Below are 72,089 nucleotides of genomic sequence, written 5' to 3' on the forward strand. Positions count from 1 at the left end.
TCCAGCAGACGGGTCCGGGTGCAGCCATCCTCGAAGAGACAAATATAGACTGATGATCAGCCGATGCTCTTTTGGACAAAGAGGCGAGCCCGGCTGCTTGGCTGGGGGGCTTTTTCCTTTTCCAGCACAAAGGCTAGTTAGCACAGAGCAGGCAGTGCAGGCTTGTCTGTTTGTCTGAGCCTCTGCTTCTGTCTGGGTGCTGCAATGAAGATCATTTAAGTCTGGCCGCTTTCATCAAATTTGCCGCTTTGTCTGCCTTTTTCATCTGTTCTCTTTTGCTGCCACTGTTGTTGCCTTGCGGTATTTAGTGTGTGTAAGCGTTTGTCTGAGAATGTTTCTGCCTTTGCGTGTTTTTGTGTGCACAATCGAGCTCAGCCTTCCGAACAAAATAAGTTACCTGCAGTGGAGGAAAGAAGGAAAATGGAAAGCTCTTTCTCTAAGACACGGAGCCATTTCATTTTTTGATTGCAGTTCAAGTTGGGCAGAAATTGGGTACTTTTAAGTGGCAGTAGTTGAGGAAGGGACAGTGTATGTGTGTGTGTGTGTGTGTGTGTGTGTGTGTGTGTGTGTGTGTGTGTGTGTGTGTGTGTGTGTGTGTGTGTGTGTGAGAGTTTGTGTGTGTGTGTGTGTGTGTGTGTGCGTGTGTGTGTGTGTGTGTGTGTGTGTGTGTGTGTGTGTGTGTGTGTGTGTGTGTGTGTGTGTGTGTGTGTGTGAGGGAGTGAGAGAGGGAAAGGTGTCAGTGCCACTCAGTGCCCTGCAGCTGACTGCGGCTCCTCAGTAGACTCTGTCGTACTTCACCTGCTCCCTGAGACCCTAACTTGTGAGCTCTTTTGATAAAAAATCACGGGTTAGGCTCTTGGGACGCGGGCGGAGGGCACAATCGACTTTCTACCGAACATTCCAAGGGTCGGAGTGAGACATCAACTGATTTACTGTTAAAAATGTATATATGGTAGGGCCGATGTAGAGGAAGGAAGAGGAGTTGGAGCATGAAAAAGAAGTAATTGAGTATGATAAAGAGCAAATGTTTGTAAGATTTTTGATGGACACATCATCTGTAGCACTGATGGAACTGTATATGTAGATCTGTGCATGTTTGGTAGAGCTGAATGTTTTTCCCGGATAAAAATTCATCAAGATCTGCTTTCATTATCGCAGCAGTGTCATCGCTGTAAAACGGAAACGTCTACACCGCTCTGTGCCGTTGACCGACATTGTAATCTCTCTTTGTGTCAACATCTTTGTTTGAATACACACGATCTGATTAGAAATGGCAGGACATCAACCACTCCAAACCACCACACCCCAGACTCGTGTTGATTAACCCCTGTCACCACCATAGCACAGTACCGCAGAGACCCAGCCAATATATTTGATCCTCCATTACCAAGGCAGTCGTCCTGCATTTGATCACCCCAGCTTCATTCAGACACGACAGAAGCAGTCTGAGACTAACGCCACATCTGCCGCTGCTGGCTCCACATTTTAAAGATTTGAATACACATTTTACAGTTTATGCTTTTAGCAATCTGCTATCTTAATCCCTTGACAGCAGCTTACTCAGCTATGGATTCCTCATATACATTCTTCATAATTTTCAACATTTCTCAGCCAGCTACAAGAAAGTGTGAAAATATTTGACAGTTGTATTGTTTTTGAAATCGATATCAGAATAAAGCATCTAGAACTGTGTAAAAAAGCGAGATCCAAAGTTTTTACCCACTAATTTACTTATATACCGAACCCCCGGGTAGAAAAGCAAAATGTAGTTTTAAAAACAGTATAATCACCATTACAAATATTTGTTTTTAATTTAATAGAAACTGGAATGGTTCGTGTTTATGATTATAAAAATGTATTTAAATTATCTAAATGACAGCAGACAGAACTGTGTTAAATCAGAGAACAGGACAGACATCTTACAGTTTGTTAAATAAATATCAGTGAGCAGACTTTTAAAGTGTTTGATCAGTTTTTTGGTTGCGTTCTTACAGTTCAATTGTCACGAGATGTCACAAACAAACTGATTAATGGTGTAAGTCAATGTTTGAAGTGGAGGCGTAGGACAACTCAGACAGACATGGACAGGCGGGTAAAAAGACTCAATGGAACATTGAATAGAAAATTAAAATATTGGACTGCTCTCTTATGAACATGGCTATAGAGGTGCAATTACAAAAATATAAAAAACGTATTTCCCTTAATGCAATTTAAACGTGTGACATTCACAATTACAGCTTGACCTGATTTTTAAACTTTCAGTTTTTCCCAAGGCTGCATGCTTTACTGAAAGCCTAATTTCTGCTAAATTACCCATAGTAAGAATGCAGTTGAAAACAATTGATTTTCTCTCTAATACTCTTCTTTCTATCTGTCTCCCAGTCTCCTGTCTCCCTCTTCCCTAATTATGTTTTTTTTCATCCTGTCTCCCCATTTGGTTTCATAGTGAACAATGCCAATGCCAACTAATCAGTCTGTGCCTATGCCACAGAGCCCCCAGCAACAGCTGAAGGAGTGCCATGCCCCATGAATACCAAACAGCCAGGCACAGTGCGACAAGTGCTGAGCAGTCAGACGCAGCACAGCCAGAGCGGAGCTGGTGCCCACAAAACAGCCAGACAGTTTTATTAGGGTCTGACACGCAGCAAAGTCTGGCAACACCGGGCCCACTGATGAAATCCTCAGCGCTCCCCCAACAGTAACAAAGCAGCATGTTCAGAGAAATCCGCCAAGGATCCAATAAATATCACCCCGTAAAATTCAGCTCCTGGCTACTTTGTAACTTTACTGAATGGGGAATAGGAACTTTGTTCAAAGTCAAAGTAGTTCTCAGTGAGCCCCTGCTACATTGATCTCTTTTGTGCCATCTACACATTACACTGCATCTGACGCAGCAGGGACAAAAACTCCTTTAAGGAAACTCTACAAGCGTTTTCTTCAATTTCATTAACTCGTAAAAAAAAAAAGCAAAAATAATAATAATTAATTCTCATTTGCATCTGTGACCTTTTGAGCATAATGTTTATGGGATATGTTGATGCAAGGTCAAGTTTTTGTTTGCCTTCCTAGTTGATAATTCATATTTTCAGAGAAATTGCAGAATTTGAAACCTGCTTCATTTTATTTTTGTCGATTGGTTGAGTTTGTGTATGAAATGTGAATGTAATTAAAATAAGAATAGGTTATTTTACAAGGAGAGCAGCACTTGTAATTGTACTTGACTCTTGCTCATTTTATGATTTTTTTTTAATTTTCATATAATAAGATGCAGTGATAGTAAATGTGGAAGTGGTTGTCAAGGTGAAATTACAGAGCAATAGTGGCTTTTTATGTACTGTGTTTACACAGGGAAAATCATATGATTTTACTTAAATTAAAATAATATATTTGTGACAACTTAGACAGAACAAAATTCACCAAGTGAGATGTTAAAATCTGCTGAATTTATGAAACTGATCAAGCAGCAGAAATTCAGCTTTTGCTTCATTTTTTGTAAGCAGTGCAGAGCCTCAGCAAAACGTATTAAATAATAAAAATATGGGGTGATATGCTTTTCTCATTACTTGTCCTAAATAAACGGCCTTGGCTGTGTGGTGTCGGTACTCAGCCAGTCCTCAAGTTGCTGCAGGAAAGATTGATTCAGACGTTGAATAGGTATAGATAAACCAAAGGCTTCAGCTGATGGACCCGAGTGTGTACGAGAGATTACGCTCCATTGTTCAGAGGTGGTCATGTAACACACTGCGCTGCCACATTGCTCACGGATAAAAGTAATAAGGACAGATTAACATTTATCCCCAACATTTGGATTTGGGCTGGAGCTGACATGGCAATCAGATGGGTTTAGTGAATTAGAGGGCTTGTTTCATTTTTGCATTGATTGTCAGGTTGTGCTGTCTGGTGAAGCAGCTTAGTGTTCAGTGGATCTCTTATCGCAGCAGGATGGGGGGGAGGGGGGCGGAGGCGGGGCGTCAGGTATGCTTGATAGCGAAGCAGCGTGGAATGGAGGAGGGCAGGGACGGTGGGGGGGTGGGGGGTGTCTGAGTTTCCAGACACTGCGGCAGGAGGCCAGACACAGTCACCTGAACACACACATATACACGCACACACACACACACATGCACCCAAGCAACAACACGCATTTTATCCCCACCCCCACCCCTAAAGTCTGCACTAACGCCAATTCAATTTAGTTTTTAATTCAATCAAGGGTATAAATTGTAGTGCCACTCGTAATATAATTATCCCTGTGCATCAAAAGCACAAAAGTTTCTCTTTTATTCTCCGGGCGACAGGGATGAGAGATAAACTCCATTAAGTTTTTTCAGATTACAGTAAGTGCTGTGGGAGGTGGGGGTGCCTGTTGGAAGGACAGTCGAGCCGCGCTGAGACTTGAGGATTTTCGCGGCGTGCCTCTGGGCACAGAGCAGGAGTCTGGAAAGTGGGGCTGATGATTGAAAACCAAACAAAAAAGCTCAAAGTGAGCAGACTGATGGCCAGAGGTCTCACCACGGTCAACTGGTTTGTGTGTGTGTGTGTGTGTGTGTGTGTGTGTGCATTTCACATGTGTTTGCTCTGTAAAGGTCCACAGTATTTAAGGGTGTATAACCCCCTCGGCCCTCCTTGCCTGCCCCCCTCCCTGGGTCCGGCCTTATCTTCCCTTCTCTCTCTGATCTGTGATTCACTTCGGAGGCGTTGCCAGGGAAACATGGTATCTGGCTAGCAGCTTGATGGAGTTATTGAACTGTAACTGGCTGGGATAATTATGCTCTGTCTTGCAGGTTGGCGACCCAGCGGCTGGGACTTGTATGTGACCTATAGCTGGCCTAGCATTGTCGCCGCAGGAAAAGCTTTTAACCCCTCAACCACCAGACTTTTGAAACTGTAGTAACTTTGATGTGCCCAATCAGAGTTGCTGACTCTTCAGTTTGGATGCCAATGCTGCATTAGTGCTGCAGTCAGTTATTCAGTAAAAAGTCAAACTTCTACTCTACAGACACACATGCTTCTACGCATGCTCGGCCAGCCTAGTCACATTCTGGTGGTTTGCTTTGTGTCCCTAAAACAGATCATGAGCACACATTCCTAATGTGTCCTCAAGCGCAACCGGGCAGGTGGACACTTAAATAATCACAGGGGATCCTCTTTGATATTCCACCACTAAAGAGTTGATGTTTCAGAGATAAACTCCACTACATTTTGCTCTCTGTTTTCCTGAGGTTGTTCAGTGAACGTGGTCAACACTCCTGTAGGGCTGGATGATAATTCAATATGACCAATGGAATGGTCTTTCCATGAAATCATATCTTAATGAAATTTTATATCGAGATACTTTACATAATTACGGTGTCTAATTGATAATAATAAGCGCATGCTAACTCAAATTTCTCCGAGGGAATATTTTTGAGGGAATCCTAATTTAAAGATTGTGGTTTTCTTTTGGCATCACATTATTTCCCTTTATAATTCCACCTTTTTTTTCATTTTGCATAAATATTCTTAATAAAATGAGAAAATGCTCATCAGGTAAGTATGTAATTCACTCAGGAGTATACAAAAATAGGTTTTACCATGTGGATATTTCAAACATTTCATATAAACTTTTTATTGAATTCCCATAAAACATGCTATTTTGGAATATAAAGTATATTGTTAATATATTATGTTTCCTATTATCTCATCCTTATTCTAAACTGCTATCATTATCTTTTTCTGTTTAGGATCCCTGAGAGTTGTCTGTCTGTCTGTCTCCGCGCTCAAAGGTGAGACAGATCACAACTTTGACATCACAGTCTGGAACCTTCCTTTCTGATCCATTTTGTGTGGAGGGTAGTGTTTGGGTGTATGACTTCCCTGTTTTGCTGGTGCATTGGCTGCAACACAGTGAGTCAGTAAAAGTGTCAGATTGCCGTAACAGACGGCCCAGGCAAGCTAATTAGCCCGGAGTCATTTGGAAGCTGCTCAGCTCTGCCCAGGTGCCCACTGTGCACAGAAAGAAACCAGACGACCTTTTACTCAGCTCCGTCCCACTGCAGTCACTTAAAACAGTGATGGATGTTTCCCTTAACACCCCGCTCTCTGCCAGACCTCGTTTTACTTTTCTCTCCTCCCCTCCCTAACTTCCATCTCACCATTTACCCCCCCCCCCTTCCCGTCCTCTGCTCCAACACCACTCTCCTTGTTTGTCCCATCACCTCTCCTTGTTTTTGTGCCATCCTTTTACAGCTCCCTATTCTCTCTGTTCTTCCAGAATGAAGAAGAAGAAGAGGAAGAAGAAAGGTGGGGGGAGTGAAGTGGAGGGGGTGGAGGGGTGTTTCTTGCTAGTGCAGAGCAGAGTCAAGCCCCCCCCCCCCCCCCCCAACCCTCCTCAGCTCTTCATTGGTATGCAGCGGCTGTTGCTCAGGTGACATGGCCGCTGGAGTCATTCTCGTCTGCAGGAACATCAGCAGCGCGGAGCAGAGCAGGATAGCAGGTAAGGACAATGAGAACAAAAAGGAGAAGAGAGAGAGAGGGAGACGATCGGGCAGGGCAAGAGAGGGACGGAGGGCAAGGGATGGACTTCTTTTAAGGACTTAACACCCCCCCACATACACACCCCTAAACACTTCACACTGCTGTAATGCATACACACATATTTTCAGGCTCATGTCCAGACTCCCTCAAAAGTCATATCTACGGTTAAGGGCAGTGGACGTGTGTGACGTCTTGAATTTAAAGAACTATCACTATTTGCTGAGTTATGCTCGTTGAGGTAGTACAGTGATGAATATCTGGGATCATGCAGTTTTGTGTGTTAATAAAATATTCTGTTTCACTTGGTTAATGCAGTTTCCAAAAAGCATCCATTTGAAAATAATTTGTTTCTTGTAATTCATGTCTTCAAAGAAAATGTAATCATTGCCGATGCTACAGTATAGTGTATGCTTTTCATATTGTAAATACAGTTATTTCAATAAATGTCTCTGTTGAATATGTTTTGTGTTTGGTTATTCATAAATATCATTTTTATTCCATGTTGAAAAAAAACAGTGAAGGAATCCTGCAGTTTCCCCTCAAAACATTTTCATTGTTTTCACTTGTGACGTTTTCATTCCCCTCGATATGTAGGATATTGGTTTTGTTGCCAAAGGCAACAAAGAGAGGTGTATTAGACAAATACTCATACACTCTTTAAGTGTTTATGTGTGTGTGCGTGCGCATGTGTATGTGTGTGTGTGTGTGTGTGTGTGTGTGTGTGTGTCAGTGTTATCAGAGGGAAAGAGAAAACAAGGAAAGGGAAAGAAAAGGAGTGTGTAGTTGTATGCTCTATTTGTTTGTGTGTGTGTGTGTGTGTGTGTGTGTGTGTGTGTGTGTGTGTGTGTGTGTGTGTGTGTGTGTGTGTGTGTGTGTGTGTGTGTGTGTGCGTGCGTGTGTGTGTGCATGTGTGTGTGCATGTGTGTGTGTGTGAATGCATTGGGGGAGCAGTGCGGCCAGGCTGCAGATATCATCCATCTCCCTGTCACCGGCCCAGGGGCTGCTGGGAAAGTGGCAGACAGCTCCCCGGCTCTGACAACAGAGGCGGCATCCTAATTTTCCGACACAAATGCTCCTCCCTCACCACCCAGTAGGGAAAACCATTAACCCCACGATCGGGGAACAAAGCATGGAGCTCAGCTCGGGCCACTGCTGGTTGCAAGTCATATCAGCTCCCATCATCTGCCAGCCTGGAGTCTGAGCAGCAACACTTTGCATCAACTCCACTTTATAAAACATTTAAACATCTCTGCTGCGTTAAAGTTGCACATATCGCCATAGGAACGCCATAAAATGAGTTAATTTCTTAATTTAATTAGGAGCTCATATTACCGAGTGATATTTGATGGCATTGCAGGGATTTCATTGGAAAGTGCATTTTCAAAATCAAAGTCCTCCTGGCAGTGGCTGTGCTAACTGGATTACATGCTTTCTGGTTGGCTATGACTAATTGTGTTATAACGCTGTTGTCAGACATTCTATAGCTTTTGTTATATGTGCCAGCATCTCTCCAAGTGTTTCTATTTTTCATCTCAGGTCTAAAGGATCAGATAAACATTGTCATGATGATGACATTAGTGCTCATTAGCGTGTTGTGTGTGTAACTGTTAGATTGTTATTTGAGTTTTGTAGTTTCACAAGTATGGAAATGAAAAAGGCTTCAAAAAACTTTTCTCTCAGAGATGAAGTCAAGTGCACACATGTCGGATCACATTTTCAGGTCTAATTAACAATGAATAATAGGTCTCACAGCACTCGTCTGGGTTAAACATCATAATGGTGAGATCACGTGAATAAATGATTATGGGTACACTTGTGAATAACTTTTTTCCAGTGAAGTGATTATAGATGAATCTACTTTTTAAAACATAACACAGAAATAAATACACAAACTATTGACATACAAACACATTTTACATGATTTACAGTTATATTTATGATGTAAGGTTTTCTCATTTCTGGCAGACACATGTCATAAATAATGTCATTATTGGAAGTAGAAAACAAAACAACATGAATTAAAAGGTAGATTGATTTCTCCTCAGATACGTGGAATAAAACATTTACAGACAAAGAAGTGGCTTTTTGTATGCTTTTCTACATTTTTGCATAATTTCATTTTGCCTCTGAAAGTGATTGACAAGATGCTGCTTTATCCTTCAGAGGTAATCAAACAGATTAGACAACAGGAAATATCTTCTCTGTCGTGAATAATGTTGATCTCTATATTCTGAGAAAAAGTCAACACTTTACCATTAAGATGTCATGACAGAGGGACATTTTATTTCATGTTTTAGCAACCTGTTGTAAGGAGAAACAAAATAAAGCAACTATATGACAGCACTGTGTCGAGTTTTTATGTGGGTATAAAAATCAGTTCTGCTATTTTATAGAAAATAATTAAGTATCTCCAAACATGATCTAATAAAAGCCCAAGGACCTTCAAGTCCACTGTCCAGTTTTTGAAGAGTTGAGGCTGCTCCCTTAAGACACTTCTCCAAACTAAACCAGTCGGGCCTCCTCCCTTTCCACTGTATGAGTATCTTCCTTTGCACGGAGACACATGCAAGTGCGAGACATTGTATCATATAAGAACTGATTCCCTCCACAGCCCAGACGACACACTGTGGGACATGTTGTAATATTTACACAAAAAATAGCATTTAAGAAATCAGCAGAAATATCAACCCAGAAGCCTTTTACTGCTGTGCACTGCCACAGTTGATACATCAGTGTCCCACCACAGCCCCGCCGACACAAAACCGGAACATTTGGATTCATCTCCTTTGATGTTTGTGGAGTTATAGAAGACCTAAATGATATCTTAACTGGATAACTTTCTACCTTGAACTGTTTGATAAATACTTTGAAAGTTGCAAAATCTTTTCCCATTGATCCGTGGTAAGGGGCACCTCTAGATCTTTTTCACACTGTGACTTAATGGTTAGGGTTACACAACAGTTAAAAGTGGGATGGAACAATAATTTATACGTTTTTAGAAAATTCCTTTACCATTGACTGCCTTTAACAATTTATTATCAACAGGATCTTTGTGGCATGGGATAATGCCCTTAGTAATATCATTCTTTAATTTTAAGATATTGAAGAAAACATTTTTTTAATTGACCTCTGAATTCAGTGAGCTCAACCATATTCCCATCAGCTATCAATTGTCTCAGTGTGATAATATTATTCTGCTGCCTTACTTTGTTGACAATATGTTTCTACCCAGCACGATTCTTTGTCCTAACCACCTGCAGCTACCATGACAGAGGGAGTTTGGTTTCGTCCCAGATGAGCAGTCCTGCTGTCGGGGCTTTAAAACCCATGAATGTATGATCAAAGCTGTGAGGACGCGGCCCTCTTTAGATCTTTGATTATTGTTAGCAAATCAGTAGAACACTCCGGTGGGCTCAAACACATTCACTATTGAGCAAAGCATCCACATGTTAGGTGGGAGGTAATGTATGTTAGTCAGACCCTCCAGATTACACAGAGGGATTACACAGTAAAACAAAGAAACAACAACATGCTCTTCCCATTATAATGACTCCAATATATAAAGTGTGATATAACATAAGGCCTTTCAGTTGAAGACCATCACTAATGGCAACCAAGAATAGTGTAAGAAATTAACATTTTAGAGTGCATATTATTTACATTTCATTTTATTCTCCCATGTAGCGTTTATTAGTTGTTATTAAATGGTTTATAACTGACTATTCTTAAGCAAATATAAGGACATTTTAACTGGTGTATAGACTGATGATAGATGACTGACAATATGGGATAACACAGTTGTAATTATTATGCTTATTAATCATATGTATTTTATTTGTCAAAGAAGTATTTTTTATTTACAAACACTTCTTCACTCTCCATAATAACGGAGCAAACTCCATCCGCTGATGAAAGATAGAGCCGGAGGCCAGAAGAAATCCAGTAAGTGGCCCTTAAATAAAGATTTTTTTAAATTAAAACTGTATGTTTGTGTGTCTTTATGAGTTCTAATACATACACACATACAACAGCTTTAAAGCTTCCTGTGAATATTAACAATCAGATATGTTCATATATGTTATTAGACATAAATACATGTGTGTTCCTTCATTAACTGTGTATACACCAGTTGTGGATGTAGACAAAAAATGTACGTTAATCTGAGAATGAAATGACTTCACTGTCAGTGCTTATAAAAACTAGGGATGCACCAATCTGACCTGTTCAGTCCAGGGCTTTGGGTGTTGGCCCATACAGAGTATTGATCTGATACCAGTGTTTAATTCAGAAGCTGTATGCGTCATATTCTTTGACGTGAGAGAGAACATCAGGCTTGACTTTAACATTACTGAAACTTACAACATAAAACTAAATGTAACATGAATACATTGATATTAATTTACTGAATTGTTATTTCTTATTAAATTGCAAAATAATAATAATTATATACTGTAGAATTGAATGGAATAGATTGGCCCCATTGTCTTGATAATTGTCTGATCCATCTCGTTGAGTTAGTATTGACCCGATATCCAAATATCAGGATCAGTATCAGTGCATCACTAATAAATACTATGCAGCTAAAGTAAACCTTTCTGTGTACATTTGACCAAAATAAGTTGCTGTTTTGAGGAGGCAATCTGGCTTCAAATCACCACCTGTTGTTTGGCTGTTTAGATTTCTCTAAATAAATCTTTCCTTCCACCCTGGATTCCCCTCTCTGCGTTATTACTGAGCACCTGCTCTGATTGGCTAGACGTGTGGGCCACATCTCCACCCCCAGCCAATCAGAATTTGACCGGATGAATAGTGCAACTTCCTCTATTCTGTATCTTTACCTGACGTCAAGACAGTATATGAACCGGAGTCTGAAGTGGTGAATCTTCCGAGGAAGTTTCAGAAACATAAAATTGACTTTTTAAACCGTAACCAGAGGTGCTAGATCAACTTTAGGACACTTCCAGTATCCTGCTTCTCTCGTCATCTGGCTGAAATGCAAACTCTGACTACAGAAGTTACATATGCAGTCAGTGTAGCGCTGGGCCGCAGTGACTGGTGAAAAACTTTACTGCATATTTGATTTGACTGATAGATGTGACCTAGCAACTAGTTCAGCCTCATCACCACTCCCTCATGAGCCACAGACATGTCAAACAAGTTACAAAGAGCAGTGAGATAGAAATAAGTAATATTACTGCACACGAGGGCCCCACCATCACCATTTCACTATCATTTTCTTGTTTTCCACAGAACCAGCTCTTTAAAGTGACTGTTTGGAAATATTGGAAATATATCATTTCATGGGTAAATAAATGCAATCTCACCTACAGCTGTCAATTTGTAGATGGCGTCCACATTTTCATGGCACGTCTTAGCGGATGTGCTGAGGTGGGCATGTATTGGCATCATTCCTTTGGTTCTGCATGTCCCTGGCATCCTCTTCGGAGGAAAAATGCAATCAGCAGCAGGGGCGTCAAGCCAAGGACACACAACTTCTCAAGCTAGAAAAAGAATCGTTGGGCGCTACAGAGATCAATTAGATAAAACTGTAGTTTACAGCTGAATTGTGCTTTAGGCTTGCTCTTAAGTGACATCTAGAGACCGAAGCCCCTACGCGTATACCCTGCTGGAACCACAATAAAACAATGATGTGTACATCATTTTGGATAGTTATATGCAGATTTTCAACTTGACTTTTAAATCCTGACATAATAGTTCATTCTGTTTGAAATCATTAAGGGAGCTGTGTACTGTACATGACATACTGGAGGGACAAAAGTAGTCTGGGATTGTTTCCACATGGCTCTCACAGATTATTCTTGTGAAACACCAACGTTTTTTCACAGCCACATGCAGCCGGACCGTCTATCACAACAAACAACAGAGGAACTGGGATTACAAGACACACACATACACACACACACACACACACACACACACACACACACACACACACACACACACTCACAAACAGACAGGGAGAGAGTGAATTCATTCAAAAATATATTTTATGGAACTAGAGTAACACAATGATACAAAAAAATATATTTCTGAAGGATTCTAATCATTTTACTTCATGGTAAGTGTAGTGTGTTAGAGGTTGGTTCTAAGTATTTTTTTATTTATTAAGGTTTTACATGATGTATATTCAAATTACAATTAGGATAGGACACTTCACTTAATAATATACAGATTACACAGATACTTTTTATACATATTTATGCATGACATGTCCTGGGGTGGAATGGCCCAAAACCACCAGGGCCTTTTTTATTGCAGTCCATTCCTGATGGATAAGTTATACTTCTGACATTTGCCGTTTGAATCATGCTTTAACCACAGTGTCAACTCTTTGCTAATGACTGTCTTCACAACACATGGCTAAATACGTGCCGATTTTGGTAGCCGGTAGTGCCACAATCCAGAAGTGCGGGGGACAGGTGGCTTTTATTTTTTTATATATGGCCCTTTCCTATTCCCCTTGCTCAGACCACACCCATTTTGAACCCCAACCTTCATTTTGATCTGAGCTACACACCTGTTACAATTCATGACTGTATCTCACACATTTGTGACACTATCGCAGTTACAAAATCTGCCAGCAGACAGACAGAAATATATGCACCTGGAAAAATACTCAAACCCTCCTCTGTGGTAGTTCTGCTACAATAGGTGTCTCCACAACCATATTTTGCTGGTAGGCAAATAACACTGTCTTTGTGTGATGTTGTTTAAAGAGGGATTTTGTTTGCCTTGCACGACAGAGATTCTCATGGACTTTGCATTGGCAATGTTTTCAAAGTGCCGGCATGTTGTTTGAGCACATTGAATGCCACCCCTACATAATGTGGTGTTAAGATGATGTGGCCATTTCATGCATATCTGTGATAATCAGGTTGTCCTGAATCCTCGTGTCACCAACAAGGAAAGTACAAAATGATCATTTGCCCTTAAAGTGCAATTCTGGCACGAATCATCCCATGGTCTTTTTCTGCACTGACATATATCAAATAATCCATCAAGAAAGTTGTTTTCATGTAACAACTATTAACGGAGAAATCCGGAGAGTCGCTAATAGGTGGACGTGGCTAACACTGATTAGCTCCGGGCAGTACTGTGAAGGCATTAAAGTGGCCTTTTTAACCACTAATACTGCTGAAAATAACAGCAACCACAGTCCCTATACAGAAAACAAAGCACCAATGGGCTCCTTCCTTTGGATTGACTTTGGTAATCGATTTGAATTAAATTTACTATGAGAGGAGCTGGTACCAGGGCCAGCAGGTAAGTCTTTCAAAACACTCCTTAATTAGACTGGTGCCTCGTTTGTGTGTAGGGACTCTTCTCATGCTACTGCAGAGGTTTGCTGTTATTTTGAGCAGTATTAGTGGTTAAAAAAGACGTTTGAATGCCTTCACCGTGCTGCCCATCAGTGTTAGCCACGTCCTGTTAGCGATTCTCTCGGATTTCTCCGTTAATAGTTGATACACACAAAAAAAACTGTCTCATTGGCTTATTTGATGTATGTAAGTGTCAAAAAAGACTGTGGGATGATTTTGCGCTTTAAAGGAGCTGTATTAGAAATACTGGAAGAAAGCGGCCTAGGATTGAGGTTCCCCTATATGTGAAATACCGACGTTTCTGCATGGCAAGACTTGATTGCTGCTATATTAGTGCTGGGCGGCACCACAGTGTGGTGGTTAGCACTGTCGCCTCACAGGCACTGTGCATTAGCACTGTCTCTATGTGCCCTGCGATAGACTAGTGTCCTGTCCAGGGTGTACCCCGCCTCACGCCTGATGTCAGCTGGGATGGATGGATATATTTGTGCTCTGAATGTTGAGTACAGTGCCTCTAAAAGAACTGTATGACCTCAGTCCTTTTTTTGCTGACATGAAAAATGCATGAGAACTTACAACTTGCTGGATTTGTCATTTGCGGTTTACATTTCTATGTTTGGCTTGCTGTAAAACATGAACCCCATAACCAAGTGCACATGTGAAAAAGCTTATGAGGAGAAACAGACAGCTACGATCCCTGTTTCTTTAAAGCTTCAAAGGGCTTCAAATGTGAACACTTCTATGCCAAGAGGTAATTTCCAACATTACATGAACGCAGCATTGGCCTTTTGTTTGTAAGTATTTTAGTAATAATTATGCAAGAGGCGGTTTCCTCATGTCAACATGTCAAAGATATAAATGAAACAGTTCTTGGTGTTTTAAGAAAATATACAGTATAAATAGCAAACGGTACCTAATAAATGAACCATACAGCTGTCATTTAAATGTCAACAGTTTACAGAATCCCCCCCATCCCTGTGACTGTGATGCAGATGCTACGCCTGGAAATCCAACCCTTGCCGAGCACAAAGGCGACTTTGATTTCTGATGATGAGTAAAGTAAACATCATGCTTGTACATGTTACCAGAATCTGCTGACTCTGTCTCTGTAAGTAGCCTACGGGAATCTCACACTCAGACAGCTCACAGATTCATGTGCGTGTGTGTGGTTTCAGCAGATGAATATATGCACTTATACTTTGCATATAGTTTTTCAATATCCACATGCAAAAGAAAAATACATGCATATGTGTAGTTTATTTGAATTCATATGAGAAAGGAATGAAGCATTTGAAATGGTCCATACCCCATGGGATTACAGGAAAACCACATATAAACAAAGACCTCCAGCAGCTGATGTTCATGTTCCAAAGAAAATAAATCTTGCTGTATCACATATTTTCCCTGTTCGGTAAACCAAAGACAAGAAGGTGAAGAAGATGTTTTAGGAACAATATAAAAGCTGCCTATTTTAGCTATGCTAGCAGCGTGGTTATATGGATGACAATGCCAGTGCATGTCAATCACTTTGGAGGAACAACTGGTGGATAGACTGCCATGAAATCTGGCACAGACGTGGTCTCCAGAGGATTTATCCTGTTGACTCTTGTGAACCCCTGACTTTTCCTCGAGCACCGCCATAAGGCTGACATTTATGGTTTGGAGTAAAACTTCTGGATGGATCGACATGAAATGTGGTACATTGATGTTAAGCTCCACTTTGTCCGTATGTCACAAAAACACATAATGATGCACAAACTCATATATTGCCTTGAATTAGGGAGCACACAGGCACAAACACATGCAACACATGTGAAATGATTGTGTAAGATGTAAATATTAGATAATATTTTTATATGATCACGTCACATGTGAGAAAGTCCCAATATGGTATGTTCTCAGTTTAACTAGTGCACGTTTGGTAATGATGATATGTTATGACCTGTTTGAACAGAAAAGCTGAACAAGGACAGACAGAGGGTGCACATTAGCTGGGGTTAGTTATGCAACACATCTGTATCATGTTCTGGCAACCTGTTACAGTGTTTTTTTATGCATTGCCTCACGAATAAACGAATAAATGAAATACAAATGTTCCTCTCAAGATTCATTCGAACCACTTTAGTGAGCTCTCAACTTTTCATCTAGCACCATCATCAGATCAAAATTTCAATAAAACTTTGGTTTTGTTAAAACAAATTACATTCCCATCAGCCTGCTAATTAGAATATATTAGCATGCTAACAAGCTACTAAGATGATAAACATGGTGAACATGTTTTACCTGAAAACAGTTGTTATGGGCCCCGACTGTGGAACAGCCTGCCGGAGAGCCTCAGGGTCGCGGAGACTCCTCTGTACCTCAGGTCTCGCTGCCCGGCCATGTCTCTGTAGTGACAGCTAGTGTTGGTGTAGGTGTGAGTCTGTGTGTCTGCATTGCTCTGTGTGTTTATGTGAATGTGTGAATGAACGTATATACATTTGTGTATGTCTCTGTGCATGACTGTGGGAGGGTTGGGTTCTTTTAACTTTCTTCTCCTGGTTTTATTTGATGTTTCTCTTTTTCTGTACATCTCTGTAAGGCACTTTGCAATACTTTTCTGTATGAAAAGCGCCATATAAATAAAGGTTGATTTGATTTGATTTGATTTGAAAAAAACAGCGTGTTAGCATGTGAGCATGAAGATATTAGCATTTAGCTCAAAGCACTGCTGTAACTCAGCAGCTGCTGTGGCTGTGTAATCTCGTTTCTTAATGTTATGAAGATGCAATTCCATAATTGTAACTTTTATAGACATTATTTGAGCGTCTTCCAACAAAAAGGATCTTTCTTCAGTTCTAATGAAAACAAAATGCGTTTCATTTTCCATTTTATTTAAGTCATCTTGTTCATCAAGATTGACATAATGTTCTGTTTTACATATTTGTATCCTCTAATTTTCAGTACTAACTAACTCATTTTCAGTACTACTAAACAACTGAATAACAAAATCTCAGAACCTGATCAGCATAGTCCGACACAGGGCAGATAGGCATGGCGAAACCAAATCACTGAATTGAGTTTGGTCTCCACATAAATTCATATGCTAGAAAAGTGCTTATCCCCTTTCTTTTCTTATTCTTTGTGTTGAAAATCTGTGACATAAATGAACACTTAAAAGGGATCTCTTCTGGTGTATTTGTACGTCTGAACATTAACATGAAATAATAAAGTTTGCTCTGATGTTTTAGGCCTCTGTATGGTTGGATACAGTAAACCACATTCAGTCCATATGCCTCTACATTGAACACACACTCACACACACACATAGTATATCTTCAGTTTATTGATTCATCTTTATTTCACAGTCTCACACAACAATGATGGCGGCCACGGCTCGCCACGCAGCCAGATAAGCGTGCACCTCCTTGTGTCCTGCCATGCACACTGAGCAGCACAAAGCGGGGGTAGAAAACTTGAATATACAGATGTCTCCGTCCCTCACAGGCTCACTGGTGCCTGCACACAAGACAGCAAACATACAGCACCGCTGCTGCTGCTGCTCAGGCAACAGCCTGTCAGACAGACATCCATCAGTGCAGAGGTACAGCCGTTTCACTGCGCTCCATCTCAATGATGTAAATGGAGAGGACAGACTTTTGTCAGAATTAGCTGTCGGAACAGAGAAGACAGAGCTTATGTGTTCTAGTGTGTAAAGGAGACATTTTATCATCTGTGAGAGACTGGTTCACAGAGATGGAAACATTTGAGGCTGGAAAAGTGACAGCTCTTCATACCAGAGGCCTACATATTAACTAAACACATAGGTTACAGTTTGGAAATCTTTGAAAATAGGTTTTTAAAGAGGACTACATTCACTGTCTTCTCCGGATTTTCCTCAGCTCCATACAATAAGAAATATCACAGCAACACTGAGTCAGGAAGGTTATTTCTCTGTGTTCTAATAGGTATCATGTGCAGACCTCACTGTTGACTGGATGAGTAGAAAGACCTGCAGTGCTCCCTGGTCACCAGAGAGGGCTCTGGCACCATCTTGTGGTAGGCGTGAGGACATCAACAGTTAGATACCACACTTCCTAACAATAACATGATAGCTGAACCACCATCCTTCTATCATACCACTGTTGCTGCGCTCATTTTAGAGCAGAGATGTTCAACGTCAGAGACAAAGCTTAGTTTACTTACTCAGTTTCACTCTCTTCCTGGATGCCTCTGGGATCATTATGATATATAATCCCATAGACACTCAACAACTGAGCCAAGCCTAGTATCACTGTAACTTCAGACTATAATACATTCAAAAAGCTCTGTCCTGAGGCATTTATTAGAGACTCTGTGAAAGTGGGAAAAACTGTATCTACTGTAACTACTGTATCTCTATCTCTTTAAGTAAATCACACATATTTAAGATATTCTATGTGATCTTCATTTGATTTCTTATAATAACTAATGTAATCACTTTCCCTCGTTCCACCTCACACTTTGGAAACGTTTATATTAGAGTATATTAAAAATGAAGGCCGATCTTAATAACAGAACGGACATTATTGGAGTCATTCCACAGAACTCACAGTTGCATTTTTAATAAACAAGGAAGAACATGTGGATTTTTCAGTTTAAATGAATAGTTCAACATTTTTGGAAATACTTCAGAGAGTTAGATGAGAACATTGATACACTCTTTCATCTGTCTGGTAAATATGCTGCAGTCAGTTTGCTTAGCTTAGCATAAAGACAGGAAATGGTGGGGAACAGCTGGCCTGGCTCTGTCCGATGGGTAATGAAATATTCCTACCAGCACCTCAAAAACTCACAAGTTGAGATACACCTCATTTGTCTAATCCATAAGTGTAGTAGATATAAAACAGATTTGGACACAATTCAATAAGGCAGAAAACTGAGTGACACGCAAATGGATGTGGCTTATAAGGGTAGAGTCATCAGGACCCACAGAATCCAGGATGGATTTTGTGACTCAACTCTCCCACTCCCCAATACACCTGCCAAGTGTGAAGCAGATCAGATGTCAACGGTTGTCAAGATACAGTATGTGCAGGAAACACATAGATTCCTTGCTTTATAGTTGGGTGTCATTTTTTTATATGTTTATCCTGTCAACAGGGGCTCTTTCTGGAGGAGAGGAGTTTGAATGAAAACTGTTGAGGACCCTGCTAAAGATTCTTTTCGCAGCAGGCATTGTGACTAGTCATAGTAGGAAAAGCAGGATTTTAATAATAACATTAATGATGTTGTGTGACAGTGAGCCAGTAGGACCCTGAAACTGAAGCAGCTAAATGGAATTCAGCCATCATTCATTTTATTAATTACACCTGTGCTTTTCCTACTGCAACAAGTCAAAATGTCTTCAGTGAAAAAGATCTCACAGCTGTTGAGGTTGAGTGACAGTTATGCGACATCACTAAAGTCCATGTACATTATAATAATAATAATAATTATACTGGAACTAGAAAACTTAAAACTTTTAAGGATGATAATATTGCAAAGTTGTGACACCATAACAGATGAAACAGGACAGTGAGGGTTTGTCAATCAAGCACATGTGTATACACCCACACAGTTTTGAGTGGCAGAAGAACGATTCAGATCATTGAAAAGTCCCAACTGTGACTGAATATATAATATATACAGTATAAGATTGCCGTATCATTGTCACAAGATAAATCTGAGGGGTTGTGAGATGATTCTGGAGGTAGGAGAAGAGAAACAACAAAAGTTGTATTCTTTTGTGTGAAATGTTAGTTTTACTATAGGTTTAGAAGTTTAAAGGGCAAATGTGTCTTTGGTGATGGTGTTAAAATCTGGACCCATATTCACTAAACATCTTCAGGCTAAAAGTAGCCCCTGACCTTCTGATTTAGGAGTAAGTCTTAAAAAAATGGGTGTGTCAGTCCTAACTTTAAGACTCATAAATTTGGCCAGAGTGTATGTCACGCAGTGTTGCAGCAAAAAAATCAGCTCCTAAATCTGTGGAGCTAAGATCTAAGAGGTAGTCAAGAGGACTCCTAAGTCATCACCTAAGAGTTAATCACAAACAATCCTAAAATGGCTGCTGCAGGCATTCTGCCTCATAATTGCCTCAACATTTGAGAAACCTTTATTGATACGGAACTTTTGTCTTTTGCAGTTATTGTGGCTCTGAATTTTCTTTTGATAATATGCCACAAGTTGGGCAAGAAGTAAAATCTGTTGTTAGCACCACTCACTCTCAGCCATGGTTATTGTCTTCTGATCATTACGTGGCTTCTTACATGGATTTCTGCTAATTGTTAACAAACTGACATTTAAGAAGCTGATCTGTATATACCACCAGTGACACTTAGACTATTTTATTTGAAACTCTTTATTTGGATATGGCAACATAACTCCTACAGTATTTATATGAAGAATTCCCTGACAACATGCATAGCAATAGGATCAACCCTGCCCTTTCTCTTAGCTTAATGGAACGGTCACACATGCGTGAGATAAACACTCATTTGGACCAGTGTGAAATATCTCCTCAGCAAGTGACCGTCTGTCATCTGCATTTACGTATGTGTTCTCCCAATTCCCTAGTGAAAGTTGGTCTCAGCAGCTTTGTGAAGAGGTTTTAAGAGGACAGTTACTTTTAGCGCTATTCATGAGTCTTCCTAGTGGTAATATCAAATGTTTTGAGAATAATGACCCTGAAACGTGAAAAAGGGGCCCCAATCTACACCGCTTATCCCTGATGGGGTCACGGGGGGCTGGAGGCGATCCCAGCTGACATGGGGCGTTAGGCGGGGTACACCCTGGACAGAACGCCAGTCTATCACAGGGCACATAGAGACAAACAGAGACAGACAACCATTCACACCTACAGGCAATTGAGTCATCAATTAACCTAACACGTACATGTCTTTGAGTTGGAGAGGAAGCCGGAGAACCTGCAGAGAACACACACAAACACCGGGACAACATGCAAACTCCACACAGAAGAGCCCCAGCCTGGATTCGAATGCTGTGCGGCGACAGTGCTAACCACCAGATCACCGTGCCGCCCTCGTACTGTATTTTATAAACCCATAAAATATTTTCATGTGCGAATCTGAATGTAACCAGTAGCTATAGTAATAAAATAAATGTAGTGGAGTAGAAGTAGCATCACATGGAAATACACAACTAAAACATATGTCCATCAAAAGAAATGACAGGTAGGCCTACTAAAACCTGGAAATAAGTGTGAAAGTCACTTTTTCTGTGAGGCCTGCATATAAACAGCCCTGCTCCTCCTTCAATAATAGTATTAGTTTCAGTAAACACTGCAGTGCCGACTGCAGAACAGCTACATTACCATACAGGCAGCAAACAACTGCTTTTGTTATTATCATACTCCTGGTGAAGTTGCCATACAGAAAATATTCAACACATCACAGTGTTAAATGTGGCAGAGTAAACAAACATGGTGGGATTGTAACCAGCTGTGTGCTGAAGTGAGCGACCACAACAGCATAAGGACGTCAATGAGGTAAATTTGCAGAACCACTGTGTTTACAAGTTCAGAAGAAGAACAAGCTCCACTGGCTGCCATGCTGTCAGTATGAATTAGTCTGACCCGCAGAGATCGACCAGCAGGTGACAGTAATAAGCAACATATTTTTGAATCTCTACAGTGTTTTGGATTTTTTGTCACTGCAGCTGGGTTTCTTAAGTTGCTTTATGCAAATACCATCCTGAAGAGCGAGTGTACACTTCCCTTTGTGGTGCATCGCTGATATATTTCCAAAAGCAGCCAGTGTCTGCATGGGAATCAGCATGAAGTCAACTTAGCCCCACTGCACAACATTAAAATGAGGAGTGTGCCATCATTTTACTGATTACTGAGCTGTTCAGAGTTAGATCAAACAATGAACCGCTCCAAGGGAATGATATCAGCAAACACACATCTGCAGTATAAAAACTGACAAAACAGTTTTTCAGTCATGGCTCTAACGGAAAGTCAATGTTGACTGAAATATCTGAGACAATTGGATTGAGTCGTTGTTCCCAGAGGATGGACCTTAATAACTTTGGTCCCATAGGTTTGAGGTTTTATCTATGGGCCATCCTTCCAGTGCTACAAGCAGGTCAAACTTTTCACATATCTTACTGCATAGATTGCTACAAAATCTTGTACAGAAATCTATGGGGCTCAGGTGATACATATTGGTTTTAGGTTAAATGTCTCAATAACTAGTGCATGGGGTTGCTACCAAATATGGTAAATTATTGCCTAATATTTTGGTGATCCCTGAACTCTTCGTCTGTGGCCATCATCAGGTCAAACTTCTGGTTGATGAACACATACCTGTAAAACTAATGTAAGATTAAATTTATATTTTTGAAGATTTATTTTGAAGATCACTTTTATTTGTTTGTCTATTGAGGATGAACTACATAGCCTACATATTCTTATTCCATATATTATTCCTTATCTTAAATGCAAACTACAGATTGTTCACATTGCATATTTTTAGATTAGCGGAGCATACACCATTTATTGTCATTATTGGAAAAAAAAATGTTTTCAGTAGGCCTGTTCTGTTATCTTATCATTAGGTCAGATATTAGGAGACTTACTACCCAAAAATAGTTTTCATTTTGACTCAGTACGTTAGCTAACTATCAAGCTAATGTCTATGATTATGATTATGATTATTATGATATGATGAAAACTTCAGCTTGAGTTAGAGCTGATGAGCAAATGTTGGCAGTCTAAATTAAGATGGCGACCACGGTGAACATTGTACTTGCTTTATATCAGCTTTTTAACATGCTGGCATCAGAAGTTGAAGCACCATGTAGCTTCACACAACTACTATAATGTCTGTTGTGTTGCCTTTAAAATTAAGTAAACAATTTAAATAAGTTATTAAATAAGTTATAGAGTGAGCTGTTTTGAAGCAAGGAGACTGCATTTTGGCTGTTGCCATCTTGGCTTTACGAACCCGGACGACAGAATGGGGTTCAATGCCATAAAGGATAACTGCAAGTAGTTCACTAGGTTGACACGACTCATCCAGTGAACCATTGCTGGCGGGTCAGCTGGGAAAGTTGGTTGCAGGCACAGTTCGTAGTTCAAAGCCTGTTTCTCAGTTTCCCTTAAGGGTGCACTCACACTGTCCATCCGTACCGTGCCCAAGCACCTTTCCCGGCTAAAGTAAAAAAAAAACAACAGTAAAAAACAAAAAGAGAACAGACTCAATTAATATAGAATTAAAGTCAAGCCTTGTGTGGTTATTTGAGGACTTCTGAGTGTTAACTGACTTTCTAGCTTTGCAGTAATTACATTTGTTTTACCCACCATTTTGAATCACATCTTGAATTTATTTAGGGGGTACGCACACTGTCCTTGCCGTGACCCGGACTTTAGGGTACTTGTCCCCCCTCCCTCTCCCCCCCGCGCCCCAGCCCCGTTTGTACTCACACTGCCAGGGCCGGCCAATGCTTCTTGCTGTCCATATGCCATCACGCCGTAACACGTCACACGCATTGATCGCGTGTGTGAGGCTTTGTTTACAAATCTTTCCACAGACCTCTGAGTTTTTGTGCGTCTTGTCGACTGTTTTTGAATATTTTCATCCGACCAAATCTGCACTCTCCACCTCCGCATCACATCAACATGAACCTTTCACCGCCATTGTTGTTGTTTTTAAATGTCCGCGCATGGTCCGTCCTTCTATTTTCTATGTCCGAACAGGCGGACATAACGCTACTGCCGTAGGGCTCGTGCTCGTGCTCGTACACGTGCAAACGGCTCCGCTAAAGCCCACCTCTTTCAAGCGGGCTGTGGACGGCCCGCTGGCCGCAGTTGTGCGCGGAACGGGTGCACTCACACTGCTTAAAGGTACTAGGCTTTAGCTGAAAAAACGGTTTTGGCCCTGGCCAAAAGGACAGTGTGAGTACGCCCTTAGAAAACCCAACATAGGGCATTTTGCTTTGCACAGTAACTGGGGTATGTGTGCCAAGTTTGATTAACTCCGAGCTACACATCACTGTCAACATTATTCAAATGCAAAATGACTTATTTAATTGATGGGTAACAAGCCAAATGCTGCTGATATAACTGTAGTGGCTGTGTGGAGCAGTGCTTTTTTTCTAAGCTTTCAGTAACTCTTCTATGAGAGGGGTCACTTCTAACAACCTTTTTAAAAGTCAGACTGCATCTCTTTAAGAATATATATGGATGATGTTAAGTTGGGTGTTACACTCATGCTTAATTGTGCCTGAAAGTCAGTAATGAGATTCCGTGCTTTTTGTTTTTATGAGACATTTTGCCTTCATGTTAAGTATGGAACACATCTCATCTCAACCTTTCACACACGCTGGTAGGCTGCTGGAGGAAATTCAGAGTATAAGGCCGAGGGATTTCCATTTGGACAGGAGCGCTTCAGTCTTCTCTCTTTTTTTTTATCAGTGAGTTAAATGTGACCACGACATTTTGAGATCCAGATTACAGAAGGAAGAGTCGACAGCGCAGCGCCCATCTAGACATGTTATCATAAAGAATTACATTACCTGTCCAGCTGGGAGATGATACCCACAGCTACAACACTCAGGATCTGGTCAACAGCTGAAGGGTTTGTGATTTTTCTTTTTTGTGGCTTATCTTTCTTGCAGCTCCTGCTGATTTATCTTCACAGCATAATAGAAACAATAAAAAGAAAGGTCATATCGCTGGGGGGAAGTGGCTGCAAACAAAGTATTGTCTCTCAACAGCCTCTGGCTTTGTTTGTCCTAAAATCCGACTCAGCTGTTGACTGTAGTTTACTATATATATTTATATTTGCGGTACAGCCAGCTAAGACGCAAACTGTAATATAGCAACATCAGTCCTGTTATGTGTACTTTTGAAAAGTAATGTTTTATTTTCATCAGTATATGTACTTAATGTGTCTCCAGAGCTGGTGTGAATGGAAAACAGCCTTCTAAACCTCCTGCTGATGAGAAGAGGGGAGCGGAGGGCAGATCTGTCAGAGCCCGGAGAGATGGCTGCCATGTGCCTCCTTCACCAGACTATAGGTACAGCTGCTTATACATGAAGTCATACTTCAGAGTTAGCTCTGTGTTGCTTTTATTACCTTCAACAGCACAGGACTCAATGCTGGTTTTTATTCCGACCAATTACTTAGTGCAGTGTGTGGTTGGAATACAAACTGTGGTGCATGACTAAACTAGACTGTTGACTTAACATTTGTGGTGGTGAGCTGACTTATTGGGGAAAGTCATGCATTACTGGCTGAAAGTCTTGCCAATATGTACAGTAGGCTATTAGACTACAAAACGTCTAAGAACGGTCCTAAATTTTTACATATTTTCAGGTTTAAATGTACCTTTATGACTGATACAGGTAGACAGGAAATGGGGTGAGAGAGAGAAGGGAAGACATGCAGCAAGGGCCTAGTTATATTAAAACCCTAGTGTTGACCAGGAAACGTGTATTCCCTTATATCTGCTCTAATTCATCTTGAAAGACATGCTTTCTACTGCTATTCATATGAACTTATCAATGTATCCCTCTCTCTCTCTCTCTCTCTCTCTTACGCTCTCTCTCTCCCACACGCACGCACACACACACACACACACACACACACACACACACACACACACACACACACACACACACACACACACACACACACAGCAAACTGTTCTTTTATTTCTCTTTTTGGTGTTTGTGTGGTATTTGTTTGATTAAACACATGAGTGAACAGGGGGATAGAGGCTTTCAGAGATTGACTCTTTTGTGTGCTTGAGACTTTGGGTTTATGGGTTTATGGGTTTGCCCTAATCACTATTCATTCTGATGTCCCTTTGTGTGGGAATTAAAGAATTAAAACGCTTGCCAAGCTGAATACATAGTATAGTACCTGATTTAATACCTGGGCGCTGTTTCAGAAAGCAGGCTCAACAAACTCTGACCCTAACCCTGAACTCTGAGTTGACTAATTCTGAAATGGAAACTCTGAGTTTTGGGTTCCAAAACAGCTGATCCGAGTTAGTTCGATCAACTGTGAGTAGGTTGAACCTGAACAGAGAAACCATCATCAATGGAGCTCTGATACTATGATTCACCATGGCAACAGGTAAATAAAGGATATAGAGATATTAATATGCAGACTGTACACATTTATCTTTTTTGTTCTCTATGAATTCATAGAAATATAGTTGACAATGTAAAAAATATATAACCTAGATCAAAGACATAGAGATATAATTGTAAAATCAAAATCTGATCCACTAATAATGTGTTTGATTTGCAGGTTAAAATACAGTAGATTTAAATGTCAACATCAAGCCTATTTGAATCTTGACTCAGCAGCATTTAGGAGTTTTAATTCAGCTCCTTCAACAGATGTATGTTGAATGCTGTTAAAGCAGTTCAGACAGTCTAACTACATTTTGCTGCATCACCATGATCTTTCTCACTCAGAAATATGAACATGTAGCCTCCTCTCTAATATTATAGGAATTAAGTTTCATCGTTGCGACCAATCAATTAATTTACCATTATAAAGATGAATTAATCATATTGTCTAAAGCTTAATACTGATTTTTACTATTTGAACTGAGATCTGACGTACTGTAGTTTAGTGTGAACTGCTGTCCACACAGAGTCAAGTGTTAATAAAGAGAGCACATGCAGATCGAGGTTTCTTTCACAGATGAATTGAATATTTGAATGGAAGGGCAAAAAACGCTGTTCAAAGAAATGACCGACAGCGCATACAATTATAACATTAGAGTAATAAATTAATATCCAACCAGGTTTTTGATTCTGACTTTCAATAATTTCCGCTAATTAATGATTGTATATGCGCTTTGATACGGGCTGATTAAATGATGAAACCGTGTCTGTCTCTGCAAGAGGGAGGAGACAGCGGGAAACTCCGGGTTGGTTGAAGAAAATCTGCCAGCATGCAGGTTAGGTTCACAGAGTCATACTGGGTGAGCATGAGTCATGATGATTAAATGGATGGATAAATCATGAATTCTTATTGTTCACTGCTAAGAAATGATTGAATCACTCAACTTCCATAAACTTCATTGTAAACTTGCAAAAACTGCAACCAAATACACTAAAATTGGTTTTAGGTTAATAAATAAATAAATATGGAGGCCTTCTACAAAAGTTATTGTGAAAATGGATCTTTCCAAGTGAGGATCAATGACTAACGTCAGTCCAGTTTGAAGGACTGATTCCAAATACTCTCTTATCAGAGGCATCAGCAGTTCTCTCTCTTTTTCTCCCAGCCTGATTTCCTGAGAGCGTAGCACTCTCAGCTCACTCCGGAGGACAGCATGGATTCTACTGATCACTCGGTTTCTCATCTCGGAGTATTATTCAGACCTGTAGTTACAGTAGACTGGGCTGCAGTGAATGCATTTCTGACGAATGCTGTAAAAATAAAAGATAATATTCAGTGCATGCAGTGTACTGCCACCTAATTTCATGTGTGGGGGAACAGGATGACTTACGCTGTGCTCTGGAACAAAATTTGAACCGAACTAAATGGGTCGGGACATTCATTATGGAACTGTGTTTTAAAGAAGTATTTCCTGTCTGACTTTCCAATTTCTCTTCCCCGGCATTGACTGAGGAAATGAGATCCTATACTGTAGGTTTAATGAAACGATGTTCAAGACCAAAAAAAGGTCAATTGTTATATCAAACTATCATAACTATAAAGTTACAGCAAAAAAAAAACAGTGCCATGACATCATTTGGGATCTGTATGTGTGAAATGATATAGAGACACGTTCATCCCCAGTTTTTCCTAACCAATCAGAAACCAAAATGTAATTATGTAGACGTGTATTTTAAAATATTAACTTGACAGTCAATTAAATATTTCATGAAATATTTCAGGACTATAGCGTTATGTGCAGTTTGTATTTTCCCCACAATGAATCTGTGAAACGTCTATGGCAGCGTGCTCTGTGTTTTGAGGCTGCAAATGAGGACAACATGTGACAACATGTCTGTCTGCACTGTGTGTGGGTGCTTGTTAAGGACTGAGGTCAATATACTATTTTGGTAACACAATATACCTTGCTTGATCACAGGGGGGCACTGTCTCCCTGTGCCCACTACAGTTTAAGTAGCAACATAATTAGAATAAAGCATAAACATACTGCGTTTCATAATAATATTGCCTCTGTGATGCTGCTCAGTCCATGTACTGTACTCTTTTGATCATTTTTTACATTAAAAACATAGATTTTACACGCATCAGCTATAAATAAAATGGGATCCATAAAAGTAGTTACTAACTATGGGGGGGCAGAAGCTCAGACAGAGCTTTTCACACAGAGGTGCTGCAGCAATGGGAAAGATGAGAAATATAATGTGTTTCGAAGATCAAAGAATGTTAACCAATTAAAGCTGAACCAATTTAACCCAGAACACTGGCATAATAGGGCCTCTTTAAGAATATGAGAATCATTTTTGTATGTCACACAATTAACAAAAGACAAGCACAAGCTGTCGTGGAATACATATTGAGATCCTTTACTCAAGTAAAAGTAGCAATACTACACAACAAATACCAGTAAAAATCCTACATTTGAAACATTCATTAAAAAAAGGATTTTCAGAAGAATAAACTTGAAGTATCAAGAGTGAAGGTAGGGCCCCTTTCAGAGGTTTACACTATTATGTTCTATATTATGAAATTTTTATTATTATGATTATTATTTGCCCTGTGATAAACTGGTGTCATGTCCAGGGTGGACCCCGCCTCACGCCCGATGTCAGCTGGGATTGGCTCCAGCCCCACCGCGACCCCGACAGGGATAAGCGGTTGAAGATGAATGAATGAATTATTATTATTGTTATTATTATTATTATTACTGATGTACTGATGAGCAAGCAACATTTTGGTGTTGGAGTTTGTCATTGTTTACTTTAAAGTACTTTATTTATTATCTATTTTAAAGTGACCATGCATTATATATTTCTACAAATGAAGTAACAATAGCTGTGAAATAAATGTAGTGGAATAGATATTTAATTTATTTCACATTGAAAAGTCATCAAGTAGAAGTGGACTTAAAGTATTTAATAACCTGTAACATGTTGTTAACCTTCCCTCTGTATCCTCCCTTTGTAATCAGACTTACTGATACTGACATTGTGTGTCCTCTGAGATTCCTCCTGAGCTGTCAGGACCGGCTCATCTCACTGTCTGCTGCTCAAGCCTGACTCCTGTCCGTGTGACAGCAGGGAGAGGAGGCTCCCTCGGTCTGAACATCCTCTGCAGTACACCTAGTTTCTCTCTTTTCTCTCCTTGTCTTGTTGTTTCCACTGGGACTTAATCCTTGCAGTAAAATTCATATATATATGTAATTTTTTTTTGGCTTGCTCATTTTGTGTTTGCAAATGAACAGGAAAAAATGTCAGGATTTTGAAACAGATGGTGAGACTGGAGACTAGCTGTCAGTCGAGCCAGTGTTTAAGACAGACACCTGACTGTGAGGCCTTATGGCACTGCTGCGCAAATTTAGCTCAGTCTCAAACTCATTTGACCCTTTGTCTTTAACTGGTGTGTTATTCCCAATCAACAGGAGGAGCCTGCTTACCAGCCTTCAGTGAAACTCTTTCAGTTACAGAAACTTAGTGTTCGTCACCAGATTTATATTCTACACTGAATGATCCCGTCTGACAGTTTGTTTGTTTCTTTTTATAAGACTTTTAATTCCCACATTACCATACATGATTTACCTCTTTGCTTCAGACATATTTTCCATTAATAATATGTGGATTAAATATGAATTACAGTGCATTACTTTTCGTAGGTATATGTACAGAAAATGAGGATAGTTGCTAAATGAGTCAGTCTACCATTAGGTGCTGAGCAGGTAGTTTACACTGGGTGTATCAAGGGCTTATCAGATGAGAGCTGTGAGACTGAACCAAAACAGTATAGCTAAGAGGAACTACAGAGTGGGGTGACAATTCTCTGTGGGTTTATCACTTTACAGGATTCTGAGTCAGTGACACTGCATATGGTTGACAAACTGTAAATGTAATTTGACAATGAGAGGATGTGGCACTAGAGCGGCGAACAGACAGTTTCATCAGAACTACTTAGTAGGTGATCTATATCAAGTTTTAATGGACACCTTGCATACTTGAGTATTCACCCAGACCATGATATAAAGCAATTTTAACTTCATTGATATTGGTTATATGCCATATGCCACTTTTATACTTTTTTGATTTTCCTGTGCATTATTCTGTTTATATTATTCATTCTTCATGTTGCTTGTTACATGACACAAAATGCACTGATAAACACCCAGAAAGGCCGACAGCACTGTGTCCACCCTCTTGTTCAACACGTTCAACGCAATTTGGTTTCTTGACCTTTTTCTTTTGCTCAATCCTCCTCCGAATTTCCAGACTAATGCTACCCCTAAATGTAATTCTCTTTGCATTCAAGTGATAACAGTCTACACTACTATGTTTCAGATGTTTCTGACACGTGTGCAGAAAAGAGGTCCAGCAGAGAGCAGAATGCATACCTGACGCACAATGCTGTGGTTGTGTAGATTTATGTTATAAGGATCTAGTTCACAGCAGGGTTGTGACCCAGCTCATAAATCCAAGGATTGAGGCTGCTTTTAGGGATTGGATTTTGGTGTAACATTCAATGTTGGTTTTTGTAGCTCAGGGAGGACTTCAACCTGATGGCTTCTAGCTGGAATCTTGTCTTGTCCTTGTGACAGGAGGTGGACACAATATCATTAAACCTGTGCAGAATAACAACCCTGCAATGAATCCTGTGAAACTTTAATGTTCAGTTCTGATGACATTGTGTCAGAAAGGTGTAAATTCACCTATATAGTACAAGAGTTTATGATATTTTCTTGGGATTCATTACATGCATTCAAGTGTCCTTTATGTTTTGTATAATAAAACCATCTCAATCAAAATTTAAGAAATCTAAACTTCAAAAGGAAGCAGATTACTGCACTGAATTCTTTTGTACAAATGTTCTGAACATTGTGTCCATCATCATCCCGCGATACATCTCTGTGCTGCATAAAAAAAATATTCTGTGATGTACACTATCACGTACAGGCTCCGACACTTCAAATTTTCAAAGTTATTCTGAGATTTCTCTCAAATATCAGAACTTAATTCTGGTCACTACATTATGGATGTCAAGTAATCAGCCATCTGTTATTCTTTTGAGGTACATTAATGAAAGCAGCATGAGGTGTGCATGCCTCAGTCTAAAAAATTAATGCTTGTTTTGGTAGTATGCAGTGTCTACAATTCAGCCGTCAGGTGGCATTGTTCTTCCAGTCTACAAAAATAATTGAAAAAGTGGTAGGTCTGAACATCTACAATATGTGAACGTTACATTCAAAGTGAGGACAGCCTTTAGTGCTGTAGCGCCTCACCTTGGTCAATTAAAGTGAAAACCTTTTAAAGTAATGCAAGAGTAAACAACTTCAATCAATTAAAACTGAACGCATTTATTGAAATAAAACACTAAGAACCAACTGGGTTTCGGTTTACACTTTAAAGCAGTTTCATTGTCATCAACATATTTTGTACAATTAAACGTGTTGCTTGGAGAGTTCTTACCACCACATTTAGCAACTTTGAGGCGTTATCCAAAATGATCGCAAACCTGTAGCAACCAGCGGATTACCATGGGAATTCAGTGTAATCTGGGTAATGCTAATGCTGTGGCTGTCATCTGTTAGTATGAGTTGAATTCATATTAACGGGTGTATGCTAAAAACACAATATAAAGTGAAATTATAAAGAGCAACAGAAAACCCTCTTCAACCAAAATGAGTCCATCCTGGATTTACCCACTTATATTTGTGCAGTCGGGCAGTTTCCGAGATAATCTCAACTCTGCAGGCCAACAAATCATGTCAAATCCTCTCTGAGTATTCGTCATATTTGCGGCTCTCAGAGAGGCAGCCCTAGCCCTGAGGCTTTCATCATGTTCAACATTGGATTTCACGATGAATTTTCATGTTTTCTCCAGTGACCTCAAGTGTGTTTTCATGACCTTACAGCCATTCACAGTGCGTCTGGCTTATCAAAGAGTCAGGGGGTCCACTCACATCAGCCAGTGTCTGTTCCCTACAGTACTTTGGGAAGAACTTTTGGGAAGAAACCCTGCTGAGTTATTTAAAGTACTCAGTGCATGACCTTTTAAAGCATCATCTGGGGAGGTATTCCTCTGGAAGTCTGCTAAAGTTCCTACTCTGCAGTACCTGGTCAACAGTCTGAATGAAGGGGTCAATCATCTGTCTCATTTCAGAAGTGAATGGGTCAACGGAAGGCTGCTGGGCCCCTGAGCGTTTGAAATGCCCATCCTGGTTGCTCTGCGCACAGAGCAGCCTCTCCTCAGTCATTGTGACATTTAGAAAGGCTGTAATGAGACGGAGCTGAGGCAGAAGAGCCCTCTGCAGCTCCTCGTAATGCACCACCAGCAGGCGACGTCCAAACTTCAGCCAACTCAGAGCATGGGACGCCCACCAGGGGGCATAACTGGAGACAAATTCTGGCCATTCTGCAGGTAAGAGAGAGAGAGCACAGTTGAAGAAATGTATTCTTAAGTTCCACCGCATGGTTCGGCTCAACTTGACTCACTTTTAAAAAAAGGTATTTACAAATGTCGATAGTGCTCTGTCAGCGCGGGCGGGATTCTCATCTTCAGCTCGACACTCACGTATTCATCCACGTATTCAACTCAAAGACCGGAAGACTTCACCTCATCTAGGCCTAGTAGCTGCAGGTAAGCCAGTGTCTGTTTTTGTTCTGGCCTGTTCTGATTTTGGTGAGGATGTTCTGAATTGCAACATAATTGTATACTTGGGCCCATCCAGATTCTTTCGTGCCCCACCATTAACTGTGTGATCTACATGATTTAAATATGTAACCACTCTCACAAGACATATTATAAAACATCTTTAAAAATCCACATTTAACAGACATGGTGGATAACAATTGTCCACCTGCAATTGGCCTTTGCTTGATTTTGGCAACCGAGAAATCACAGCAGAATTCATACTGTGCGGCATTGACTGATTGATAATAATCTCATTAGTACAGTCAGGAAGGGGATCAGTACATCTTGAAAAATTTCTATAATACTGTAACCATCGTCCTGTGGTGCTTCATCAGAAACCCACGTATTGATTGCCGCCTCCTTCTGTGTCTAGATCAGATAACACAAATTCAATTCCCTTCACTTCCATTATGTATTGGTTGGGGCAGAAATCTCAATATCTAGACAAATAAAACTGTCTGGTGAGATACTTCTAAAGGTACAGTAAGTGAGACAACAGAGCCTTTAAACGTGCTGTATTTTTTGTTCACAGGACACAACAGAGATGTCTCACTTTCTGTGTAGGAATAACTAGCTCAAGTGGGAAGATTAAATTGTCAATGCTGGTCTTCTTTATCGATTCCCTTATTGATTCCTGATCAATTTTCTGTGTGGAAAAAAAGTTGGAAAACCTGAAACTGGTTTATTATACTGAGTCTTAACACAGCGCTTCATGGTGCTGTGATGTTTAACAGGATATCTGCCCTCAGCAGTGGCACTTTTGTGTTTGAGTGTCAAATACATGGAATTCCTGGAATTTAAGCTCAGATTGCATAGAAAATGTTTACTAGGGGATTCCACCCTTACTTAAAATGATCATTTTATGTTGGTGTAACCTACAACCTGTTCTCATTACGTATTACATCTTAATATCAATGTAAACCTGTAACCATAGTATTATATGTTATATAATATTGTAACTGCTGCACTATTTTATGTCTTTATGTCTTCAATTGTAATTATATTTTATTCATACGGTTTTCCTTTTTTTATGAACACTGTTGGAGAGAACCTGAGAAGTAAGACTCTAATCGCCAACTTCATTGTAATCGTCGTGCATAAGACCAAGAAGCAGACTGTATTACCATTGCTTTTCCACTGTGCATCTGTGGCGTGTCCTAAATGTCCGGCACACTTGCGGTTGAATTCAGCCACGAGGGACCGATAAGGGTTTCGAATCAGCAGGATGGCAGAATCGAACATCTCAATCTCCTTCTGACCGCTCTCGTGGGTCTTTACACAGATGCTGCGGCCACTCTTCCAGTAGTCCTTCTCTCCTTTGAAACCTGGTACCAATGAAGAAATTAATGGATATTGGTCAGCTGCAAGGCAAATATTTCACAGAGCACTCAATCAAATGCTCGTTTGAACAGCGAGGTGCCCTCCTCACCTCTGTTGTACAGCGTGCCGTCGAAATAGAAGCTGCCAGTGTAGTAGCCAGTCACGAGCTCGATCAGGTGTCGTACCCAGGTGTTGCCTGCACCAGGAAAACTAGAAAGAGCCACCAGGGAGCTGGATCTCTGAGGCAGAAACATCCTCTCTTTGCACCTGGAGTCTGGAAGGAGATTTTGTTGTCAGTGTTAGTTACAAAACCAAGCAGAGCTGTACCTGATCAGAATATATCACAAAGTGTGGATGGATACAGAAAGCCTAACATTATTAGAACAAAATTCAACTCGTCAAATACGGACGCTTCAGTTTCACTATCAGGATTTGATCCTTTCAGGCCAATAACATTTGGAAAGTTTAGAAGAGCAGCACGATTAAATCATTTAATCTCCACTCAACTAAGCGGAGCACTAAACTGGAAGTAACCAGCAGATGCCTCGGTGCGCCTGTTCTATGGGCCCAACAGTGCAGAAGTAGCTTTGATCATCATAGGTCATTTTAGACACAGCAGCTGAACCTTTTTGGCTTAAATGTGTGTCATATATATATATATATATATATATATATATATATATATATATATATTGATGTTTCACACGGGACATGAGCAATGGTTTTCTGGGTGACAGCTGGGTTTTTTTGACCCATTCATCCAACCCGAACTCATCTTATTCTATGTTCCTCTTTCCTACATCATCCGACTCAAACAGTCGTTTTGAGTGTCTAATATTGCCGCAGATAGGTTTACACTGGGGTTAGTTGAAAGTCTGATTTTACAGCAGTTTCAAGAAAGATAGTACATGCAGATGATTGACTGGGTTTTATCTGTACAACAAATATCTCACCAAGCACAGGTGTGTGATACACGTGGTAGTGGTCATGCTCAGTGGGTGCTGCGAGTGTGGAGTTGCTGGTGTCATTCAGCCCAGTGGTCCCCGCACATTGCTGGTTGTCAGACTGCTGGTTGAGACTGAATAGAGAGGACGTCCACGTACAGAAACAGTGGGGCTTCCTGAACACAGCCAGCAGGAGTTCCTGCAAACCAAAAGCACAAATGTTCTCCATGTCTTTCTATGACTCATCATAATTATTTTTCTCTCCAAAGACCCATGTGTCTGCTCGGTTCAGCAGGAAGTCGGCATCACTCCATGCTTCATTTTTGTTCATTATTTTTTCTCACTTTTCCAGTAACAGAGGGTCAAAAGGCTCAATGTCAAAGCACAAGGACAGACACTGCAGTCAAAATAAATAAAATGTTATGCATAAACACACACATACAAACACACACACAAATGCACACATGCACACACACCACAGTGTGAGAATTAATCACAATGCAGTCACCGCCTGATGATGTGCAATATTTCTACCAGCCATTTCTGTTTTCAGAGGAGATGCAGCTGCATCCAGTAAGATCTCAGTGCAGGATCCAGACTATCTGCTTCTCATTACAAACACATTACGCCTTCAATATTCAGTAAAATCCAAGGAGCTCTGTGCTCCCACATGTGCTCTCCTGGGAGGGGAGACAGCTCTCTGAGCTATGGAGTCTGCTCTCCTGGATGTGGAGAACTGCCAGTACTTTACAGAAAGCTATGTGCAATAAATTGATCATCAGGTCTGTAATTTCAGAGGGTTAATTCAAACCTTATCTGTGCAGGTCTCGATGCAGGACTGTGTAGTTAGATTGGGCTGAAAGGAATAGATGGGGAAGGTGCTGATGGTGCTCTTTGGCAACTTGAAGCAACCACGGTAGTGAACATTTCTGACTGGAAAAGAAAAATACAAATGAGAAAAAAATTGCACACTAGTGGGCAGAATAACAAATGGATTTGGTAGGTTTCACCTGCATAAACCAGCAATAGCTAGTAATTTCATTTATTCACTGATGCAATAAAGGGTTTGTTGAGAAATACATTTTAAATATAGTTCTCCAACACCAGGGTTAAATTATCCATCCCAAAGTATTTCTGCCTTAATTACATTCATATACTCCCTTAATAATTCTAGTGTATAATACATTCACAATTCAGCTGCAAATCTCCAGAGACACTGAACCCTCCAGTCATGAATATTAATACTGTATAGTGTAAACTCCTTCTATAATACATTTGACCTTACCAACATCAAAAATGTGGTGCATAATATATCTTTAAAAAAAACAGAGATAATAGTCATGTATAATGACTACTGTGGAATTTCCCAGATAGCTGTTAGGTGTTGTGGATCCTAAAGGCCAGTAAACAGTGGAGTTACAGAGGTATACTGATATGTTCCTTAAAGCTGTTCTTCTAAATGAGATTTACTGTAGCTTAAATCAATCTGTGACATAAACTCCACAACTGCTGTCTCATACAACATTCTTCTACAAATGTTATCAATCAAGAGTTAAGTTACACCAAGTGTTATTTTATGCAAAAATGCACCTGTTTAATCAGCCTAAATCATGAAGTGGGACTACAACAAAGCAAACCAAATTATTCAAATGAACAGCTTGACTCATAAAATCTTCTGAAGTGAAATCCAACACAGCTCAAGACATCAAAGATGATAAAGACATCAATAATTGAGCTGACGAATGTCTTTGTGTCTGGGATTGTCTCTAAGCTGATTGATTCATATAGATGACAAAATCTTTCCAAAAAAGCAAAAATGGATTTACATTTTTTTTTTAAAAAGGTAATTCCCTAAAACCGCTGGGCTCTGCATTTCTGAGCAAACTCAATTAGACTCAAATAAGGATACAAGTCCCCCTGGGGTGTCTTGAGGACAGAGCAAGGGTATTGAAATGCACAGCATAGGCATGGGCATACAGTATATCTATATAAATCACTAAGACTTGTGATGATAGCTCAAGGTTGCTGTAGTAATGCAACACGCTTTCCAGGACAGGAGTTCTCCAGGAGCATCAGACAGGTATAATGATGAAAGATGTTTCTTCAAGTGAGCCTTCATGACAGTCTGAGACGACCAAAAGAAGCCATATAAGATTGTACGGTATATCTTCTTCCGCCAATCGGCCTAAAATTGTTTTTGCCTTGTTCTGAGAGATTTGAAGAGGCCTATATTATTTCAGTCATTACTAATGGCAGTTTACATATTACGTGTATATAACAAGCTAAAAATATGAACGTGTTGTGTGAGTGTTTTGCGTCCTATTTTTTAATGTATTTATTTATTCTATTTAGACTAAAATGAAGATAAATATAATGAAAACAATCCCTAAAAGTATGGCAGACCATGTCAGGTTCAACCCTTTTTGGAGACTTTGGCTTCCCTACTATATGATAATATGCCGCGGCTTAAAATATTTGGTAACCTCTTCTAGTGAGAATGGTTTTGTCTGGAATTGCATACTATGCACTGCATACTCAATATCTATACTGTTGTTCAATATACATTTATGTAAACAAAACTGTGGCATTTATCTTTTCGGACACACTGAGTTGAAATTACCATAACTTCCTGAGAGCCGTTACCATGGTAACAAGGGCCAACCGTCAGGGATATTTTTTCCCAGGATGGCAAAGGCATGACTCTCTCCACAAACCTTAACCAGCCTCATTTCAACCAATCCAACCGACAAAGGCATAGAAGACTAGAGCCTCGATTCTCTGCCTGAACCCCATTACACACAGAGCTGGGTTTAATTTGCACAAATTTCCCAGATATCTATTTAACTAACCCACAATGTCGGGTCAGGCCAGCTTATTTGGGTCTGATCATAGCTCTATTGAGGACCAGCCAATCGGAGGCAGAATAGGGAGAAAAAAACCTACTGATTATGCTTCAATTACTGGAAACATAATCAACTAGTCCAACAGTCGCAGGTGAGGAAATCACTATTTTTTAATATGTAGAAATGTAAACTGAAGCGTTGTTTGTCTGTTATGAACATTGTCGTTACTACCGCATTGCATTGTGGGATATTTTTGCCAGCGTAATGTCCAGTGTTTGCATACTGTAATATCTGACTGAAATAATATTATTATTAGTTGCATTTTGAAACGCTTTTGGATAACACAGAGGAATTACACAAATATTGTTTTGGCCAGACTTATCCCATTTTACTGACATCTACATCACTTTCTATTGACTGATTTTTATTTCTTTGTTTTCGAGAAGAGGTTTAAAAAGTTCAGTTATTCCTTCACTGGTAGATCCCACAGAGCAGCTCCTGCAGAAAATAAATAGCAAACAGTTCCGTATCTTCCCTAAGGGAAGTCGACTCACATTTTCTGTGACCTGGCAGCTGCTCTTCCACCTTGTAGATTGAGAGTCGGCCCACACCACCACAGGGAGACCCCCTCTCACCCCGACACACCAGACCACAATCCTCCTCAGCGGCCCGTGAGCTACTGATCCGGTTCCCGCAGTGGCATTCAGCTCCATACTCCAGACCTGCAAACTGGTACCCACTAACAGCACACACACACGCACACACGCACACACGCACACACGCACACGCACACACACACACAGTTGTTGCTCTAGCCAGGGGCAATGCATAACCTCAAGCTATTTGCTTCAGGCTAATCCATCTCACAGGACATTAGTTCATATTTCAAACTTATCATTTAACTCAAACTTCCCAGCATCAACTCTACAGTAGTCCGTCCCCTGTGATATTTTTCAGCCCTTCTCCTTCTGCACTCATCTGACGGTGCAATGCCTTGCCTCGCTGAACTGCGGTCACCTCTGATCTGTACTTTACATATCAAGGCTGTTGTGACTCATCCTCTCTCTTTATCCTCCCTCTTCAGGAAAGACAGAGACCTCATCAAAGTTGACCTTTTCATATATGTCCTTTGAAGCTTCCTCATAAATTGCCTTGACTTTTTACTTTTACTCATCACAGTAATTGGCCCACTCAGGTAACAACTACCACTGCTTTCCATGTGGATGGAGGATTAGGGAGGGGGGCTTAGTGGGCTTGAGATGTGAGCACCAACTCTGTCAGACTGCATCCATCAGTCCGCGGCTGGTCTGTTTTAGCTGGGCTATACTGCTTCATTGCTGCTGATATATAAAGAGGAATAATTCAGGCAGGTCACTGCTTGAGTTTGCTTTGAAAAATCCACCTGCGTCTCCATGTTTCCTTGCAGCTTCGGACGGCCATTTCATTGCCGCAAATTTAGCTCACACTGAACCAATCGGAGCGATTCACAGCACGGCCACAGGAAAGCACATATCTGACCTCTGATTTATTCACCAACTGCTGTAGTCAGCTCATTCAGCTTTCTAACACATACACACCTCCCTCCTTCCTTCTTCTGCAATAGATCAAGCCTTCTGTCCTGGCCTGCTCCTCACTCTCCCCTCTCTCACCCCCCTCATCTTTTACTGTCATCCAGCCACCTGGCTCTCCACTGGTTCCAAACACAGGAGGCATTCATGGAGGAGACTGAAATTCAAAGCATTTACTCAAACAGCAGGCCTTCTGTGGTCCCTTCACAGGAGCCCGTCACAAACGCATTACCTTTCTGAGCAGGTGTCTTGACACAGAGAACTGGTCATTTTTCGCAGGTCATAAAGCATGGTTCCTCCCAGGGCTCGATCACTGGCATTGTGCAGAAAACAACCCATGTAGGTTCCTGCATGAGAGAGAAAACCCTTCAGACTGATAGATTCCCTGGAAAGGCACTCAGCATGCACCCTCACAATAGTGTTTGTGTTACAATAACATTAGTTGGGCAATTCAAAAATGTATTGATAACAATTTTGCTCATCAGTCAACGTATTCTCATCAACAGGTTTGTTTGATATCTTATGAAATATGACATTCCTTTTGCTCTGGACGTAATTTCTACAGTAATATACGTATGTGGGTAACACATGACTTATAGTGCATTACGTTACAAACAGTAAATGAGGACATTTTGGATTGGTTAATCCTTTCAATAATTTGTCAAAAGAAAATATGTAACACTCTTGCTTCTCAGATGTGAGGAGCTGCTTTTTCTTTGTTTTATGTGATTAAATATCTGGGGTTTTGGTATGGTTAGTTGGACACAATAAAGCAATTTAAAGGTCATAAAGCATGGTGTCACCTTGGGCTCTGGTAAATAGCAAAGGGACATTTTATTGACTAAATCATTTATCAATCAAACTAATTGACAGTTTAATCAATCATGGATATAATCATCAGTTGCAGCCCTTACATGAATTGCACCAAATATGAAGTTGATTTTCAGGTTCGTTCTTTAAGCGCATTCACTGAAAAGAAAAATTAGAATGAACAATGCACACATCCACAATTAACTGTGATTTGGATATGAACCAGGCTTCCTCTGTCTTTAGTCTGGCACTGGCAACGTCCTCAAACAGTGCCAAAGCAGCCTTTGCATCATCACTTACTCACACATTATTATACACACCAGCATGTATTGTGAGCCGTAATATCCAACTAATTTATAATGTGACTAGGCCTAATTTATCATCCAATATTGATTATTCTTATTCTTACAGGGAACCTGTTTACTTGCAGCACAATAAAAATCACTACAAAGAAGGATGTAACGCATAATAGGCTATGACAGACTATTGTGATGTGCTGACAAGATTAAGGCTCCTTATGAAATGTCACCCAAATCCAGGGTTTGATGTCATCCTTGTCTTTGCCACATTGCTACATCAAACTCAGCTGACACATAAAAGTCTTCTTTAGTAATTCCAGTCTCTGTGGAGGGTAGCATATCCATTTCTTTTGTGTGTAGACTTCATTTCATCTCACCCCTTGGGTTATATTTATATGCTAGATGTTTTTACTCATTGAGGAGCTGTATGTGTGAACAGGTAGGTAAGAGTGTCTTCGTGAGTGGAGTAAAAGCACTCTTGTATGAATTTGTATTAATATATGTTTTAAGGTTTCACTTATACTGACGATTTATCTTTTTATGTTTTACTTCCCGCATAATGATAAAGTGATGCCAACTGGCCCAAGAGGATCGAGTAGATACCAGCTACAAGGACTGAAGAGATGTGGCAGCCAGGTGCACACAGACAAGATGGGCCCAAGCAATGGAGCGTGAAATCTCTGGCAGGCCGAGCATCACTATATCGAATTTGAGATTCAATCAGTCTACGATGTCCTCTGAAGCCCGTCCAGCCTGTTGTGCTGGGTGAGGCTGAGTCACCAACTGCCTCAGGAGACAAACACTGGAGAGCACCAGCAGCTGCTGCCTGAAAGCACTAAGAGACCAGGGCTGCCAAAGTCTGTGGCAGGAAGCATCTCAAGAGGCATCACCTAAGGTGAGGGCCTCCAACCCCCTCCTCCACACAGCGGGCCAGGTCATTGCTTTAATCAAAGTGAAGGAGAAGCCCCAGGCAGCTGCAGCTGAGGGTTAATGGAGGGAAGCAGCCCGAATTCCCAGACATGATAGAAATGACTGCACTTAGGCTTGACACTGTGTCGCTTTCTTAGACACTAAGACAGATGGCTATGCTGGAGCTGATTCTTGCCCGAAGGATTGGATGGAGAAGGCTAATGACAGGCTGGCCAAGTACGAGGACATGTGCCACTGCCATGGGTAGCATGTGCACCATGTGTGTCCATTAAATGGGGCTGAGAAGGGTTCACTGTCTTGCTGCTGGATCTATAATATCCTTACAGATGTGAGGAGAGTCGTTGAAATCACAGCAGAGAGTCTCAGCACATGGTAGGCTGACCAAAGCCAGGGTCACAGAGGGTATTATCTCAGCAGAAAAACAAGACGTACACAGAGACTGCAAACAACTCCTGAATCAAAAATCAGAAGAAACATGGGTTTGGTTTCAGAAGTGGGGCAGTTGCAATGAATTATAAAAAATGGTTGATTCTCTTTATATATAAAGAAAATCCTCAAGGGTCAATTTATTCAATTTAACCCACACACACAGGGATTAGAATATAAATATAGGTGATATATATGTATCAAAATGATGATGTAAAATGTGCATTTGATAATTTTCGAAATATAAATATATTCAACAAAAATTGTTTCTTTTCCTTTCCATAAAAAGGTAATACAAAAAAGAAGGGATGTCATGTAAACCTCTACACCGCTGTAACCCTTTTGGCCCCATACTTAAAACCTGGTTTAGTTTTTGAAATTTTGGAGAATATTAACTTTATCAAAACTAGATATGACATTTGATGAGGATTGACTTGGAAAATAAGAGACAAAAAAAAACAGGACAGCTTTTCAGGCCGTAGTAGTGTCTGCAGGTATTCTTTTCAGGTTGCCTACAGCACTAACAACGTGTATTCAGCCTGAGAGTCAAGACCCAGGGGGAGAAGTCTGCAGAGAACTCGCTGCCACAGTCTCTGCTGCTTGTTACGCTCATTGCTGTGACTGCACGGTAACGACTGAATGGGACTCAGATGAGTTTATCAGCATTTTAATCAGCTCCGATCTTCTCTTGTCTGGACTGTGGCGGCTGCACCGTCAGAGCACAATATTCAGAGAGAGCTCAGTCAGAAAATCAAACCGTAAACATTAACTGAAGGGGACAAAATAGGATTTTGAAAATTGAGGGCAACATGGGGAACATCCTCAGTGGAAATTACACCCTTATCTACACTTCCCTGACTGCCTAAAGATTCAGCAGGGGAATAAATACAAACTATAAAAATCAACTATCACAAAATATCTACACAGCCAGTGTGACTCTTACTGCAACCTCTGCAACATGTCTTACTTCTGATCCATCTGCACATCTCGGGTTGTGTAATACTGCTGATTTGTACTTTACATATCAAGGAATTTGCAACATCCCTGTAAGGCACAAAGTTTCCAGCAGCAGACAAAAAGTGTTATGCATCTCCCACTTTTATTATAAAATGTTTGAATAGGTAGAGCTCATAGATCTACGAATATCTGAAAATGAAAATGCATTTGCAACCTTTCCAGCTAGCTGTGTAATAATATTACTGTTATTTAATAAATAATAGTTGGTGAATAAAGATGGAATAGAACACTAAAACTTAAAGAGTGAAGAGCATCAGAACTGCAAGCCTAATCTTGCATAGTATATGATTATAGAAATTCTCAGTCCTTTGGTAGTCCAGAGAAGAGGCTTATAGATATATCGGTATACACAGATATATAGATGCTAAACTACGGTATGCAGCAGCCAATAAATAGGGAGTAATTGCAGTACTGAAATATTAAAGATATATTTATTGCAATTTCTTGTTGGCCTCAAACCTCCGGTATTGGTCTAGGCTCTAGATAAGAGCTGTTTTATGACTGAAAACCTTGGCTGAACACCTCATGATAGCTCTGATTTAACACCTTATCATTTGCACTTGATTCACCGTGAGTAAAAACACTTTTACCAGTGACTTTCCTCCTCATTCCCCTGCCTTAGTTTTACTAAGAAATTGCCTGCTCGACCATTTTGAAGGTCACATCAGATATGATATGTGACATTAGTGTAACACTGAAACTATGAGTGTAGCTAAAAATGATCTGTAGATACATTTTGATTCATTGATTACTTATACTTATATATATATATATATATATATACTTACATAATACTTAATTACAAAATCACAATTTCTCAAAGAGTGAACAGTCCAAAAAAAATAAAATATCGAAAAAATCACTTTACAATAATATTAATGCAGCAAATCCTATGAATCATATCATGTAGTGGCCCTTGCTTTTTCTCTGACACCTTTAACTGGTTACCCTTCCAGGGCATGTGGCACATAGACTGTGGTCAGGCTGTCCTCATTTACTGTTCGTACATATACCTATGAAAAGTAATGCACTCTAATTCATATGTAATCCTGTTATTTATTACTATAGAAATACATCCTGAGCAAAAAATAAAATAAGGTGACATATTATAAAGGCATTAAAATCCATGTATGGAGGCAGGTCAGGGTGCTGCATGTGTAATAACGGTGTTCGTGTTCTGGAGCAAACCACAACCTTTTTTCTAATAACAAACTTTTGTTTCCTAAACTTAACCGGCATCTTTTGTTGCCTAAAGTTAACCTTTACAGTGTTAAAAAGATTGCAACTTTTCCATAAGATACCATACAAACCTGTTAGAGAGAATACGTTCCCTGGGTACTCAATTCTCCGTCCTGGTTAATACTTTTTAAAAGGAACCTTTGCCAGATGGCTGTTACTGAAACTGATCTCATTCCTGCCTCCAACATTTTTCATCTGTATTGCCCTTCTTAGTGACTGAGCGGTTATGCAGTGTCTGTTTAATAGAAGGATTAAAAGCTCTTGTAGGATGTTTTTCAAGAATGAGCAGGAAGAACAAATGTTCCAGCGGAGGTTAATTCCATTGTATTTATCATTTCTACAAAATGGCAAAGGCACTGACAGGCACTGTTAAACAATAAACTAAACCTCCAGGCATATCTTAAAGTAATGGTGAAAGCTCCTTAACAGTGAGTGCAAGCAAGGAATTATATCATTTTTATCTTCATGATTACTAATTTATCTTCAAGAAACTACTTTGGTGCGTGCCTGCATTTTCCTTCTCTGTTTTTAGAGGATCAGTGAGCACCATCACTCATGTATCACCCTATCTAAGATCTGAAGCACCCACAAGTAAAATGTCATATAAATGGATAATGACGCTCTTTTAAATGTGCTAATATCATGATTATCTGTTCAGAAATGTCAATGAAGCCTGTTGTGAGTGCGCTTCCGAAGTCGTGTGCAGAGAGTGTATTCCCTTGGCTTCAGGCAATCTGAACTGGGGAAAAAGGAAGGTAATCACAAAATAGAAAATAAACTGTTGTTTTATATATTATTCACCAGGAAAACCGTTGTCTCAGTCAACACATCATCATCAGGATATTTCACCTATCATCCCTGCCATTGCTGTAGTTCAGATGAGAAGACTGGATAAGCCATATTCTGTATGTGTACTGTGGACGACGTGTCTCCACTTCCTCCCACTATACAAAAGTAAAGCCAATATATCCCGATTATGGGTGCCACCATGTTTTAATTTTGCAACCAGAGTGTTCAGTAGTTATCGGGCCGATTCAAAGTCCCGCCCATTCACCTGCCTAACCAATCAGTTATGACGTTTCACAAGGGTTTATAGCACCAAATGACTTATTAAAATCAAACTTGAACAAACACAAACGTGGTAAAAACGGACTAAAGCGACAGAAACCATCGTTGGAAAAAAAAATTGAGATGTACTTTGATGTTTTAGTTCGGCCCATGTCCCATCCACTAACATGGATGGGGCAGGACTTATGACCTAAACTGCAGCTTGCTACCAGGATGTGATGGAGATGTTTTGGCTTCACTTTCAGGGAGCTGTCAAGCCATCCATCTTTATATACAGTCTATGGACAGCTTTCCAATGGCTTTGCAATGTCTGCTTTTAATGACAACAGAGGTGCACAGCCTTAGTTACAGGCTATGCAGGGTCAGATGTTGTGATGAGGCCACACAACCACAAGTCTGCCACTGTAATGGAGGTCCCTGAGATTTGAAAAAGCAGACAACAAATAGCTGATGATTAAAGAACAACTGAACCGTCTCAACATAATTAATTAGACTTGGTTAATTTCTTTGCACTTTGTGGTGAAGAATAATATTAATGTCACATGTTCAGCTGGTTAAAAATAGTACTCAGCATCAATTTCATGTTGTTAACATCTCATTGACACACTAATTAATGTAAATAGAGCACGCAGTGGCCAATGGTCGCATGTTAACATGAACACTGGCTGCTTTTCTTCTTTTGCCTGCTGGCCAGTGTCCATGCAGTTACAAACCAACTTCTTGGGGCAGGGGATGATCAGGGGGGGAGAAAAAAATGTCATCCACATAGAATGAAGAAGTATATTATCTGAAAGCTGGGAACCGGAAGATTCATTTGAGATGCAGCTCAGCACTGTGTCAAGTTTTGCTAGTCATAAATCTGTAATAAACGTGTTATTGCACCCAATGTTGAAAGTGTATGCAGGCTTAAAACCTGACAGGCCATGATGATGGTTATTCTCATGCTCTATTATGTCTCATAAGTTGTTGCAGCATTTTTGAGGCTGATACCATTTGTCACACTGAGTTGGTGCTAATTGTGAGCATTTTTTACACCCAGACATTGAGGAAAGCCATAAAAAAATGTTGCTGTGTTTGATATTAAAAACCTTTGGTAATTGGAGCAAGAATTGATTTTGATTTCTGCAAGAATTGCATTTTCCTGCATTTGGATGAACAGCACTTATTTTGTTTAAACTGCTCACAAAGCCTCTTCTATTGTCAATATACCCAGGATCTATTGTCTGAATGCTCCAGGTCTCTAGTTTGTGGTTGTAAAGTTTCACGAGGCTGTGATTATTCTAGAGGCCACAACAGCTCATTTTATACAGTGAACGCAAGGTTCAAAAAACGTTAGGCACATTGAATCCACCAGAGTCTCAGCTTTACAGTCAGACACAAATTTTTGCAATTCAACACTGTTAATGGACCCCAGTATGCAGAAATATTGAAATACACCATTTTAGAATAGGCTAAAATAACATATTTGTACTGAAAAAAACATGTTTTTTGCACCATACTATCTGGCTTATAATAAAGTGGGCATGTCTCTAAAGGGGAAAGTCATGGGTACCCCCCCCCCCCCCAAAAAAAAAAAAAAAAACATTTTCATTCAGATATCTTAAGGTCAGAGGTCAAGGGATCCCGTTGACTATGACCATGCCAGTTTTTCCCTCACTAAAAGCCCAACTTTGAAACGTCACACTAACATGGTTAGTAGCAATTGATTTCTTGGATCCAACAATATCTGTACTCCAGCTTTAATAATGAGTCCTCTTGAGCCTCTGAAGGATAAGAAGTTGGCAGGCATCCATAAGGAGTATAAGAGGTTAAGACTTGCACTAGAAACAGGACAGTCAACTCAATGTGGAGACAGGTCTAACTCTTCAGACTGACTTTTACGTTATATGTATTGAACAGCTGTACAGTTATTTACCTTTATGTCTGTTGTTCCTGTGGAGAGAGACTCTCTGCTCTGGGCTCTCTGGCAGAAGACTGTGAAACCAGCGATGATGCAAGTGTTGGACCCCAAGGCTTTGGGAAGCGGGCCAGTGTCGTCCCGCCTTGGCTCCCCCTCCGGACGCAGGCTGAATGACGGCCCATCTGGAGCGCGCCCTCACGCCCAGGCCAGCAGACCTGAGGGCAGTAGGAGGTGCTGCGAGGGATAGCAGGGGCGGCAGGCTCGCGAGGTTTGGCTGGACTACTCGGATGCTGGAGCGCTGCAGGAGCAGGATGCTGCCTGCCATCAGATAGGCGATACCCAGGCAGAGCAGCAGCATCTGAGCTCGCTTCAAGAGGCAGTGCAGTCTGTAGTGGGGCGCCACCATCCTGTTTACTGTCTCTCACCTCAGTGGAAGGCCATTTCATGGATTAGGAGTGAGAAGATCTGTAACCTACTTACAACTTCATAATGTTGGAAAGACCTGCAGCGTCTGGTAATGTTGTAGACATTGTGTCTTGGTCCTTCATTGTCCAATAGCAGCAGTGGAACAATTGATTTGTCACAACAGAGAGGGGTTTAATGTCCAAGGCTGTGGTCACTGACTCCAGGATGATCCTTGGGGAAAAGAGGAGGAAAAAAACTGTAAGAAAAAAACACAAGCAGTCGGGTAAAGCACAAGTGTATTTCTATATGAGCACAATCTAAGGGAAGGGAAGAACATGCCTGGCGGATTAGAAGCAGCTCATGTTGACATAAGGGCTTTCTTTCTTGCAGCATCTTGCAACACATCCCTTGGTGTCTGCTGCTTCATTGCTTTCATTCCTGCCATTTGTTTTTAATTCAAAACCCTGCCTTGAGTTGTGTTCTACACTTCCTGTAATTCCTGTTTTGTCTGTGTCCTGGGTTTGCGCTCTCCTGTCACATGAATCTGTATTTAAAAATGTGGAAAGTTAGGAAATAACACCAGCCTCTACTAATTTCAAATTGGATTATCTTTCAATGCAGAGATTTGATTAAATTCCTGCACTGCCAGATTATATTTATTTGAACACTGGCAATATCTAAGTCTCATCAGAGTCAAATGACATCATGTGATAAAAAAAAACTGTCTGGAGAGCGCATTATGGACGCTTATGAAACGGGGATTATCATAGCAATATGCAGACAATCTGTGGAGAGATGCGTAAGTGATGAGCAAAAGAAAACATGCAAAGATGAGATGTTTAAGATTTGTGAATAATTAGGATGTAACTCATCCTAGTAGTGTCAGTGTTTGATGAACCCCGGTACTTTGAAGAGAGGAGCAGTTGAGTGTAACCCTGACCCGGTCCTGTGTGGGGTTTTTTTTTCTGTCAAGAAGGTCCCTTGCAAACCCCTCTTTGATACAGCTGATTTGACTTACAGCCTGTAGAGGTTCCCATGTAACACCCGCTATGTTTGTACTGTAGTACACCCCTGCCGTTAATGCCCCGTTGTCTCGGTGGCCGTCACGCACCGTCATGTCCTTCAGCTCTACTTTTCAGCTCAGGCCTCTCGTGTTCTGTCTTGCGAAGCGGACCCGTCACAGTGCAACCCCCCCCCCCCCCCCCCCCAAAAAAAAAAGTAGGGGTGCGGTAGTGCTCCCGAGGATAGAAGCAACAGTTTGCACAATGAGTCTCTGATCAAGTCCGAGTGCACAAGTTATGTTCAACTCAATTTTTTTTACCCAAACATACCCGCGCCTGTCTGTTGTACTGCCGATGGATGAGGTGTTGAGATGTAAATCAATAAACACCGAGAGTAAACACCCATCACCTATTTAAGAACCCGAGGTCTACCATCTTAAACCCCCTCACTCTCCCTCCACCATTTACAGTAGAGGCTATTTGAACATGCGGCTTACCTTCAGCCGTGGACTGGCACACTCGGCATCATTGTATCGCGCATTCGCTTATCAGTTTACGGCCGTTATGACCGCCGTTTTCCCCGCGTAGTGTCCAGTGAAGGACTCCTCGGCTCTCCAGCATTTCCCAGAGCTGGTGTTATATAAGCTATCTCTCTCCCCCTCCTCTCTCTCTCTCTCTCTCTCTCTCTCATAGCCAGCCAGTGCTGTTTTCCGTCGCTCTGAAAGGCTGGCACGGCGATATAAAGCACAGGCTGTATGTGTGAGTGTGTGTTGGTGAGAGGGAGAGAGGAGGTGATGGAGAGGAGGAGGAGGAGGAGGAGGAGGGGAAGTCAGTCTCATTTGCATTGGTGATCTAAACGCGTCACAGCTCCTCTACTGAGCAAACGGAAGAATTGTGTCCAGCGGTCCACAGCTCGCGCTGCACAAGGAGGCCTTATAATAAAGAGCATATATAGGCTATCTAACGTTTCTCCCGACACCGAGCTTCACACGCACAGTGCCTTTACAGTCTTGTACTCTGCACTGGTCCACTGCAGCTCACTTCACTTCTTTCGGAGTATAAAAACAGCTGTAAACCACCATTAGCCATTTGAAGGACATTTGGATTTGTGCAAAAAGAAATTATATGAGTTTAGCCGAATATTATACCACAAGGTTGCTTTTGTCATTATAATGGAGGGCAAGGACCGAGCAAAACATCGGAAGACATCTATTTCGCAGCCGTATCTCTTAAATCTCATCAGGAGCACAGATCCTGATAGCAGCTGGTAGTTTGGATCCAGACCTCAAATCATTCGTCACGTTGACGGATTCATTGTCCTCATTTAAAGTAGTTCACATAGATTTAGCTTTGCATATCAGTTAAGTTGAAATACTAAATTACTTATGTTACGGGTGAAGCATCTGTTGACGTCCCTGCATGCATTTCAGCACCACGGACAGCGACTCTTCTGCGCGCTCCTGTAATGAACAAGGGGGATTAACAGCGCCATAACAGAGCGCTTTGTCATGGCTTATTGAACTATGGTCTAGATACTGCGCTGGTGTATTCAAGGATGTTATTTTTTTATGGAGTCTTAAAATGATAAAAAGTAACATTTCAACATCCGAAAAGATCTGTTCGGCGAAAGGGCTGTTTTCTGTTGTAAATGAAGTGTTTTAAATGTGGAGAAGACGAGATGTTGATGTTGTTCAAAACATACAGAAGAGATATTCATATACATTTCTCCAGACTTGTTTTTGTTCAAATTCTAATCTTTGCGCTAACAAATCAACTATACTTTGCCTCCTATGTTCCATATTATTGGAATGTGAGGATGCCAGTGGTGCCGAACACTTACATATATGTTCTTTACCTGTAGCCTACTGTAGATGCATGCAAATAAAAATCCCTATAATAAACAACCTGCAGCCAAAATTTGCTAAATTTTCTCAGGGGTTCCACAGGGGTCAATTCTTGGACCTTTGTTTTTTTTAATATGTACATGCTCCTATTTGGAGACATTCTAAAGGAACGGCATATCCCGTCGTTTGTATGTGGATGACACACAGCTCTACATTTCTCTGGTTGCTAATGATACTATAAGCAAGCTGGTTCTTTTTTGATGTTTCAATGAGAAACAGGCTCATGCATTCTCCTCAGCCAGGTTATACTGTATTACTGAAATACTCTCTTTGCTAGATTACCAAATCAAATCCATGGCAACAGTCAATTACACCTGCTGACTAGTAGTACTAAGTGACAAAAAAAGAAAAACAGCCTGTAATTTGTGTCGCGCTAACAATGATGTGGAGCGAGTAAGAAGGGAGAGATTTTTTATAAAGTGCCGTAACCTGTTGGAAAAACACAGAATGAGGATATCGTTAGTCCAAATAAACTCTCCTGAGCCTGACTGAAGAATTAGTAGGTTTTTTTTAATTTCGTGGCAAATTAGTCAATTTAACAGATTTTTTAGACGTCTATTTGAAGTCTATTATTTAGATCGAAGCCAAGTCCAAGTCTATCTGTGGTTCTCTGTGTGTGTCTGTGTGTCAGTTATATGGTTTGTCAGTGTCTTTTGGGGGGGTGGGGGTTGGCGGTGTTGTTTTTTTCTTATATGTTATTAACCTGTATTGAAATATGCCATATGCATACAATTCTGATCTTTTAAAACTATTGTGTGCTGTGTTGGTAAGTTGCCGATGGGAATAGGCTGCTACCTTACTGTTACCCTCTGTTGACAGGTGTGTAAGTGTGTTTAACATGCAGTCTATAAAGAGTGACACTGACTCCCCCACTGAGCTTAACACTTCTGCTATTATTCCAATCAGCACTTGGCCTCAGCTTTTCCTCCTGTGGTTATACTGTGTGGTTGCAGCCTTGTGTAACTCACCCTTTGCAAGAACAGCTGCACAAAAACAAGGGCGCTTATCCACAGGAGTCTGCTGGGGAAGGACAGAATAAATCTACGTCAGTCTCCCAATTTGTTTTTATTACTTTTTCCTTCACAGTATCGTCATCTATCTCTCTGCTCATCCCACGCTTGCTTTTTCAGAGGACGGAGCCATCTGTCCCCAACAATGCTGTCAATTTAACCTTATTCAACCCTTCAGGTCAGCTCACACTCAGACCATAGAGACAGGATGCTGGAGCTGTCAGTCAGCAGCCCAGACAGCAGAGCTCATCTATCCGCCTCTGTCTTTCCATGCTGCTTCATAGACATTGATCACTTCAGACAAGACAGAAACACTTGCTGCTGTCTCTATGCAGCACAATCCCTCAGTCTTTCCCCAGCCTACATTCTGCCCTGTATTGTCATTCCCCCTCTTTCTAAATTAGAGAGCAGCGGAGAGTCAGATTTGAGAGAGGCTGGTTTATGACCATTCCTATCCCTGGTTCAATTTCCTACACTTGAGACACAGACTTAAATGAATACTACACCCTAAAAACGACTAGAGCATTTCCTTGAATTTGTGAACAAAACTTTGTTTTCATTCAATGCTGCTACAGTTAACGGAGAATCCCAAAAAACAAATAAAAAGACTTGATATATTGTAGAAACAGGGGTTCACGTTGAGGAACAGAAACACAATATCAAAACCTCAATTTACAAGCTCTGATTAGCTTGCTGACTAGCTTGTTCGGTATAATACAAGTCTCATTTATCCAGTCGTGCGCTCAGTATGTCCACATGTGCTTTGGTTTTAAACCTTACTATTAAAAACACACCCTACTTTCCCCCTTCCAGGCGAGTCCAGTACACCTGCGTGAGGAAGGGGACTGTATATGCAAAAGTGTTGCCACTGATTTTAGTGAAAATGTATGTGTTTGTGAAGTACTGAGCTTACGACTGGATAAACAAGACTTGGATCATAATGCACGAGTTGTTTAAGAGTGTGTAAAACAGATGTTTTGATAAGGTGTATCAATGATTATTCTAAATTCAATTATATATTTGGATATTAAAAAATACAGACATTCGAATATGAAAATGAATATTCCATTTTGAAAAAAACTACTTTGCTGGAGAAAAGCAGACCCTAGAGACAGACGGTCTGTGTGTCTCCTAAACCACTGTCCGCTCTCCACAGTGAAATAGTCTACTATAGGGGCAGGGAGTGAGGTAGAGGGACCATGGCCACCAGCCAATGTGCAGAAGTGTAGTTAAGGCGACAACTGCACCTCCCCAGTCAAATCAGCCGACGCTACGGCTACAACTGTAATACACTCATAGACTGTCATTCATTGCAAATGCATTCAATGGAGTCGGCTGATCTAAGCAAAGACATCACCTGGCCAAATTGCTAATTCCACTACGCTTTCATGCTACACTGGGGACATTATTGTCTTAGGTATGTAGATATTTGAAAATAAATGTTTGTGTTGAAATAAATGTACCTAGTAGTTATGTTTCTCACTGGTTTGCCCTCTTACGGATATAATGTGCTTTTCGGAAGTAATATTTAAATGCCATATTTGTTGCATTTTTCAAAAGAGTTTACAGTTATATTAATGATGCTCAGTACAAATTGCCTCTGCTGCATAAGGGAAGATGTTTGATACAAACAATTGAAAACAACTACAGTGCAGAGCCTTATGTGAAGCCAAATTTAACCCATATACCTGCCATGACATAGATCTGTCCCCAGTGGGCCTCATTCATCAATCTTGCGTGAAAACGGGTGCAGATCTGAGCGCAGAATTGATCGTACTACAGGACCCACGTGTGATTTATGAAACATTCGTATCTGAGCAATCTCAGCGTACGAATGAGCGGGCCTTGATAAATGCGACGGTTGAATTCCATCGTCATTAACATGTTACGCCCTTAAATATTCCTGGTTCGGAGGCCTCGCCCACTGAGGTCAAACATGTAGAGGAGAAACGCTGGTACGAAAAGAAACTTTTCCGACACACAGATCTGCATCCTGACATCCGAGATGGAGCAAAATAAAGATGTGCTTTTTGTCAGTCTTAAGAGTGGAATAAAAGGGGCCCATAAAAACGCTGTATGGAAAAGAATAACGGAGGCAGTCAACCCGAAGCAGTGCTCCATTGTGACCCGAGTGTGTGTGTGCGCACTGTTGAACCTGCGCTCCTGCTCTGTAGCGGGGTTTGCCAGCGGGGTTATAAGGTATTCAGTTAGAGGATAACCTTTGTCACCTAGAAGAACCATACCAAGATGTTAATCATCTGATACCTTGTTTGATTTAATGCAACTTATCGAGGGTAGCCACGAACCGAGGAGATGACTTTGGCTCTGTAGTGTGCATGTCATGAGCTCTCTCTCTCGGCCTGGCAACTTACTAATTGTACTCATCAGCTTCACCTGTCTCTGCTCTGCTCCCGTTTACCTGCCAGCTGCAGTGCATTTCCCACTCACCACCTCCAGCATAAAGAGTCCTGCTTTTCAGCTCGGCCTTGTCAGATCGTCTGCGAAGTTGCTTCTGTATCGTGCTTCACTGGCTTTACTCCCTGACTCCTGTACAACCCGGACCTGCCTGTAAACCTGCCTGATCTTCTGCCCCGGAAAACCCGACCTGCCTTCGCCCCTGAACCTGCCTGATCTTCTGCCCTGGTAAACCCGACCTGTCTTCGCCCCTGAACCTGCCTGATTGTCTGCCCTGGAAAACCCGACCTGCCTTCTCCTCTGGACCTGTATGATCTTCTGCCCCGGTAAACCGATCTGCCTTTCTGCCTGACTACGATCACTGCCTCACCCTGAACTGCACTACTGCCTTGCCTTATCTGTCCTGTTGTGTGTGTCCCCCAGGAATTCCAGCTCCTCTGCAGGCCAGCTTGGACGCTCCACCACCACCTGCACGAGACGTCTCTGGGGAACACACACACAGAGGCTCACGAGATCGCACTCCCTTTCCCTCTCTGGAACCCTCAATAAAACTCTTAAAACGTGACGCACTTGTGGTCCTCATCTGTCTGGTCCGTGACAGTACGGTCGGACCAGCATGGACCCAGCGCACGACACACCCAGCATGGAACCCACCGACTCTGAACCACCGACTGCCATGCAGCGCCTCGAACATGCAGAGGGAGCGATGCAACGGATGGCTGGAGACATCTCATCGTTGATTCAGCTCGGTCACCAACAACAACAGTGTATCCAACAGCAGCAACAACAGCTAGCCCAGGTCCTGCAAATGCTCACAAACCTGACCTCTCCGTCTGCTCATGACCCCTTCCCAGCTACACCTGGAACTGCACCTGCTCTGTATGCGCCTTCTCTCCCCTCTGCCCCAGCACCTCTTCAGCATTCAATTGTTCCAGACCCCAACGCTCCAGCTCCCTGTGCGCCTGAGCCAAGGATCGGCAACCCAGAACGTTTCGATGGCACCCCGGCTCATGTACGGGCATTCTTAACCAGCTGCCAGGTCCAGTTTTCGCTACAGCCCAGGACCTTCGCCACAGAGGGGGCCAAAGTGGGGTACGTCATTACACACCTGACGGGCCAGGCTCGACTGTGGGGAACCGCTGAGTTTGACCGGCAGACCCCAGCTTGTGCTTCCTTCGATGCCTTCGTCGAGGAGATGTTAATGGTGTTCGACCTGGGCTCATCAACAGCGGAGGCGTCCTGGGAACTGATGACCATCCGCCAAGGGAACCGGACTGTGGCGGACTACTCCATTGATTTCCGAACCCTGGCAAGGCGTAGCTCATGGAACGGGGCCACACTAGTGGATGCCTTCCTTCACAGCCTGGCGGATTATGTGAAGGATGAACTTGTCTCGCATGACCAACCCTCAACACTTGATGAGGCCATCGCCCTTGCCGTTCGTATCGACCGTCGGATCCAGACACGTCGACGGGAGAAGGGACGCTCCACCCAGCCGTCTGTCCGCACTCTGAGTAATTCGGCTGCTCAGCCACCCTCTTCAGTCACTCCCCAGAGCCAGCTCGACCCGCCAGAACCCATGGAGATTGGCCGTGCCTCTCTCACTCCTGCAGAGCGCCAGCGTCGCCTCTCGTCCAACCTCTGCCTGTACTGTGGGGCAACGTGTCGCCACCTGTCCAGTAAAAGCCGGAGCTCATCGGATGTAGGAGGGATCCGGTTGAGCTCGATGATCACCCAACCCTCCACCAGCCGTAAGCCCCTGTTTCAAGTTCGACTTGCCCTCTCCGAAACCACCCATACTTTAGCAGCCCTGGTGGACTCCGGTGCCGAGGCTAACATCATGGACATCGAGCTGGCCCATCAGTTGGGGCTGGAGAGTCAACATCTGCCCTGTCCTGTCCCAGCCCGAGCTCTGGATGGCCATCTCCTTGGCACAGTCACCAGCGTCACTGCCCCCATCTCAATGTTGCTCTCAGGTAACCACCATGAAACTATCCGTTTTCACCTGCTCCGCTCCCCAGGCCAACCCCTCATCCTGGGTTACCCATGGCTTCGCCAGCATAACCCCCACCTTGACTGGACGACTGGGACAATCACTGAGTGGGGAAAGGACTGCCACCGGACCTGTTTGCGCTCTGCCATGCTACCCTCCTGTTCAGTACCCACCGATTCTGTCCCTGACCTCTCTAACGTCCCCACATGCTATCACGGACTCCGGGAGGTATTCAACAAGGCCAAGGCCACTTCTCTGCCCCCACATCGGCCCTACGACTGTGCCATAGACCTCCGTCCAGGAACCGCTCCACCCAAAGGTGGCCTCTACTCTTTTTCTGCCCCCGAAAGAAGAGCCACGGAGGACTACATCAACAACTCCCTGGCAGCCGGAATCATCCGTCCGTCTTCTTCCCCTGCTGGTGCTGGCTTCTTCTTTGTGGGGAAGAAAGATGGGTCCCTCCGTCCCTGCATCGACTACCGGGGCTTAAACGACATCACCATCAAGAACCGGTATCCTCTTCCCCTGCTCACCTCTGCCTTCGAGTTGCTCCAGAGAGCCACGGTCTTCACCAAGCTTGACCTGAGGAATGCTTACCACCTCGTGCGGATAAGGGAGGGAGATGAGTGGAAGACGGCATTTAACACCCCCACTGGCCATTACGAGTACCTGGTGATGCCATTCGGTCTCTCCAACGCCCCAGCAGTGTTCCAGACTCTGGTCAATGATGTCTTACGGGACATGCTGAACAAGTTCGTCTTTGTGTACCTGGACGACATCTTGATCTTCTCCCGTACCCTGTCCGAACACACCCGCCATGTCCAGCTAGTCCTCAATCGCCTCCTGGAGAACTCCCTATATGTCAAGGCAGAGAAGTGTGAATTCCATGCTCGGTCTGTGGCCTTCCTGGGATACATTGTGGCAGAGGGGAGCATCCAAATGGATCCAGCCAAGGTCTCTGCTGTGACTTCATGGCCTTTACCAGAAAACAGGAAGAAGCTTCAGCAGTTCCTCGGGTTTGCCAATTTCTACTGCAAGTTCATCCGAAACTACAGCACCGTTGCCTCCCCTCTCACCGCCCTGACTAGTCCCAAAGTGTTATTCTTCTGGACCTCGGCAGCCGACGACGCCTTCAGTATCCTAAAGTCACGCTTCACTTCTGCCCCCATCCTTCAGATGCCTGACCCAGATCGGCAGTTCATTGTAGAGGTAGATGCCTCTGATGTCGGCGTTGGCGCTGTGCTCTCTCAACGAGCGGCAGAGGATGGCAAACTCCACCCCTGTGCATTCTTCTCTTGTCGACTTTCGCCATCTGAACAAAATTACGACATCGGCAACCGGGAGCTGCTGGCGGTCAAGCTCGCTCTGGAGGAGTGGCGCCACTGGCTGGAGGGCTCAATAGTTCCATTCCTGGTCTGGACCGACCATAAGAATCTTGAGTACATCCGCTCCGCCAAACGGCTGAACCCCAGACAGTCCCGCTGGGCTCTGTTCTTCACCCGCTTCGACTTTACACTGTCTTACCGTCCTGGGTCACGCAATACCAAGCCTGACGCCCTGTCCCGTCAGTTTCAGAGAGACGATATGCACACCAAGGAACCCGTGCCCATCCTGCCTGGTCCCTGCGTTGTTGCTGCCCTAACCTGGGATGTTGAACAGCAAGTACAGGAGGCTCTCCGCAACATCCCTGGACCCAGTTCATGTCCTGCAGACTGTCTCTTTGTCCCCGAAGAGTTGAGATCCCAGGTCCTACAGTGGGGACACAACTCCCGTCTTGCTTGCCACCCTGGATCCACTCGGACCTGCCATCTACTCACCCAGCGGTTCTGGTGGCCGTCTCTAAAGAAGGACGTTCGAGAGTTTGTTCGTGCCTGTCCCACCTGTAACCAGAACAAGTCTTCCAACCAGCCCCCAGCTGGCCTACTCCAGCCACTACCTGTGCCCTCACGACCTTGGTCGCATGTCTCTCTGGACTTTGTTACTGGCCTACCCCCATCTGACGGCATGACTGTCATCCTCACCATAGTGGATCGTTTTAGCAAGATGGCACACTTCGTCCCCCTTCGGAAGCTGCCATCTGCCAAGGAGACCGCCCAGGTGGTCCTAAACCACGCCTTCCGGATACACAGGTTGCCAGGGGATGTCGTCTCGGACCGGGGCCCACAGTTCGCTTCCACCTTCTGGAAGGAGTTCTGCCATCTGCTGGGGGCCACAGTCAGTTTATCCTCTGGATTTCACCCCCAGTCCAATGGCCAGTCGGAGCGAGTAAACCAGGAGCTAGAGAAGGCACTCCGTTGCGTGGCATCTTCCAACCCCCGGGCCTGGGCAAAACAACTGACATGGGTGGAGTATGCACACAACTCTCTCACCTGCTCTGCAACTGGCATGTCACCCTTCCAGTGTGTGTATGGCTACCAACCTCCTCTCTTCGCCAGCCAGGAGGGGGAGGTCACCTGTCCATCAGCCCTGGCCTATGCGCGACAATGTCGCCGTACCTGGTCTCAGGCCCGCGCCACACTCCTCAGATCTGCCACCAGCTACGCCATCGGGGCCAACCGTCGGAGGACTCCGGCACCGACCTACCAGGTGGGCCAGAAGGTGTGGTTGTCGGCCAAGGACCTGCCACTCAGAGTTGAGTCACGAAAGCTGGCTCCACGGTTCCTTGGTCCATTCCCCATCCAGAGGATCATCAGTGCAACTGCTGTCCGGCTCCAACTACCCAGGTCCATGAGAGTGCACCCCACATTTCATGTCTCCAAGATAAAGCCAGTTCACGAGAGCCCGCTGGTTCTGGCTGCACCCCCTCCTCCTCCTCCGCGTCTCGTAGACGGAGGTCTGGTCTACTCCGTCCGGCGACTGCTTCGGTCCAGGCGACGGGGCAGAGGAATTCAGTACCTGGGAGACTGGGCAGGTTACGGCCCAGAGGAGAGGACCTGGGTGCCTGCCAGACGGATTGTGGATCGGACTCTCATCTCCGAGTTCCATCGCCAGCATCCTGACCAACCCTCTGTCCGGCGTGGCCGCCCAAGGGGCCCCCAACATGTTACCTGCCGACACCTGACGCTGGGCCGGACCCGGCACCTGACCTGGATTCTGACCAATCAGAGGAATTCTGACCCTCCTCCGGCTCCCCCTTCCGCCCGCCCGGCTTGGTGATGCTTCTTGGGGACTTCTGGGGCCGTCCCTTAGGGGGGGGGTTCTGTCATGAGCTCTCTCTCTCGGCCTGGCAACTCACTAATTGTACTCATCAGCTTCACCTGTCTCTGCTCTGCTCCCGTTTACCTGCCAGCTGCAGTGCATTTCCCACTCACCACCTCCAGCATAAAGAGTCCTGCTTTTCAGCTCGGCCTTGTCAGATCGTCTGCGAAGTTGCTTCTGTATCGTGCTTCACTGGCTTTACTCCCTGACTCCTGTACAACCCGGACCTGCCTGTAAACCTGCCTGATCTTCTGCCCCGGAAAACCCGACCTGCCTTCGCCCCTGAACCTGCCTGATCTTCTGCCCTGGTAAACCCGACCTGTCTTCGCCCCTGAACCTGCCTGATTGTCTGCCCTGGAAAACCCGACCTGCCTTCTCCTCTGGACCTGTATGATCTTCTGCCCCGGTAAACCGACCTGCCTTTCTGCCTGACTACGATCACTGCCTCACCCTGAACTGCACTACTGCCTTGCCTTATCTGTCCTGTTGTGTGTGTCCCCCAGGAATTCCAGCTCCTCTGCAGGCCAGCTTGGACGCTCCACCACCACCTGCACGAGACGTCTCTGGGGAACACACACACACAGGCTCACGACATCGCACTCCCTTTCCCTCTCTGGAACCCTCAATAAAACTCTTAAAACGTGACGCACTTGTGGTCCTCATCTGTCTGGTCCGTGACAGTGCATTCCTTTTCATTCATTCATCTTCAACGGCTTGTCCCTGTCAGGGTCGCGGGGGACTGGAGCCGAGCTGTTTTGAAATATAAAATAATCGTGTGTCCCCCCCGGGCCACCTGGCCACCACGTTTAAAAGCGACAGCTTGGCATCACAAATCACCTGCACATTTATCGAGTGGTTGTTTTTGCAATTGATGATTGCTTAATCGTTCATGGATGGTGCCTTCAGACGCACATGAGTACAATCAATCGCTCCAACCACAATTTTTTTTTTTTAATTCATTTTAAGAATCTGTTTTGATCTGTAATATGTGACTGCTTATGCGTAATGACAGCTGAGGTTTGTTCATTATTTTCAGCCAGATTTTGCTGTGCTGCACCGCAAATACACAGGCTCAAATACGCGTACACGATCTCAGACCTGACGTGAGATTTGATCGTAGCTCACGCTCACGTCCAAATTGATAAATGCCGAAGTTTGCCTGGAAACTGTCGTACGCACGTTTTCTGCTGTACGTTCATTTGATAAATGAGGGCCAATGAGTATTCTCATCATTTGCAAACGGTTAGCTATTTGTTTCCGGGAACAAAAGCGTTCTGAAAGTTATATCACTTATTCTCCAAATGTTTGAGTTTGCTACACGTAACATCTTTGGTCTCTCTTTCTTCTTCTGTTCTTGAATGTATTGTAGTAAGCAAAGGAGAGCAAGCTGTACCCAACATGTCATGTAATGTTATGTAAGAAGTTATGTTCATGTACAAGTGCAAGTGCAGTACAAGTGCATGGCTTGCACTTGTACTGTATGTGCATGGCACAATAAATAAAACAGCAAAGTTACTAAGCAGTATATCCAGCTCAGACTAGCGGCTTCCAACAAACGTTTTTGCTTACCTCGACATCCCTCCAAAGAAGTTGAATTCTTTCATTTTCCACCACCATTTGTCCTCTGCATTCCTGTCCAAAGTAACACTTTTAATCTGGTTTCATTTCACACTATCACTGCTTAGCAGAATCTGCAGTCAGCAGTATTTCTCCCTAACTCCACGGACTTCAGCAGCTGTCCTCTGTTCTTCTTTTGACCTTCACTGTCATGATTTCTTCCGACATCTTTGCAGTCTGAGAACCTTGCAAAGTTAATTTAAAAAGCCTCCTTGCTGCTAACAGAAAAAACTCCCTTGCTTAAATTTGTCTTGCACTTTTAATTTCTCCTCTTATTGTTTTTTGCATCAGTCTCAACAACCCTTCGAATCACAGATTTCCTGTAGAAACTACGGTTCTTCTCAGCTTCTCCCCTTCCACGCTGTCACTCTGCTATGCTCTAATTACAATGTCAAGTAAATACTGAGACATTCACTTCTGCTCTTTCATGAAGGGAACGGTACTGGGAGTAACACAGAGAAATGAGGCCCAAATGCAGACACAGGAATAGAATTCGATTTAAAAAAGTATTTAAGGAACAAAGGATTAAGAAGAGTGTCCAGTGAGCAGGGGGAAATGGTGTAGGGTCCAGGGAAAATGTTTGCTTTCCTGGTTCAGGCTTTGGACTGTCCATTACTCCCACATACACTGTCATTAATTCACTGCTGCTGCACGCGTCCTCCGCCCCTGGACACACCACTCCTCCAATGAGCAGCGAGTTCTTGTTGAAAGAGGCCTCCCTACTCTGTAACTCTCTGTTTCTCTCTGTCTGCAACATTCTTTATTTATGTGTCATCTGTGTTAAATTGATAATAATGTGAAAGTATGCTCATCACTTTTATTTAAATTATATATGTGTGCAGTGAGTAATAATAACACTTTAATTATCTTGTCACAAAAATTAACACTATGTATAAAAATCTCCACATTCCTCGACATCCTATTCTTAGGAAGCGACCCATTTTAGGTAACCACTAAATTTCTTCTCAAGTTTCTGTCTAAAACCTGAGCAATAAATGTTTTTTTTATTTATTTGTTAAATAAAATAAAATAATTATATACCCTGTGTGCTAATTTGTTTTACTCAACAGAAATCCTGTGGGCCCACCACTCGCAGGAGGAACTGCTGGGGTCCGGTGTGCTGCTGCACGGGTGGCAATGAGGCAATACCTCCACGCACAGGCTTGGTTCTGGAATTGTACTCCTAAAGGGGGGTTGGACCCTGTTCTTCTCTGGAGTTGCCCAGAGTGTTAGGCACCGGGCAGGTGTTGGGATACTGGCTGAGCACCGTGGGGTTAGAGTTTACCCTGGGGGACACAAGGGTCACCCCCTTATGCCTACGGGTGGTGGTGGGAGGGGGGGACTTTGTTATTTGTGTATATACACCAAACAGCAGTGATAACCCACAAACATCATGATGGGCACCAGTGGTCAGGAAAACTGTCAGACTGAAGAAGGAAACCTTCTGGGATACATTGTCCCCAAGGGCTGCAGCCTTTCGATCACAAAATCAATCATCGACCTTTGGCCTAGGGTGCTCTGGTACCACATACACTTATGAGTAGAGAACATGGTTTTTGTTATAGACAATCCATGACTAGTAGAGAAGTCTATTAACAGACGACCACTTGGATTTAGATGAGGGAGGTCTCCCAGCAGAACTATAGAGTCCCCTACTGGAGCCCCATGCAGACTTCCATTCAGGTTCTCCAAAGAGGCTGAATAATCTAAACTGCTGTTTGGTGCATCTGCACAAACAACAGTCAGGGTTTCCGCCCCCCACCACCCATAGGCATAATCATCGGTCAGTGACCTTCAGTACTCACTGGATCGGTTTGCAGCCAAGTGTGAAATGGCTGGAATGAGAATCAGCACCTCTAAATCTGAGGCCATGGCTCTCAGCAGGAAACCGGTGGATTGCTTATTCTGGAAAGGGAAGTTTGGGGTCCCCTGCTAGAGCTGCTGCCCCCGCAACCTGACCCCAGATAAGCGGTTGAAGCGTTTTTTTTCTGCAGTAAATTATTTTAAGTAGGCTTGAATTTGATTGGTGCAATATCTCTGTGTGTGGGCACTAACATATTTTCCAATTGACAGACCTTTGAGGAGCTCAGTCAAACGAATAAAAAAATGTATTTAAGATTTAAGATTTAAAACCCATAAAAGGTAATTTAAAACATATAAAAGATTTAAAACACATGAGGTCATTTAAAATATATAGAAGATGGTTACAGTTACAGAAGTTACAGTGCAGTTTACTGAAAGCAGCGGCAAACAGAAGTCTTCAGTCTTGATTTAAAAGAACTAAGAGTTGCAGCAGACCTGCAGTTTTCTGGAAGTTTGTTCCAGATATGTGGAGCATAAAAACTGAATGCTGTCTCTCCATGTTTAGTCCTGACTCTGAGGACACAGAACAGACCTGTCCCATGTTTAGTCCTGACTCTGGGGACACAGAGCAGACCTGTCCCATGTTTAGTCCTGACTCTGGGGACACAGAGCAGACCTGTCCCATGTTTAGTCCTGACTCTGGGGTCACAGAGCAGACCTGTCCCATGTTTAGTCCTGACTCTGGGGACACAGAGCAGACCTGTCCCATGTTTAGTCCTGACTCTGGGGACACAAAGCAGACCTGTCCCATGTTTAGTCCAGACTCTGGGGAACAGAGCAGACCTGTCCCATGTTTAGTCCTGACTCTGGGGACACAGAGCAGACCTGTCCCATGTTTAGTCCTGACTCTGGGGACACAGAGCAGACCTGTCCCAGAGGATCTGAGAGGTCTGGATGGTTTGTAGCTGAGCTGAAGATCTGAAATGTATTTTGGTCCTAAACCATTCAGTGCTTTGTAAACCAACAGAAGTAATTTGAAATCAATTATTTGACAAAAAGGAAGCCAGTGTAAAGATCTGAGGACTGGGGTGATATGCTCTTTTTTTTTTTTTATCTTAGTAAGGACTCGAGCAGCGGCGTTCTGAATGAACTGCAGCTGTCTGATGGACTTTTTAGGGAGACCTGTAAATACACTGTTACAGTAGTCGAGCCTGCTGAAGACAAATACATGGACAAGTTTTTCCAAGTCCTGCTGACACATAAGTCCTTCGATACTTGATATATACTTTAGGTGATAGTAGGCTGACTTTGTAAATTGTTTTAATGCACCAAAATATCCACCACAATTATTATCATTGCCATATTCTGTCACTCTAGCTCTGCCTGTTTCTTGTTGTTCTACTGTATTAACTGCCATAACTTATAAGTCATATTCACTTTGCTTTAGCTGTCACTATAGTCACTGTTACTTTTGTGGTTGTTTGCATGTCTGGAAGTGTGTCTGTCTGTCTTTGTGTCTGTCTTTATCTCTCTCTAAATAAGTCATAAAGTACGGTCTATACCTGTCCTGAGATGAATTTTGTTATGATTTGGCCCTGTAAAAAAATTGAGCTGAATTGAACTGGGATCAAAATGAAGGGCGTGGTCCAAGCAAGGGGACCGAAAGTAGGGGGGTAGGAAGTAGAGAAGAGATGATGTCCTGATTTGGCATTGTGGCTGGTGTGATCCCATTGCAAGATGAGTTTTCTTTTTAAATTCATTTTACATTTTGTCCAATTATGTGTATTATTTCAGTTGAAAAACTAACTTTCTCATCATGTATTATCACTGCTTTAGCTTAAGTTATTCCATATTGTACATTTACCATGTCCAACAGACAATAACTACTCAGTTTTGTTAACATAACACAAAAGTGATGATATTTAGTTGTTTAACTAACATCTTGCAGTTAGCTAAAAAGCCATAGAAGGTGCAACCCTTGCTGGCTCAGCAAGTTAGAAATTCTCACCTATGTAGTTGATAGGAAGTAATGTTAGTAATAGATGATTGATTGATTCTCCTTAACTCTGCTACCACCCTAAAACAGCACTATAACAGCACGCGAGTGGCAGACCATCGTGTCGCATTGACCCTGTCTGTCCACACTTATTCACAGAATGTGTGGAACAAGCTGTACATTTTGCACCTTAAAAAAACAGATACATGTCCTGTGCAACCGCAGACTCCTAATGTGTTTAAATTTCTGTCCAAACCTAACACACACACACACACAGTCTTGGAAGGTGTGCTCATCGGATGATAACACAACAAACCTTTTCAACCACCTAAAGAGACAGCATCCTAAACAGTCTGCTGTGAGTGAAAGGGTGAGGAGTCCAGCAACACAGCAGCCAGCAGAGGAAACATGCAGCTTTAGGTAGCTGTTTTTTAAATGTCCACTGTATTTGGCACAAGTTGGCAAAATTGCACAAACTGATTCAAATCTGTTCAGAAAGGTTCTTTGGCCTAAGTGCTTTGTCATATACTTTCTCTTTTAGCGCTATGTTTTTACATAGGGAAATACCTTGGTTGTACTGTGCGGTAACTTGCATAATAATTAAAGATTAATGCAAAAAAGTGATAAAATAAGGATTTTACAGTAAAAAAATCATGATATGATATTTTTGCCATATCGCCCACCCGTTTAGTAGTTCGGGAAACTCAGACACACAATAAGTGTTTCCTCCATCTTTCAAACCAGCTTGATGTCACTCTCTGGTTGCCCAGGAAACATATAGTCACACTCAAAGCTTCTATCTAATAGAGAGGCAAATTCAATTCAATTCAATTCAATTTATTTATAGTGCCAAATCATGACAAAAGTTATGTCAGGACACTTTACAGAGTAGGTATAGACCACACTCTATGACTTATTTATGATTTACACAGACCCAACAATTCCCCCGTAGAGTACGGTGGCAACAAAAACCTTCCCTATAACAGGAACGTCAGACAGACCCAGGTCTGTGGAGGACGGCCATCTGTCTTGACCGGTTGGGGAGGAAGAAAAGGAGAGAGAAAGATAGAAAGAGAAAGACAGACAAAAGACAGAGAGACAGACACACTTCCAGAGATGCGAGCAACCAAAGAGTAGCAGTAGCTATAACAATATCTATAGTAATGTGAATATGACTCATATGTTATGGCAGTTAATACAGCAGAATAGTAGGAACAGGCACATCTAAGGTTATAGAATATGACAATGATAATAATTATGGTGGCAAACATGATCAATGATGAGTATCGGCAATAGCAGCTACGATACAGCGAGACATACCACTGATGGTGTTTTTATGGCTACAAATTCCACAGTTTATAAGACTAGTGATAGTATATATGACTAATAGTTATAGAAGTAGCAGGAAGCGTCAAGCAGGCACCACCACGATCAGCAGAGACCTGCGAGACGACAAAGCACAAACAACTCCGGGAAAGAAGTTGAATAAGTAAAATGCATTGATGAGACATGAATGATACAGACAGAGTGGAGAGAAGCTCAGAGTATCAGGAACAGTATTATCCCCGGCAGACTAGGCCTGTAGCAGCATAATTAAGCTGAACAAACTCAGCTTTAAAAATAACAACATAGCTGAGGGCTGGTAAGCCCTAGCTGTAAGATTTATCAAAAAGGAAAGTTTTAAGTGTAGGTGCAACCGGCGCCCAAAGATGATTGTTCATTCTCTGGATTAACTCGAACTGTCAGTTTGATTAAACGTAGAACCCACAGCCTGCTGGAACAAAGACCTCAAAATGCCTTCACCCCCACAACAGGTCACACCCAGGTGTGAATCCTCCAAGGCACCCAAACTGTTCATTGGCTGAATTGACCCCCAGGTGATGACATCATCCGGGCCTATATAAAGTGAAGCACACAATCTCTCGCCCTCTTTCTACTGAATCTTTTCTACTGGATCTTTCGACCGGATCTTCCTCCTACTCTCCTCCATCTCTACGCAATCACTCAACTCCAGGAGACCAGCTTCCAGCTGTCCCCTCGGCCCTGGACCTGGCCTATGGCGTGGGATCACCACAAAGGCCAACCAACCGGTTATCCTCAACTGAGCCCAGCACAGAGCGATCCGAATCCTCTTTTGCCTAAGAACCACAATCAGACAAGAACTACCAAGGAGCTTTCTTTCTTCAACCCAGCTGCTGGCATCAAGCAATGCGCAACATCTCCCATCTCATGGACTGGTAACTAATCACCATCTGGGCATTACTACATGTTATAGGACTGTATGAACGGCTAGATACCATTGTAACTTTGTCATAAGAACTGAGAGATCAGGCTTCCGGCCTTTGTGTAACAAAGAGAATGTTCACACCTTCTTCGAGCCCCCACCTCTTCTCTTTGTCTCTCTCTCTCTCACACACACACACACGCACACACACACACATACACACAAACATACGTTTTCTGTTAGCTTTAGTTAGTTTATTGTGTTTTGTTTGTTGCATTTATTAACCTGTTAATAAATGTTTGTGTTTACCATATGTCTGATTATTTAATATTACACAACGATGAATGAGCCAGCTTCTACTAAGAAAAGAACTTCTTAAATCCTTCAACTAATTATACTATTATATTTATCGGTGTTTAACCCTTAATTAGTAGTTTAATATACTTCATGAGACTCTAATATTAGTTATCACTCCGTCTATGACGGCGGTGCCCCGAGGAACTCTGGTTTAACTAGAGTCATTTTTATTATTATCTTTGATAATTATTGGTGATAACTAATATTTCCTTGATTAACGGTAAGTTTATTGAGAATACTCAATCTCATAATCTGAACGTGAGTCAAGGCACTATATTTGATTGGTTCTCCGTGTGACGTTTTTAATAAATTGAAGTTATTAATTTTTAGTAATTTTTCTTTATTAATTTTCCTTATCAAATATTTCATTTGATAGTCACTATTGATCCAATTAAACCCAAAGTACCTACATAAGTTTACTCTTAAATATGGGGACAGTGTCTGCTGCCCGAATAACACTTGGGAGTCGGTTCCATAAGAGAGGGGCTTGGTAGCTGAAGGCTCTGCCTCCCATTCTACTTTTGGAGACTCCAGGAACGACAAGTAGCCCTGCATTCTCAGAACGCAGCGGTCTAGTCTGGTAATACAGTACTATGAGCTCTTTAATATACGACGGAGCCTGACCAATAAGAGCTTTGTACGTAAGGAGAAAGATTTTAAATTCTATTCTGAATTTTACAGGTAGCCAGTGCAAAGAGGCTAATACAGGATAAATATTTTTCTCTTCTATTTGTTTTAGTACACGAGCTGCAGCATTTTGGACCAACTGGAGACTCTTAACAGACTTATTGGAGCAGTCTGATAATAAGGAGTTGCAGTAGTCCAGCCTAGAAGTAACAAATGCATGGACTAGTTTTTCTGCATCTTTCTGAGACACAATGTTCCTTTTTGGAATTTTCGCAATATTACGCAGGTGAAAATATGCAGTCCTTGTTGTTAATTTTATGTGAGAACGCTACCTTGGGCGCTGCTGCTACATTGGGCGCTGCTGCTACATTGGGCTATACCGCCTCTTCCATAGAAAATGAATGTAATGGCTGGCGCAAAGCGTTTTTACCGCATAATATGTGTAGGGCCTTTAGGCAAATCCTACCTTTTGTATAAGCCCTCGGTTTCACTGACACTACACTGTTCTGTCGGGACTACCAAGACCCTCAGTGTCAAGTCAAGACAATGCAAACACTTCCTCCTCCTTTATTGTTGTCCAAATTCTAGTCATTGCTTGCCTGAACCACTACAACTCCCTCATGGCTAGGCCCACAACAGATGTTTTTCCAGCCTCTATAGCTCAAACAGAAGGCTGCAGCCTGTCTCATTTTCATCCACACTAAATTTTTCCATTCTCACCGGCTCTCTGGGCTCCTCATATCGAATTCAAAACCACAGCTCTCTTCTCCCTGTGTTCCCAGTGGTGTGTTGACCTCCCCACCTCTGACAGGACTACACAGTCACTCCCTATCTCAGAAAAACATCTGAAACATTTCACGTCCATTACTCCTGGCTCCCTCATATACAACGGATCTTGCTGTTTTTGCAGTAAAAACTATTCATGCAACACATGCACACCTCTACTTCTCTTTTTTTCAACACAGTTCTCTCATACATGAACAGTAGTCATGCATGAATATCAATGCGTGGGCTGAGCTCAAGCTTTAAACATACTATCTAATTTCCACAGCAACCAGACCTTTCATACAGCACTTCAATAAACTGTAGCATATAGATTTGTTTCCATGGCTAGTTAATGTGGGACCTGAAACAAGCAAAAGAAGGCTGTTGCTGCAAACATGAGCATTTAACACTCCCCTCACCATACACCAAATGCAAATTATACTGAACAAAAGCACTTTATTGTTTCTCATGGACACCAATAAGTAAATTTCCACTGTGGTGGAGGTCTAAGCTTATTGCAATAATTAATTTGAGGCATGCTAATAGAAACTGAGTGCACATTAAAAAGGGTTTATAATTGCTTGTGTTGTTTCACTTCCTAATCAAAATGAACACACCAAATATTCTTTATGTTTTATTCTGCTGATCCCAATTAGCTGTTTTAGCTTTTCAAAGGATCCAGAAAGCTGAATTAGCTCAGATGGAAGAAGAAGTGGTTACAGTTTTAGCTTCCTGGCTTCTTGCTCGATGTTGAACCAGTTATTGACCTGCCAATATATTCAGCACGCACAACAAGAGAACTGTTACGCTGGATCAGAACATACCCAAAAGCAAGGGGAGATATGTGTAAAGAATAATTGCTACACAGACATTAATGCCAAAGTCAAGAGCTAAAAGAAAAACAAATCTTTTTTTAGCCATATCACTTGTCATGTCACACAATCCATGATCTTTGAATAATTCATTTGATAAGCATTTTTTTTGAGGGTGGCTCAGACGTTTATGAATGTGTGTTAGCTGACATGTTTTTAAATTACTGATGTACATCATACAAACTGCCATTCATTTTAAACAAACAGTCAAAGATTGGGTGTGCACATAGGTATATACATCAAGGATAATAGCACAACATAGTGCCTCAACCTGTCAAGCATAACTGAGTAATCCATCAGATCATACACCCATACAGCACATATCCAGTATAATGTGTTTGAAATCAGCCCCATCGATCATTTTTATGGGACATTAATTTAAATTTGCACACAGCAAACACAAGTTACTAAACAGTGACTCCAATATGTTAACTAGATCTTAATTAGTTCAGCCATCTAATGTCAGTCTATCTGCTGATGATTTTGTATGTAAGATAAAGGAATAGTGACAAATGACATTTTGGTAGGTGTGCTCAGTTTCTTTAAGGTACAGAGACTGAGAGACAGGTGGTTGAGCTCCTCCCCGGTCTGCGGGTCTGGAGTCAGGGGTACTTGGATGCGCTCGGCATCAGACACAAATCACCTCACAAATCATTCACAAACAGGTCTAGGTTTGTTATTTTCTTTGTCAGCTGTTGTATTATTATATTTGTGCGGGCCCACAAATTTAAAACATAATATCCCAGCAAACACGGACGGACCCTGATCTGTTCGAGAGAGCCCAATTGGGTTGTTATCACGTCAAATCACAACTAGTCCTCTGACAAACTCTGACAGTGATGTTGATCTTGTTTTACAGATGCCACCAAACGCTGGGACAAATTGATTTGAAACACGCCCCAGGAAGGTCTGGTGGAGGGGGGTACAATAAACAAAATACTGCAAACAAGGTGGTGTTTGATACCCCTTAAATTGGATTATTTTCAACCCTCTTCTCTCCCCATACTGTAGTGAAAGTAAAGTTTTATAATGTTTAAGTGTTTCTGATTAAATTTTTGATTTTTTGTTATTTGTTTCATTAGTGTTGTGTTGTTCAATGTTGTTTTTGTTTATTTGTTCAAAAATAAATAGTTCAGTTTAAATTAAATTAAAGTTTTGTTTGTGATTTGTGTCTACAATAGTGTGGTTCTGAAATTAAGGAAATGCTAATGCTGTAAAAGACAATGACTATTTGTGATCACGTAGCCTCTTGCATATTGCTTTAAATTGGATAATGAAGTCTTTGCAAAATTGATTTGGCACTTTTCTCTCGCTCTGGATGTTTTAATATGATGCAAACGTTAAACGTTTAGGAAAGGGCCAGATCATAGCTGAATAAGGGGAAATTTGGACGTCATTTCCAGTACCTGGTCACCAGGACGTCCTCTCAACGAAAATAAATTTGACCGGTATGTGGTTGGTCAGGGTCATTAAAAAGCCGTCGAGGTGACGTCTTGGTGAGGACGTCCTGGAAATGACGTCTAAAACATCGCCAATGCTGAAAAAAAGAAGGGCCAGTCCACTTCTTTTTTTGCAGTATCTCAATTGCATTAACACAACTCTCACAGATGGTCCCCCTATATGTGAATTATCAAAAAAAAATTCATGGCTATAACTCAGATCACAACAAACAAAGAGGGAGAGTGAGTTAATTATCTGCTCAGGATGCCATTAGTCCACTATATCTTTACAGAGCAAATCATAGTTTGCTGCTATATTTCCTGAATGTCGAGTGAATGTTATTTTTATTATTAAAACAATTATTGTTGAGTTACAGGGGTGGAGCCAGGCTTTATCCTTTTTCTAATCTTTCTGCTAAGCTAAGCTAACTATCTGCTGGCTCTGGGTACATATTGCGAGAGTGGTGTCAATGTCTCAACAAGAAAGGGAATAAGTGTAAATCCTAACTTTTTTACTTTGTAAAAAAGATAGATGTCATTCGCTCCTCATTTCCCCACCCACCTATTGATAAGACCTGTCCTGTACTCTACTCCTCATCTTCTACTCTATCTTCCTTTACAACACCCCCTCAAAGTGAGGTACTATCCTTGGCTTCTTCCCACCACCCCACCACCTGTTCACTTGACGGTATCCCCTCACCCTTTTCAGTCTATTGCTCCTGACCTCCTTCGTTTTCTCACCCACCTCATCAATACCTTTGACAACTGGTTACTTTCACTCAACAGAGATTGCCCTTCTAGCTGTGACAAAGGAACTTCACACTGCAAGAAAAGCCTCCCTCTCCTCTGTTCTCATCCTGTTCAATCTCTCAGCAACCTGTGACACAGTGAACCACCAGATCCTCCTCTGCAACCTCAAGGAACTGGGAGTCTCAGGCTTGGCACTCTCCCTGTTCACATCCTATCTCAAGGACTGCACTAACAGGGTTACTTGGAGGGGATCTGTGTTGGAACTCTGCAAACTCACTACAGTGGTCGCACAGGGTCCTGTTCCTACCAAAGCTGTTCAGATGACACCCAACTCATCTGGTCCTTTTTAAAATCTGATACCCAGGTGGCAGCATGCATCTCTGCATGTCTGGCTGACATTTTTCAGCGGATGTAGACACACCATCTGATGCTCTATCTGGACAAGACTGAGCAGCTCTTTCTTCCAAGGAAGGCATCCCCCATCAATGACCTAACCATCACCATTGAGAATTCTGCAACTCTAGCTCAGACTGCAAGGAATCAGGGTGTGACAAACTGTCCTTCGCTGACCACATTGCAGCTACTACTCACTCCTGCAGATTCATGTTTCACAACATCAGGAGGATACATCTGTTCCTCACCAAGAAGGCAGGG

General features: G+C 42.2%; 1 protein-coding gene across 1 annotated transcript; it reads right to left on the reverse strand.

Moving 5' to 3' along the window:
- Positions 1-32,063: 32,063 nt before the first annotated feature.
- wscd1b (WSC domain containing 1b) lies at positions 32,064-47,465 on the reverse strand (the record flags this gene model as incomplete). The annotated part of the gene is made up of 8 exons (XM_083927115.1): positions 32,064-32,416; positions 33,820-34,020; positions 34,125-34,289; positions 34,969-35,158; positions 35,771-35,892; positions 38,357-38,541; positions 39,603-39,717; positions 47,075-47,465. The coding sequence occupies 8 exons, from the start codon at positions 47,463-47,465 to the stop codon at positions 32,064-32,066; spliced, it is 1,722 nt and encodes a 573-aa protein (XP_083783241.1).
- Positions 47,466-72,089: the final 24,624 nt, after the last annotated feature.

This window comes from Echiichthys vipera (genome assembly GCF_963691815.1).
Source record: "Echiichthys vipera genome assembly, chromosome: 14".
NCBI classification, from domain to species: Eukaryota; Metazoa; Chordata; class Actinopteri; order Perciformes; family Trachinidae; genus Echiichthys; species Echiichthys vipera.